The sequence below is a fragment of the Dipodomys spectabilis genome, unplaced genomic scaffold, assembly GCF_019054845.1.
Source record: "Dipodomys spectabilis isolate Male_0828 unplaced genomic scaffold, ASM1905484v1 ptg000054l, whole genome shotgun sequence".
Lineage (NCBI taxonomy): Eukaryota > Metazoa > Chordata > Mammalia > Rodentia > Heteromyidae > Dipodomys > Dipodomys spectabilis.
In genome coordinates this window covers 9,582,864-9,654,952 of record NW_024870731.1, presented here as the reverse complement: position 1 = coordinate 9,654,952, position 72,089 = coordinate 9,582,864, and the positions used below count along the sequence as shown (strand labels likewise).

At 40.5% G+C, this 72,089-nt stretch overlaps 1 long non-coding RNA gene and 1 pseudogene across 2 annotated transcripts; both read left to right on the top strand.

Moving 5' to 3' along the window:
* LOC122107919 overlaps positions 1-26 on the top strand; it is an 11,566-nt pseudogene extending 11,540 nt beyond the window's left edge.
* A 21,281-nt stretch (positions 27-21,307) lies between these two features.
* LOC122108153 lies at positions 21,308-60,371 on the top strand. Of its 2 annotated transcripts, none has more exons than XR_006147481.1 (4): positions 21,308-21,408; positions 50,038-50,090; positions 52,060-52,187; positions 60,298-60,371. It is a non-coding gene; the product is annotated as an uncharacterized LOC122108153 (long non-coding RNA). The 2 variants fall into 2 exon arrangements; XR_006147480.1 differs by lacking the exon at positions 60,298-60,371 and adding an exon at positions 55,794-55,886.
* The last annotated feature ends 11,718 nt before the right edge of the window (positions 60,372-72,089 follow it).

The window sequence follows — 72,089 nt, the reverse complement described above, 5'->3', positions numbered from 1 at the left end:
TTTATAGTTTAACGCATATCTGAAGAGCCAGGACTTTTGATAGTGAATTGAAAAGATTATTTTAAAAAGGGAGGGGCTACTCAAGGGTGGGAGGGAGGGAGTGGTATTTTCTCCAAATTAAAGCATTCCTCTTGAATCACTGATTGTTTTAGACATGATCTCCAGCATTGACTTGTAGTGGTATCGAGAACTTTCGAAGCCTTTGTGACTGTGCTTTTGGGCACTGATTTTCCCCTGCATTGTCTTTTCTGCTTTATGAAACAACTATAATTGTCTAAGGGCATTAACTGGTTCCAGTGTGTATATAGTAATGTACTCTGTAGATTAAAATAATAAGAAAAAGCTAAAAAACAAGAACAAATAAAAACACACAAACAAAAACAAAAGCAACACTGTGAATAGTAGTACCCGTGCTGGTCCTCTGGCTATGACAGCAATTACTGGGTATTTATCCCAACAAAAGTAGATACAGTAGATGTCTTGTAAAACAAATAGTGCTGTGTCTCACTCTATGCCATTAGGTTTTAAAGAATTGCAAAAGTTAGAATGATCTATTTCATACCAGTAATCAGTAATAAGAAAAATTAAATAGACACTGTACAGTGTCATGGAGATGTCTCTAATCAGCCTTCTCCCTTCACATCTAGCTTGTTAGAACGGGGCTATGTCAGGGGTGGGAGACATGAAGAAAGGTAATTAATTTCTTACCATATACTAGTTTCCCACCTCAAGCAAGTATTCCTGGAAACATAGAAGTGCTTATAATGAACTTGCATTTGGAAACCGACATAGCTTTGGTAGACAGAAATCAGTATGACTATGCTGTTTCAAAGACAAGGAAAAATCAATCTGAGATGAGAAGGAAAAGAAAAGATCTTTCATGTTAGTACATAGCTAATAAAAAACACGAACATTGCAATCCTTCAGTATTCACTTTATATCATACCAGTAGGATTGTCTCAAAGGATTCTGTTTGAAGTATGATTCTAGACTTAAACATTAGCAATAGTTGTGACATTATTGTTTTTGATTCTTTCTTTAATACTTCCTACTGACATGATATAAGCAACTAATATATATTTAACTATTAAGAACAAAATAAATGAATCTGAGTTACTTGCACACCAGTGATCACAGCGTTAAAAAAAAATTAGTGGTTAGATTCACTAGGACATCATTTCTCTAGTGGAGTGTTAAGGTAATACTGACTGCCTTTGAAATTCATTATAAAGCTAAAAGGAGTTGATGTTTTACCTTTAAAACAAGATTTATCAGGGGTATCTATAAATATATGTATATTGTATATATGTTAGAAAGACTAAGAGAATAACTTATAAAAAGAAAAATCTATATAAAACAATTATATAACCATTCAGTGTTCCATGTTATCATTAAGTTAGTAATGGATGGCGTAAAATAGTTTTGCCTTTAATTTGTGATAAAGGCTCTTTGCTTTTTTTCCCTCCATAAAAAACTAATAGGTACCTATCTATATGGTGGGGTTTGATGCAGCTAATCTGTTGCATTAATTAGAACAATGACGCTCAAACTTAAAGCAGGGACAAAATGTGCATAAACCAATCCTAACTGATTTAGGTTTAAAGAAAAAAATATTTTTGAAAAGGTTTTGTAAAGACTATTTAAACATATAGGGGAGGGTGGGGTATGGCCTTCCTGAAACTTCTCTTGTCTAAACTGTAATAACACTGAGAGAGATAGAAGGAATCAAGATGAAACCCTTTGAGAGATAGGTATTTAGCATTTTTCATTTTATATTTACAAAACACCCATAGCGTGCTTGGTGCTCAATAGGAAACATGGTCTCCGGAATACTTTACTATCTAGTGATAGAAATTCATCACAACAATGTATCCTTCAAGCAGTTGGCTTTATCTATCATTTGTTAACCAATCAACCTAAACAAAAGAAAAAGAGAGAAAGGAGAGGGGAAAAAGCAAAGGAATAAATGAAAAGAAGGATTAAGGAAGAATAGAGAAGATAAGAAAATACATTTTATCATTCTTCTGGTAAAAAAGAATTTTAAGCCATGACTGTGGTTAATATATTGGTTAGCATTACAATTTTATTTGGAAAATAACTAGTTTTTATTTAGCAATATCTTTATTCTTTTGGTTTAGAAAAATGTTCCTTTCCTCTAGCCCTTGCTAATTCAGCTAGGTAGGTAGATATCTAGTTTGCCTATCAGTTTGTTCCTTTGAGCTCTGTATGTATCCCATTTGACTAGCTTCTGATGATATTGGACTTTAATGTCCTTCTCCTACTCTGTCAAATATTTTGACCTTTTATTTCAGTCATCCTGAATCCTTATCCAACAATTTCCGCCCAGCTGATATTGGCCTCTCTGTTGGAGAACTTAGGTGTTAATTGATGTAATCTTATTGCAATGTACTTTTGCTGTTCTTCACCATTTTCATTAAAGTGATTGAGCCAGTCCACCAGAAGTCAGGGCCTGTGGGACACACAGAGCCCTGGTCACAATGTGTTACTAAATCATGATTTGCTGGGAACAAACAAAAATCAGCCATATTTTCTCCATCAGCCATATGAGAATACTCAGAAATACCTGGATCCCTTCTGCCTCACTTCGCTATGGAACTGTTTTTGTTTAAATGGTCTCTTAAATTGAAGTTCTAAGCATTGGTTGTCTTTTATTCACTACCTAATAAAGGATGAAGCCTAACCATAGAACATACAATGGATTTACTGTGAATTGTTTTACCCACACCACCCATTTATTATTTATTATTTAGACTACTAGAAGGCAATACACTTTCCCCTTGGGATCTTTGTTCATGAATAAAGATTACTAATTCAAAAGGGTCCGAAGTGGTTTAGGAAAATTCGCAAAGGTGGTCAGACTCCATGTTTCTTTATCCCTTCCCATGGGTCATAAAGGCAAACGATAGGTGAACATCTTTTATTTCAATTTGAGACAAATATAAATGCATTGCAAGAGGCGAACGCCTCTGCAGAGAGCATTTTTTCCCAGATTATCCAGACCCATGGGGAACCGTTGTGGGGAGGTTCTGTACTTCTCCTTTGAGAAAACAGGTGATTACTCATGACAGATTGTACCTCTAACTCATTCTGAGCTTTGAAGGGTTGCTGTTTTAGTCCTATAAGCAAACACAGTTGGCTTTTGGCAAGTTGAATTGCCATTGGCTCATTTGAAAGTATTGCTATTTTTACCTTCTCTTAGGGTTCTCTGAACAGTTGCAATATTTCAATTCTGTTATCATCAGGGATCTAAATCTGTTACCAAGGACCTATTTAAGAAGACAATATTAGCCGGGAGCCAGTGGCTCATGCCTGTAATCCTAGCTACTCAGGAGGCCGAGATCTGAGGATCACAGTTCAAAGCCAGCCTGGGCAGGAAAGTCTGTAAGACTCTTATTTCCAATTAACCACCAGAAACCTGGAAGTAGCACGGTGGCTCACGTGGCAGAGCGTGCGCCTTGAGCTGAAGAGCTCAGAGATAGCACCCAGGCCAAGAGTTCAAGCCCCACAACTGACAAATAACAAAACATAACACACACACACACACACACACACAAATCACTGGTCCTGTTAACCTGGAAAGAGAGGTGTGGTTCAAATGGTAGCACAACATCCTTAAGGGAAAAGCCACAGCAGAACATGAGATGTTGAGTTCAAGCCTAAGTATCACCTTCCTCCCTTATGGAATTTAAACTCAATTGGAAATCAAGAGGAGAAATCATAAAGGTAAGGATTAAGAATTACAAGACAATAATATTGTAAAGATAATATCAAAGCATATTATGGATGTGTCCAGATGAATTTATAAAGCACAAATCTAATACCTAGTTCACATGGATTAACTTTCACATGTTACTAAACTGTAAATATCTTTGTCGTTCTGCCCATGCCATGTTTCAACCTTTCTGAAGAAATTAGATTGAAAAGAAAGTAAAAAGCGAATGATGCCTAGAACTAACTACTGTTCTGTTCACAGAAGGGGTAAGATTGTGTGACTCATTGTTTGCAAGAAAGCCATGAGCCTGAAGGAAATCCATTTTAGGAAGAGAAATACTTGGTGTGAGGACAAAGAAAACTGTGTGAATATCTTGCTGCAATTACCATTATGTCCACCCTCTTAGAAAGCACTCACCCTACAAGCCCAGGAAAATAAGAACAAGTATTATTCAACAGACCTCTTTCTAGAGAGTCAAGAGCATTTATGTGGTATATGTAAATGTGTGTGTGTGTGTGTGTGTGTGTGTGTGTGTGTGTGAAACCAATATATTGAAAAGAAAATGGTTTACCAAAGCCTTGCAATAAATGACAGATATAAAAGTTAAGGGCACTTATATTTTTAAAAAAATTCTTAAAAATTATATATATTCATATTTTGTGGTTAATGCATATATAGAGACATATACCTTAGAATTGGTCACTACTATATAATTACTTATAGGAGAAATTATACTTGTTTGCTCACAAGTTACTTAAGTCTCACTCTAGAAAAATGCCTTCTGAGTTGATCTCTTACTCATGGAAAAATTAGGTGCCATTCTCTATGTTCTCATTTTTTTATTTTTTTATTTTTTGGTCCAGTTGTGGGGCCTGAACTCTGAGCCTGGGCGCTGTCCCTCAGCCCGTCAGCTCAAGGCTAGCACTCTACCACTTGAGCCACAGCGCCACTTCTGGCTTTTTTTTTCTGCTTATGTGGTGCTGAGGAATCGAACCCAGGGCCTCGTGCATGCAAGGCAAGCGCTCTACCACTGAGCCACCTTCCCAGCCCTCTGTGTTCTTATTAAACTTGATCAGACGTCATGGTGCTCAACTTGATCATTTATGTGTTCAGCCATTTGTAAATTCAACCCAGCCATACTGGAAAGATGAGTTTCCATCACTGAAAAGGGAAAAAGGACAGACTGAAAGGATTCCTCAGTTCTTTTGAATGTGAATGTTGATGACTCTTGCAGGGAAATATTTTTATGCTCATGACCTGTATGAACTGTATGAACTTGTAATCAGTAGCACAGAGATGGTTTCCCCTGTGTAGGACTTGCCTGCTGCCATCACCATTCATCATTCTGGTAAGCCAAAAATCCATTCCAGGAAGTAGCAACCTTGTACACCATAGGAGGATGATAGATCAACCTATCAATCTTTCACTGGGAGCTCTGATAATTCTCTGAACAATTAAGTGGGCAATAGAGACCTGCCATATTAACGATGCATTTCACCTCCTGAGAGAAACCTTGCTAGTTACTGAGGAGTTTCATACAGAAACCAGAAGAGACACTCCAGAAATAAATTTTCCTATTTAACCAAAGCCAACAGCAATTATTAGTTGAAATGTTCACTGTCTATACTTAGCTTAAATAATTAATTAAGCTGTGGTTTTTCTTTACATGTTGAAACTGCAAAAAAGATGAGAAAAATATCTGGGTGATTTTTCTCCTTTATGTTATCCTGACTCGGAAAATAATATCAGGACTCTGCTCAATATCAGCTGGTTGGCCAAAGGTGTTATAAAGTTCAAGTTTTACCTGATAACAATAATGCTTCACCTTTGAAAAGTCTATTAGAAAGAAGTACAGTAGGCAGACTTCTGTTGAGTTTTTCAAACAAAAGCTAGAGTCAAAGACGTTGAGCTGCCTCTGGCTAGTTACACAGATGGAGGATTCTGGTTTGTTTGTCCTAAGTTCAGCACCAGGAGCTAAAAGCCACAGGCTACACATTGATACCCCTTGAACAGCCAGGAATTCAATGTGTACAATATTGTGGTCTACATTTTGTCAAAGTATGCTCCATCAACTTCTATTAGAGGTTCTGGTGACTGCAAGGAGCTTGACCCTTGAAACAGGAATAGGGTTATTTTTTCACACAAAGATAATTGAATGATGAATATGTATGCCGTACTCAAAGTTAATTGAATTATAGATCCTAAGAACTATCCCCTCCTATGCTGGCAGAGTATTAAATTAAAGAAATAGTAATGATAGTCAAAAATTTGCATAAATTGTTTTATATCAAGCTTTCTTTGTATTTATTTATTTATTTCATGGGGGGGGAGTTTGAACTCAGGGTCTGGTGTGTTTTAAGAGCAGTGCTCCACCACTTGAGCCATAGATAGCTTCACTTCTGGCTGTATCTCTTATCTCCACTAATGGAAGATAGGAGTCTCACAGACTTTCCCGTCCTAGCTGACTTTGAACTGCAATCTTCAGATCTCAGCCTCTTGAGCAGGTGTGGGCCACTGGCATCAGGGGAGTCTTCTTTTTGAAATCCTGTAATAACATCCTATCATCTGTCCATTGTTTCGCCAGGATATCACGACAAAATTCCCTAGTGGTTAATAATTCTCCAGTATAAAACAAAATTGCTACCAATTTTATTGACTCAGGAATGAAAAAGACAGCAGATTATTGCCTTGTCAGTAGTCCTGTACAAAGTGAACCTTGTAGCTGTAAACAAAGTCTTTACCAAGAGTTTGATTAAGTTCTTTATCCAGATTTTTTAAAATTCAGTTTCAATAAATTAAAGCTAATTGTGACATTTTTGTGTGATTGAAGTCCCTCGTTGCTTCCATGGCTCTAACTCCTCAAATATTACCTCCCCTCTCTCTGAGTTTGGAAATTAATACTTTGCTCTTTATTCTTTACTAAACTCATGAAATGAAAATGCTTATATCCTCTCTTACATAGATGCATCGTAAGTAATATACTCAGTCTGGGGAATATCTTCCTTCTCCATTAAACTCTTCAGGCTCTTTGGAACAATATTGTAACATAGTTTGCATGAAAAAGGAAAAAAATAAAACTGTTTTAACTCAGATCTGAGCAATACCTGTCTCTTGGCCATTTTTCTCCCTGTGTGAAGACAAGATTTCTCATCTTTCAATGCACCCCACAATGAAACCTCCTGGGTGGCCAATACTGTAATAAAATTGCTGTGTCAGCAGGAGCTTAAAGATGGTACTTTATTATTCCATAGAACTTAATAAATTAGCTTCCAATTTTTTTGTCAGTTGTGGGGCTTGAATTCAGGGCCTAGGCACTGTCCCTAAGCCTCTTTATGCTCAAGGCTATGACTCTACCCACTACTTGAGCCACAGGACCACTTCTGGCTTTTGAGTGGTTAATCAGAGATAAGAGTCTCAGGGCTAGTTTTCTGGCTTCAAACCATGATCCTCAGATCTCAGCTTCCTGAGTAGTTAGCATTACAAGCAAGGGCCACCGGTCCCTGACTCCAAATAATCAAAAATTTTAGGTGAGAATTTCCAACATCTCCTGGGGAGAGATCTCTCACATTGTATTCTCCTCTAGGTATCTACTCTGCTATAGTCCAGCTGAAATTACATGCTCTGGGCAAAGCATATATTTACAGCTTTCAGCCTGGCCCCATAATCCTTTGGTTTGCAAATAACAGAGCGACAAATCACTTCTTGCTTATCACATAATTTTCTGCCTACTGACTTTCAGAATCCTCTCCATGTCTCTTTTACAGCGGAGGTCTATCCAGTAATACCTTGGATTCTCATAGTTAAGGGCATTTTCATAACTACAAATGTTTTCCAAACATTAACTCCAGTAGAGGTTTATTTCACCTAAATATGGCCTATAACAAATTCATGAGTGGACCATGTGTGGGAATTATGGTGCTGGTGATGTGTGTATGTGGGTGAGTATTTCATAGAGTGACATCCAGCAAACATTCTCTTGGGTAAGGGGGAATCTATTCTAGAAAGGAACCCTACTGTTTCGTGGTTGGGGCTTCCAGACAGGAGGTCTTAACTTCTGCTTGTATCAAAACTTAGATGTAGGGGAAAATATCAAGCATATTTCATAGTTACAAGTCCACCTTCTTTACTCTTTAAGTCAAATATGAAGACAATTTCAGAAATAATGGTTCTAAACGTAAACTTGTTCAATGTGTTTCCATTTTGAGGGGATTTATACTTCCCTCAAATATTTGGAACATGCCAGATTATCCGTTAGAAAAGGTACAAGTAAAAATAACTTACTGATTTTTTTATTTTTTATTTTATTGTAAAGATGCTGTATAGAGGGGTTACAGTTACATGAGTAAGACAATGAGTACATTAGTTGTGTATCATTGCTACCCCTCCCTTCCTTTCCCATCCCCACCTCCCACACTCCTCCAACCCTACCCCATTCCCCACCCCCCACCCAAAGTTGTAAAGTTTGTTTCCCATATACTGTCCTGTGGGTATCCTTATTGCAATGGGTCATCCTGTGTCCTTGTTTCAGCATTTTGTTATTTCCCTTCCCCTCCGCAGATTAGACATATGTATATACAAGATGCAGGTGAGCAAAATCAAGTACAGTGACAACAGGGGATATGCCATAGGGGAAAGAACATACAAAAGAATTAATGACAAAAAATAAAATCACATTGTACATTTAAAACAATTTCAATAAAGACAGATCTCTTGTGTCCATATCTTGGGGTTCATTTCACTTAGCAACAACTTATATGGTCATATGTACTTGGCTTTTGATCTTTTCAGCTCTGGAAATTTTGGTTAAATATTTACAGAAAACTAAAATTAGATTCTTTTTTTATATGAACTTAGCATACTGTTATTGTTATGATAAAGGTTATATACAGAGGGGTTACAGTAACATAAATCAGGTACAGAGAACATTGCTTTTTGGACAAGGTCACCATTTTGTTCTTTTTTTTTTTACTTTAATTTTATTTTATTTGAGAACATACTGTACAGAGGGGTTACAATTACATGGGCAGAATAATGCGTACATTTCTTACCAAGCATTGCAACCTCCTCCTTTGTTTACCCTTCACCTCCCTCCCCAGACTCCCCCCTCCCCCCCACCCAATCATACCCCCCCTCCTACCACACCGACATTGTAAAGCTGGTTTTGACATGACATTTTGTACTTCTCATTGTTGCAACAGTTCCACCTGAATCCTTAAACGACTTGTTTGTCCCCATCTCCTCCACTTGTTAAACTGACATCAAATATAGTGAAAGCGGGGGTTATACTGTGGGGGAGGGACATACAAAGCAACAAAGAAATAATCTTATAAATGCGTTAGAAACACATGCATGAAAGAAACAAAAACATTCAAATACATATTTAAGGGTTCGTTTTCCTAACATCACATTATCTGACCTTTTCCGCTTGACTCATACCTATACTAGATGTTGCAAATAAGGGAAACCATGGGACCTATGTTTCTTTGGGCCTGGCTTACTTCACTTAATATAATTTTTTCCAAGACTTTCCATTTCCTAACAAATGGGGAAATGTCATTCTTTCTGATGGAGGCATAGAATTCCATTGTGTATATATACCACATTTTCTTGATCCATTCATCTACTGAGGGGCATCTGGGTTGGTTCCATATCTTAGCTATGGTAAATAATGCTGCAATAAACATAGTTGTGCTGGTAGCTTTAGTGTGGTCTTTTTTGTAAACATTAGGGTAAATGCCCAAAAGTGGGATTGCTGGGTCTTCGGGGAGTTCTATGTGAAGTCTTTTGAGGAACCTCCATACTGCTTTCCAAAGTGGTTGAACAAGTTTACCTTCCCACCAAGAATGAAGTAAGGTTCCTTTCTGTCCACATCCCCTCCAGCATCTGTTGTTGTTAGAGTTCTTGATTTTTGCTGTTCTAACTGGAGTGAGGTGATATCTCAATGTTGTTTTGATTTGCATTTCTTTTATGGCTAGGGATGTTGTACATTTCTTCATGTGTCTATTGGCCATCCTTCTTTCTTCTTCAGAGAAGTTTCTCTTTAAGTCTTTCGCCCACTTATTTACTGGGCAGCTGTTTCTTTGAGGATTTGTTGTTGGGGGGTTTAATTTTTTCAGTTCCAAGTATATTTTAGATATGAGACCCTTGTCCATTGTATGGCTAGTAAAGATCTTCTCCCAATCCGTGGGCTTTCTATTGATCTTGCTAGATATGTCATTTGCCCTGCAGAAGCTCTGCAACTTTATGCAATCCCATTTGTCCAGCCTTTCTTTGATTTGTTGTGTTTCCGGGTCTCTATTCAGAAAATTTCGGCCTGAGCCAAGGAGACCTAGGGTTTTTCCTATTCCATCCTGTAATGTTTTCAGAGTGTCTGCTTTGAGTTCAAGGTCTTTGATCCATTTGGAGTTGATTCTGGTGCAGGGTGATATATAAGGATCTAGCTTTAGTTTTCTACATGTAGTTAACCAATTTTGCCAGCACCATTTACTGAAGAGGCTGTCTTTCTTCCATTCTATTGTTTTAGCTCCCTTATCGAAGATTAGATGGGTATAGGTCTGTAGGTTCATTTCTGGGTTTTCAATTCTATTCCATTGGTCCTGACGTCTGTTCTTATGCCAATACCAAGCTGTTTTGATTACTATAGCTTTATAGTAGAGTTTGAAATTTGGTATTGATATTCCTCCAGCAGTGTTCTTTCCATTGAGAAACGTTTTTGCTATTCGGGGTCTTTTATTGTTCCATATGAATTTTTGGATTGCCTCTTCTATTTCCTTGAAGAATGAGGGTAGAATTTTGATAGGTATTGCGTTGAATTTGTAGATAGCCTTGGGAAGTATTGCCATTTTCACGATGTTAATCTTTCCAATCCAGGAGCATGGGAGGTTTTGCCATTTTTTAAGTTCTGTGTTGATTTCCTTTTTCAAGGTTTTAAAGTATTCATCATAGAGGTCCTTCGCTTCTTTAGTTAAGTTAATTCCTAGGTATTTTATTTTTTGTGGGGCTATTACAAATGGAGTTGTTTTCCTAATTTCAGCCACACTTTTCTCATTGTTGGCATACAGAAAAGCCATTGATTTTGGGGGGTTAATTTTATAACCTGCTACTTTGCCAAAGTTTTGAATTAGCTTGAGTAATTTGGGAGTGGAGTCTATGGGATTCTTTAAATACAAGATCATGTCATCTGCAAAGAGGGAGAGTTTTATTTCTTCTTTCCCTATTTGGATCCCCTTTATGTCTGCATCTTGTCTTATTGCTGTAGCTAGGCATTCTAATACTAGATTGAAGAGAAGTGGAGAGAGTGGGCATCCTTGTCTTGTTCCTGAGTTAAGAGCAAATGGCTTTAGTTTTTCACCATTGAGTATAATGCTGGCTGTAGGCTTGTCATATACAGCCTTTATTGTATTGAGGAATGTTCCATGGATTCCTAATTTTTCCAAAACCTTCATCATAAAGGGGTGTTGGATCTTGTCGAATGCTTTTTCTGCGTCTATTGAGATAACCATGTGGTTCTTATTCTTGCTCCTGTTGATGTGATGAATAATATTAATTGATTTGCGTATATTGAACCAGCTTTGCATCCCTGAAATGAATCCTGTTTGATCGTGGTGTATGATTTTTTAGATGAATTGTTGAAGTCGATTGGCCAAAATTTTGTTGAGAAGTTTTGCATCAATGTTCATCAAAGAAATGGGTCGATAGTTCTCTTTCTTTGATGAGTCCCTGCCTGGTTTTGGGATGAGGGTTATGATGGCTTCATAGAATGTGTTCGGTAGTGAGCTTTCTCTTTGAATTTCATTGAAGAGTTGGAGGAGAATTGGTGTGATCTGTGCTTTGAAGGCCTTGTAAAATTCTGCTGTAAAGCCATCTGCTCCTGGACTTTTCTTAGCTGGGAGGTCTCTTATTGCTGTTTCTATTTCAATGCTTGATATGGGCCTGTTAAGATAGTTTAACTCATCTTGGTTTAGTTTTGGCATGTCAATATTTGCTAGGAAGAGGTCCATTTCTGTCAAGTTCTCAAACTTGTTAGCATAAAGTTTTGAGAAGTATTCCCTTATAATGTTCTGAATCTTGGTTGTTTCCGTGGTGATGTTTCCATTCTCATCTCTGAGTTTATTAATTTGAGTGTGTTCTCTTCTTTTTCTGATAAGATTTGCTAAGGGTCTGTCAATTTTGTTAAGTTTTTCGAAGAACCAACTCTTTGTTTTGTTGATTCTTTCTATAGTTTTTTTGGATTCTAATTCATTTAATTCTGATTTAATTTTGATTATTTCTTTCCGTCTACTGGATTGTGGTTTATCTTGCTGCTCTTTTTCAAGGAGGTTTAGATGTGTCATTAAATTGTTAGTTTCAGATCTCTCCAATTTGTTGATGTAGGAGCTCAGAGCTATAAACTTGCCTCTGAGTACTGCCTTTGCTGTGTCCCAGAGGAGCTGGTATTTTGTGTGTTCATTTTTGTTGAATAGCATGAACATTTGAATTTCCTTTCTAATCTCTTCCATGACCCACTCATGATTCAGCAGTGTGTTGTTCAGCCTCCATGTGATACCGGACTTTCTTTGGTGGCTTTTGGTGTTGAGTTCTAATTTTATTCCCTTGTGGTGAGAGAGAATGCAAGGTATAACTTCAATGTTTCTGAATTTAGACAAGTTTGCTTTGTGGCCTAAAATGTGGTCTATTTTAGAAAAGGTTCCATGTGCTGCTGAGAAAAACGTGTATTCTGATGCTGCTGGGTGAAATGTTCGGCAGATGTCTGTTAAGTCTAGTTGATCTATGCAGCTGTTTAGATCTGCGGTTTCTCTGTTGAGTTTTGGCCGAGTTGATCTATCTAGTGGGGAGAGTGGTGTGTTAAAATCCCCAACAATTAATGTCTTTGCATCTATATGGGATTTGAGGGAAAGTAGTGTTTCTTGGATAAATTTGGGTGCTCCATTGTTTGGCGAATAGATATTTAGAATTGTAATATCCTCCTGAAGGAGAGATCCTTTAATTAGTATGTAGCGACCTTCTTTATCTCTTCTCATGAATTTTAATTTGAAGTCTATTTTATCTGATATTAGGATTGCAACTCCCGCCTGTTTATGGGGGCCGTTTGCTTGGTAGATTTTGTTCCAGCCTTTAACATTGAAAATGTGTTTGTTTTTATGGGCAAGATGTGACTCCTGCAGGCAGCAGATAGAAGGGTCTTGTTTTTTAATCCAACTAGACAGTCTATGTCGCTTAATTGGAGAGTTCGGTCCATTAACGTTAAGAGATAGGACTGAGAGGTATTTGGGAGTTCCTGCCATGTTATCCATCTTCTTGGGGGCTGCGAGAACTGGGTTCTTCCTATGGTTCTTGGATTCTCAGTTTGGGTGCAGTTTCTTGGCCTTTATTGCGGTCTTGTTGGTTTTCTATGTGTAGGACATCTTTAAGAATCTTTTGTAGGGCTGGTTTGGTGGAGATGTATTGTTTCAATTTTTCTTTGCTATGGAAGGTTTTTATTTGGCCTTCAGTTATGAAGGAGAGTTTAGCTGGATACAGTATTCTTGGTTGATAGTTGTTTGTTTTTAGGGCATGGCATACATCATTCCAGGCTCTTCTTGCTTTGATTGTCTCTGCTGAGAAATCTGAGGTGATTCTAATTGGTTTCCCTTTATAGGTGATTACCCTTTTCTCCTTGACAGCATTAAGGATCTTTTCCTTGGTCTGAGTTGATCCTGTGTGGATTATAATGTGACGGTGGGATGTCCTATTCTGGTCTGGTCTATTTGGGGTTCTAAAGGCTTCTTGTATCTGAACAGGCCTATCTTTTTGCATGTTTGGGAAGTTCTCTGCTAGGATCCTGTTAAACAAATTTCCTAGACCATTAACTTCTGTTTCTAGGTGCTCCTCTACACCCATTATCCTTAGATTAGGCCTTCTGATGGTGTCTTCCAGGTGTTGGATAGATCTATCATATTTCCTGGACTTGTCTTAGATGGTTGTATGTTCTTTCTCTATAATATCTAGGCTGTCTTCAATCCCTGAGATTCGATCTTCTGCATGGTCTAACCTGCTGTCAAGACTCTCCACTTTGTTTTTTATCTCTTTTCCTTCTAATTGGTTAGCTTTGATGGCTTCAAGTTCTTTGTTGAAGCTCTGTTTTAGGTCTTGTACGACTTTCTTTACTTCCTTAATTTGGTGTTCAGTGTTTGTTCTCAAATCACTTGGTTGATTGGTTATGGTTTCTTTGGACTCCCATTCCTTCTGTTGGGTTCCATTCAGCATTCCCTTTGTGGTCTCCCTGACTTCCTTCAGCTCTTTGTTAATGGATTCCATGAATGCCTTTAGTGATCTTTGTGTGTTCTCTACCTGGTCTCTAAATTCCTGTATTACTCTTTGATTAGCTTCCTCCCGTTCATGGGATTCCTGCAGTTTTCTTTCCTCCCGTTTGTGGGATTCCTGCAGTTCTGCCTGCTCACGCCATTCCTCCCTTTCTCTTTGAGTAATCTCAAGTTGTTCATGCAAATCCTGTATCAGTTTTTGAGTAGCTTCCTCACGCTTATGATATTCCTGTATAAACTTCTGGGATGCCTCCTCTCTCTCCCATCACGCTCATACAGAGTCCTTTGTAAGTTGTCAAACTTCTCATTTATCATGTTTGCCAGTAGTGTTTGTAGAGCTATTTGGGAACTCTCCTCTGGATTATTCATTATCTGCTCTGACCCCTGATTATCAAGATTGGGAATTGAGATACCCGAATTTGCCATTTTTCTTGTGTTTTTCTGGCTTACTCTGCCCATTTGAGATGAAGATAGCACCCGTTTTGTGCTAGAACACCATCTTAAGGCAACCATCAACCTAAGTTTGCATTTGTACAGTCAATAGTCTACAGCTACAATCTAGTTCAACAGATACATCTATTCAACATCAAACAACTATATGTTAATGGACTTCGAACTGCAGAGAAGAATTTGGAAAACCAGAAATTATTAGGGTTAGGGAGAGATGTGGGTAAAAATTAGGGATAGATTGGTGTGGGGAGGCACAGGGAGAATTAACTATGTCCTAATCACAATGCAGGAAATAGGTTGGGTAGGATGCAAGTAGAGAGATAGAGGAAAAGAAGAAAGGGAAAGGGGAATGAAAAGGGACCAGAAAAAAAACAGAAACGTAAAAATTAATGTGATTATAGAGAATAAAAGACCATCTATTTAGAGAGGAATGTGAATATATTGAGAGAAGGGGAGGGACATAGAGGAGATGTGAAAAACTTAAAAAAATGCTTAAAATATTATATAGGTATAAAGAGGTAGTACTGCTATTAAGGAATTTAAGTCTCAGAGGTTTTGAATTGAGTAATAAATTTGTGGATTAAGTGTGTACACAATGGGGGATAGGGTCTACTAGTTAACTATGGGTTTATCTGAGGATGTGCAGGACAAGAGTTAAGTCACATAAAGAAGAACAAAGGAGAGGAAAAGGTGGAAAGGATAGGAACGTGAGAAGAAAAGATCAGAAGTTCAGTAGAGCTAGACAAAAAACAAAAAGATAATTAAGAAAGAAAGAAAAAGAGAAAGAAGACAAGAAAAGAAAGGAAAACGCACATTCACGTATTCCTAAAATAAAAATTATAAGAGGAAAAAAAAAAAAAGAAAAAAAAAGTTACTGGAAAACAATTATTTTTTCAAAAGAGGCAAAAATTAAAGATTAATAAAAGTTTTAGGAAAGGAAAAAAAATTTTTTATATAGATAAGGTACCAAAAAAAGAAAAAAGAAAAAAAAGAAGGAAAAAAAAAAGTTCTTTGATTTTTTTTTTGGGGGGGGGGGGGGAGGGATGGGAAGAATCCTGTATCTCCCTTTTGTCTGTAACCAGCCTCTTGTTGGAGTCTCTGGTCAGCTTGAGGTCCTGTGGCTTGATTGGTTTCTTAAGTCAGTTTGTTGGAACAGGCAGAAAAATGCTCTGCTTTACCCAAGATTTTGAGATCCCCCTCCCAGGTTAGTTTAATGGGAGGGTGATCTGTTTTGAGAATCACAAAAGAGGGGGATGCAGTGAGGAGGCTAGGTTCTGGGTAGAGTTGAGGCCTTTCAACAAACAGTAGCTTTTCCCTGGGGCAATTTTGTGAAAAAACTCACAGAGCCCAGCCTGGAGCCATTCTCAGGGTTTCTGTTTTTCAATTGATTGTGGTGGCTGCTAGAGGGAGGGGCAGCCTCTGGCTCTGGTTACCCCGTGAGGAGAGCCACTCCAATGGCTGGCGCCTGAGCTGGGTGACTTTTCCCTGGATGGAACTGAGTCTGTGAGGTCACTTCACCGTTAAGTTCTTGTGACCTGCTAAATGACTCGTTTTATTCCAAGGCCTGAGCTGGAGCTAGCAGCTCCTCCGAGCTTTGTCGGTATCCAAGATGGAGATCACCCGTGCTGGGGGGGGGGGAGGGGTGGCCTTCCCTCCTCTGCTCCCTGAGAAGGAGTGAGGAAGTCGGGCTTCTACTCACGCCGAGTCTTGGATCCTGGGTTGTCTCTGGTCTGCAAACTGCAGGATGAAGATGTCCGCTCCTTGTCGGTTCTTGCTAGTGTTGAGTAGAATCCGCTCATCTGCTGCGTCTGGCTCCTTCCTCCCGGACTCTCTGTGTCTCAGGTATGACCGCAGCGGCAGTCGCCACCGCGACCCTGCCGCCGCTGCGGCGGTTGCTGGCAAGCGCTCAGATGTGTCTCCTTGCCTTGGCTTCCCCTCTCTTGACTACCTCTCTGTCCTGTGATGGCACACTTGGTATGATTCTCTGGCTTAGGACTGTTCACTGGAACTCTAAAACTGCTTTCTATTTGAGAGCTTGTTCAGATTCCAGCTTCTCCTCTGCCATCTTCCCGGAACTCTCGAGTATGTTCTTCTAAATTCCTGTTTAGAAACTCTCAGCAAAGGGGCTCAAAATAAAGACCATCTGGCGAGCCCAGCAAACTAGGGTGAAATGTCCACCAATCACGAGCCTGTAACTATGTGGACTCCCCCCAGGGAAGCCTCCCCCTAGAGAGCCAACTAGTTTTCAACAAGTGTTACAAAACTTCCCGCGCAGAGCTGAGCCAATCCTGGGGAGCCTGGGGTCTTATGCTAATCCTGTGGTTTTTTGTCTTTAAAAAATGCCTGTAACCGCTGCTCCGGGCTTCCAGTCGGCCTTGGACAGGGAGCCCGTTTGCGCAAACGCCTAATAAAATCCTCTTGCTTGTTGCATCTGCTGGTTTGGAGTCTTGGTTCTTGGGGTGCCCTCCCGTTGAAGAAAGCATCCCAGTGAGTCTGGGGTCTTTCACAGTGCTGCTCTTCTTCAGCATTCCAAACATTCTGGGTGACCACAGGGTGCCAACAGCCTATCTGAAAACAGGCTTTATGAAAAAGATAATTGTCTGTCTTCCCCTTCTCTCAAGGTTCTACTGTATGGTAAACCTGAACTAACAGGATGTTTCTTGCAGGGAGTATAATTCAATTCTTTCATAATGCCTGTTTAAAAGGTGCCCAATGAGAACAGAAGCTGCATAAACAAATAGCAGGGCTCTATCAGCATGATATATTCTGTTGAAACCTAGCCCCTCCCCCCCAAATGTCTTTCTCAAACTGGAAAAAAAAACAGTTGTGATTCTACCTTCTCATATAGCTGGAAGTAACAAAGTTAGAAGAAACCTTCAAAAACCATTCTCATTTGACAATTCTAGGGAGAAAAACATGTAGCCTCTGAATTAAAAGCCAGAAATAAGAAATGTAGGAAAGGAGTATATTTATGATGACAGATTGATGGACGAGAACAGGAAATATAAGAAAGGTGAGCTATTTGTCTTGGAGACTAAGTTTGAGTCATAGGGAAAAGGAGCTGAAACCATCAAATAAAAATCTGTGTCTGTAGCATGGAATTATGGTAAGCTGTTTAGAAGTTCACAGGTCTGCACAGTCAATATTGAATATCAGCTCTGCTACTTAGCATCTGTGTGATAGTGGGCAAGCAATTCAGTCCCTCTGCACCTCAATGCTCTCATCTGTACAATGGGGATTGATTTAATAGAATACATCTACACAATGCTTATGATCTCGCAAAGTGCCCTAGAACTTAACCTCGCACAATTGAGAACAAATTAGCAGGACACTAGTGGCACACCCCTGTAACTTTAGCTACTCAGGAGGATGAGATCTGAGGATTGTGGTTCAAGGCCAGCCCTGGCAGGAAAGTCTGTAAGACTCTTATCTCCAATTAAGCACCAAAAAACTGGAAGTAGAGCTGTGGCTCATGTGGCAGGGCATTAGCCTTGAGCAAAAAAGCTCAGGGACAAAGCCCAAGCCCTGAGTTCAAGCCCCAGGACTCACTCTCTCTCAGTTTCTCCCCCCACTCTCAACACCTCCCACCCAGAACACATTAAGTAAGTACTAATCATTATTGAAGAAATTAGAATTATGGCCAGGTGCTGGTGGCTCATACCTGTAATTCTAGCTACTCAGGAAGCTGAGATTTGAGGACTGCACTTCAAAACCAGCCCAGACAACAAAGTCCACCGGAAAACCAGAAGTGGTGCTGTGGCTCAAAGTGGTATAGCATCTGCCTTGAACAAAAAGAATTCAAGGACAGCACCCAGGCCCTGAGCTCAAGCTCCCAACCACCACCACCACCAACAATAACAACAACAAAAAGAAATTAGAATTACACTTCATTTTGTCATCAACTAAAACAAGTTGATTTTATTCACTTATCTAGTATTTATTGTATATCTATCAGCCAACAAGATCCTTTTTCTCAAGGTGCTTACATGTTGTGTGTTGCGGGGATGGGGAGAATGGAGAAAGAAGGAAAAGGGAAATGATACTGAACTAAACACATAAAAGTTGTATTAGGTGATATTCATGAGGCAAATAAAGCAAAGGAGGGGAATAGGAAGTTCTGGGGGGAGTGGTATGAGGGAAGAACATTCAGAGACAAGAAATCAAAGTCTTGAGGCTGAGGAATGCTTAATGTGTTCCATTACAGTGAGGTCAATATGGCTGGAGGGAGAGAAGGATGAGGTAAAATTGTATATTGTGAAGCCAGAGGGGACCAGGTTGAGGTGTCTGGTTGGGTCCTGGAAATAAGTTTGGCTGTTGATCTAGGATGCAAAGCCACTAGACATTTTGAGATAGGGAAAGACACAACCTCTGTTTTAAAAATTCATTCAGACCACTGTATGTGTGTGGTGGTAGTAGGGGGAAGTAGAAAGATCAGGTAGGATGCTATTATTAAGACACCATGATCGCTTGTACTGGAATTTAAGCAGTGGGGAAGAAGGGGACTGGGAAGAACTAGACACTTTCAGGAGATAGTTTTTGACAGCACAGTGAACAGAAATGGTTGATGAATTGGATGGTGAGTGTACTGCTGAGAAGGATCAGGGAAAGGGAAGTTCTGTAAGAATGATTTTTTTCTCCTTTATTCAATAGAATATCCCAAAACTCAGTAAATAAATAAGTGTCTGGTAATGAACAGATTCCTTGAATAAATGTAAAGGGTATCTCTGATTTGTATTATTCTTTTTGTGAACTTAGTAAATAGTGGTTAAAATATTTACAGACAAATGAAGTACTGTTGCAACCACAGTTCGAGCAAAGCAGTAAAATTTCTCCTGATAGAAGCTGATATTACTGCATCCTTGTTCCCAACTGACTAAAAAATCAACCGGAGACTGCCTGTAACGGAGGAGTACTTTGTTATAAAACATTTATTGTGAACAAACACAAACCAACAGTATATGGGAGAATATATACAATAATACTTTGGAGAAAAGCCTAAGAAATGAGAGGCTGGAGTCGTAGTTTAGTGGAAGAATGAATATGTTTGCTTACTTAGCCCTGAATTCAATCTAGAAAGGTTGCAAAACACATGGAAGGTTCCAACATTTTTGTATTCTTGAAACACCATCAGTAAAATGAGAATAGTGATATGCAGAGAATGAGTGAGGAAAGACTAACTATGCACACATTTAAGGCAGTTTATGAAATGCTCTATTTGGTCATACCCTCAATATTTAGAAGTATGACACATTCTATGCCTTATTTTTCTACTACCGTATCTACTAATACACTACACCAGGTGATAGACATAGGTGGCAATATACCTGATCAACCTAGAATACAACTACTTCTAATGCTCCAATATATAGACTTTAAGGGTAAAGAGGACCTGTTGACACGAGTTATACCTAGAAGTGACCCACAATACTGTTCCATTTTCCCTCAGTGATGATTTATAGAGGCTAAACACCAATACTTGCTTTTGGCAATTTTCTAGTAGAAAATTAGAACAGATGTTCAGTTCTAAAAATCCGTATGGTTCTTGCTCCAGTCTTCTGGGTGGGAGTCTTGCTACACTGAATTTCTTGAGTTCCTGCAGGACATGGTGGGCTTGGGACCCCTGGCAGGCTGGTTTTCCTCACCTGATTATGTATCCAACTAGATTATGTCCAAGTGACTTAGATTATTCTAGGTCTGTCCCTCTCCTTGGGATGGGTGTTGGGGGTGGTGGTGGTGTCGATCTTCAGTCATGTCTGGTCAGGACAATCTTCTCACAGAGCTCTGCAGAGCAGAAGTTTAGGAACAGTGATCACACTCAAGGGGGCAAACAGGTGCAAGTGAGGGAAATTTCATGGAATTGAGAAAGCATACTTTTTTTTTTTTTTTTTTTTTTAAATACTGGCTATTTAGGGGAGGGTACAGGAGAACTTAAGGCTCCTTCAGACCATCCGCAGTCCAGCTAGGGTTCCCAACCCGTTCAACTGGGCCCGGTACCCCTGACTCCCCATCCCTTTGGACACCCCAAAATCGCAAGGCTCGGAGGCCTGGGCATTCTGGTTCAGAGCACATCCAAAAAGCAGGGCCACCTGGGTGGCTGCAGAGTCGGGGTGGGGTCAGGCTTAACCTGGGCCAACTCTTGCCCAGGCCCAGGTGAAGTTTCCCTTCCTCTGGGGCCCGTGGGCACCACGCGGCTGGGAGTCGGGTTTGAGGTGTGGGCCGGGACTTCTGAGGCGAGTTGAAGTCCGGGGGGGGGGGGGGGGGGGGGGGGGGTGCCGTGGATTGGGGGCACAAGGCCTCCCCCACCCCCCCCCAATCCCTTCACCATTCTTGGGCCATCTCCCACCCCCTAGCCTTCAGTGTGTCCCTTTAATGCGCGCGCCCTTCAAGGTCCCCGCGTCCCCTCCCCTCCAACTGCCCCTTCAGCCTAGACTCCCCCCCAACTCCCCCCACCTCTCGCCGTCCCTGTAGCTCCTTCCCGGCTTGATGCCCCTCACCCCCCATGCTCCGCGGCCCGGCCAGAGCACGGGACTCAGCTGTCACTTTACTTTTCTGTCCGTCCCCTCCCCCTCCCTCCCTCCCCACCGCTTCCCCTCCCCCTTCTTCCCCCCACCCCCCGCAGGCCCCGCGGGGCAGCCGCTCGTGCGCGCGCCCGCCCCCGCCCCCTCGCGGCCGCGCGCCGGGGGAGGAGGGGCGAAGAGGCGGGAGGGTGGAGCGCGCGGCGCCGCATGGCCGAGGTGGGGCTCGCGCTCTCGCGGTCTCTCCCGGGCGGGCGGGCACGCGGGCACGCGTACGGGCGGGCGCGCGCACGGGCGGCCGGGCGGCGTTGGCTCCCGGTGGCTTCACTTTCCAGGACTGAGGGGCGGCCAGAGCCGCAGCCGCGGGCAGCAGCCTCGAGAGCCGGAGCTGGAAAGGCCGGGGGCGGCGGTGAGTCCGGGGGCGGGCGCGAGCGCGGCGGGGGAACAGGCGTGGCCGGGCGGTCGGGTGCGTGGTGCGTGGGTCCGGCTCCCGGTGACTCGACGGTGTTGCGGGGGACACCCGGTCCCCGGGGGGGGGGGTCCCCTCCCCGCCCCCCTCCCCCGCGTCCTCGGGCTTTGGCGGGCGCCCGCGACCTGCGCCTACACCCCTCCCTCAGGTACGGGCGCGGGCCGCGCCGGTGTCCCCGCCGCTCCGCGGGCGGGCGGGCTCCCCTCCCCCCGCCCCGCCCGCCCCCTCCCCCCACGCCGCGGGGCTCTGCTCGCCCGGCTCGCGCCCTACTTCTCGCCCGCGCTGCCCCGCGCCCCCTCCGGAGAGCCGCCTGCCCGGATTCTCGCCCTTTCCACCCCTCCCCCTCCTCCCCATCCTCACCCCCCTCCCCAGCCGCGTCCCTCCCGGCCCTTCTTGCCCCCCCCCCCTCCCCCGCGGTTCTCGGCTCCCCATCCTCCGCCACCCTCCCGGCCCCTTCCCTCCTCCAGCCGCATCCTGGAACTAAGTCTTTGCAAAAAAAAAAAAAAAAAGAAAAAGGAAAAAGTACCGGCTGCGTGTCTGGGTGGAAAGTGCTGGCTCGAGCCCGGCCGTCCCCGGCGGCGGTCGCCGCGCCCCGGGTCCCTCCCGCCCGGCCCCGGCCCGTCCCGCCCCGCCGGCCCTTGGGAGCCCCGTCGGGAGGAGACCTGGGCGGGGGGCGTCTTTCTCGGAGCCCTCAAGGGGGACGTGTGTTGTCTTCTTGGTCTTTTGTGAGGATGCCCGGTGCTGGTCACAGTTGGGATCCCGAGCCCATTTTTTTTTTTCCTCTGGTTTTTTCTCTGCAGCCCCCACTGGCCTGATTTGAAACTAGATTCCCCCCCCCCCTCCATCACCCCTTCTCCTTTCTTCCCCGCCCCCCCCCCTCTTCTCCCACTCATCATGTTTGCATTCTCTTGCCCTTGATTACTTTTAATGAAGATAAAGCATGGTCTCTTGTGGGGCTCCCCACTACCACCACCCCCTCCCACTAACCAGAAGTGCCCCATCCATCTTCCCTAAAGGAAATTAAGGCCCCTTTAGGAAGACATCATCCTGTGCTTTCTAGCTGTTAGACACCTTTGCAATGTTTTTTTTAAAGATCCATCGCTTTTTTTTTTTTTAATTGTGTGTTCTTGAGCGTCTCCTCAGATATTTTTAAAAGTGCAGAAAGAAATCCAAGGGCTCACCCTCTCACCATCTCAGTGTTCCCCCAGATTTTAAGCGCTTCTGAGTTTTTAATCCCTGAGTATTTGAACAGTACAGGTCTGAAGAGGTGATCATGGGTCTGGATACTGGGAATCTTAAGTATTTGTCCTTATTCAGAACAATTTGGATGCTCCTTGTGCTTTGGGGTTTCATGTGTCCACAGATGAGGAAGATGGAGTGTTTTCATATATAACAACCTTGTTCTGTCTCCCCTAGGATGCAGTATATTTTCCCCAAAATCAGGTGTTGTGTTAAAGGTTTCCTGTATAAATATCCTTAAGTTAACTGCTGGGTATTACTAGGTGTTGTGCATATAATATAAATCATTTTATTTTACATTTTAGAAAAGTTTGGAAATGGGAATAGGAAGACTTGCAAGACATAGGTGACAGAATTAAATGTTTTCTTTCAGTAAAAGTGCATATAAACGGTTGTTTTGTGGTTTCTAAGCTGCAAGACATGATTATAAAGCTTACTTTTATATAGGGCTTATGGAGGGAATATCGTTTTTGTGTTGTTGACAGTATTTGTAGCCAGACCACTTCGTCTGTATGGAAGGTGTGCCTTTCATTCATATATGTAGCTAATTTCTAAGGACTGTAGTTTCAACAGAGAAGTAATCAAGCTTAGGCAATTTATGAGTTGAAGATGTAAGTTTACAATATGTAAACTCTTTAAAATATAACATACATTATGAAAATCTACTGCTTAATGTTTCAGTGAGTATGAGTTAAAAATTTTATCGATCTATTTACCTTATCTTTGAAACTGCCATAGGAGAGTAATTATAATCCTGGAGTTTGTCTTCCTTCTAGATTTCATAATTGGATCAGACAAGCTTTTTGGGAATCAATTTTAAAATACTAATTCAGAAAATGATAAAAAATTTTAATGTAGGAGGTTTTACTTTAAAGAATTTGTAATTTAAAGAAACAAGCTACCACATTTAAAAGTGGAATGTTTTTCATTAAAAAATTGAAATATATTTGGACTTTTAAAGCCAGACATGAAGCATACTGATATAAATGTCAGTATTCTATTAAGTGACTTTAGTGCTCATAAAAGATGTCATAGCTGTGGAGACTGATGGTCTCCATTTACAGAATAAGTAGAGACAGTAGTCAAATTTTCTATCAGTGTGTTTCAGAGCAGTTTGTGCAGACTTATTTTTCTTTGGCATGATGGAAGAAAGCTCTCGGTTGAGAGTGGTAATCTGTGGTGTCTAAAGGCATTTAGTATTTTCTTCTGGTGATTCTATGACATACTAATACATCAAAGATTATTGTACCATATTTACAAAGCAGCATTTTGAATTTATCATTTTTGAAAAAGACAAGTACCAATCACTCAATGGCCAAGTTTTATTTTAAAAAGAATGCAGCCAGAAGCCAGTGGCTCATGCCTGTAATCCTACTCAGGAGACTATGATTTTAGGATTGCAACCTGAAGCTAGTCAGAACAAGAAACTCTATAAGACTCTTATCTTCAATTAACCAGCAAAAAGCTAGAAGTGGAGCTGTCTCAAGTGGTAGAGTACTAATCTCAAGCAAAAAAAAGCAGAGAAATAGTACCCAGGCCCTGAGTTCAAGTGCTAAAAAATATATACATATGTGTGTGTATAAGTATAAAATAAGTGCATTAAAAAATGCTCTTAAAAGAGCATTACAAATGTAGGAGAGAATGTAGAAATGACCAATACTGGTCATACAAATACTGATTATTCTAGAAATGAAATTTACAATAAAAAGGACATGGTCTTTAGATGGATGATTGTCAAAAATAAGTGTAACAACACATCTGGTAAGGATAAGCCCTCGAGAAACATGTAGAAAAGTTGGGTAATACCTACCAATATTGCAAGTGAATCTCCCATGTGATCTAAGCATTGAACTTGTAGAGGTACTCAAGGTAGTATACACCAAGAAAGCATCTTGTTATCTGTGTTTTTGTTGGCCCACACATTCCCACGTGCAATAGGAGAAATAGTAAGTGATTAGGAAGCTATAGCTTTCAATATGTGGAAGTTGTAAGGAACTCATTAACTATGTTGAGATACAAAGAGATCAAAACAAAATGCAGAATAACTATGGTTGGACAGTAGACTGTGAAACTGTCACACCAGCATAGTGAGAAGTACAGTAGGTGCTGAGGATAGTGCTCCTCCACCACTCAGACACCAGCAGGTAGCAGACAGAAAAGCAGGACAGCAGGCATCTCCTGAAGACAGTTTGACACAATACAAAATCATCTTGCCAAGAACATGAAACCTGGATGTGGTTATGTGTTTGAACGAAACCGAGGGACATCAAATCCCAGACTATGGGAAAGTACAGAAGGGATGGCATGATTCCCAGAGAAAGAGCTAGAAAATAACTGAGAGAAGGCACGTAATTTCAAAGATGCTTAAATGATATACCAACCAATTTCAAATATTGGGCCTTAAATAGATCCTGAATTTAGCAAACTGTACAGTACTTGTTAATAAACAGAGGAAAGTAAAATTGGATTGTTATAACAGGAAATCATATTTTAATTCTGATTGCAGTAAATACAGCATTGTTATATAGGGGTCTTTGTTGTGTTTTGTGTGTGTGTGTGTGTGTGTGTGTGTGTGTGTGTGTGTGTGTGTGTTGTGTCAGTTGTGGGGCCTGAACTCTGGGCCTGGGCGCTGTCCCTCAGCTCTTCAGCTCAAGGCTAGTGCTCTACCACTTGGGCCACAGCACCACTTCCACCCTTTTTTGCTTTTCTGGTGCAGAGGAATTGAACCCAGGGCCTCATGCATGCAAGGCAAGCACTCTACTACTGAGCCACCTTCCCAGCTCTCTGTAGGTTTTTTATTTGCTTTCTTTTTGCAGTGCTGGAGCTTCATATGTGCTATATAAGTGCTCTACCACTAAGTTCAGTTCTAAAGTGTTTTTAAAAGTCTTTGTCATTTCTTGGAATACATTTCAAAGGAACTTTTTCATTTCAAGTGAACTCCAAGATATGGAAACAAGAGTTTTTATTTTGTTGTTTTCTGTTTGTTTTTTAATGTATTGTGTGAAGTTCTTTATTCACTTTTTTTTCCTTTGATTTATCCTCTGTCTCTGAGCCTCTTTGTGCTCTACTCCTTACGCCACAGTGCCACTTTCAGTTTTTGAGTGGTTAATTGGAGATAACAGTCTCACAGGGAGATTTCTGCCTGACCTGACTTTGAACCATGATCCTCAGATCTCAGCCTCCTGAGTAGCTTCACTGAGGTTTTTGATGTTGTTGTTTGTTTCTTGTTTTTTTTGTGCTAGTACTAGGGCTTCTAGACACTGTCCTTTACCTTTTATACTCAAAGCTGGAGCTCTAGCACTTAAGTCACAGTTCCACTTCCAACTTTTTGGTAGTTAATTGGAAATAAGAGTCTCACAGACTTTCCTTCCAAAGTTAGCATCAAACTGCAATCCTCAGATTTCAGCCTCCTTAGTAACTAGGATTACAGGGATGAGCCACTGATGCTTGCCTCTCAACGTTCTTGTATCCAGCCATTAGCAAAGTGGATCGCACCAATCCAAGGCTTCAAGTACTTGTCTCTTGAGTTGCTAAATAAACTGAAAGATACTTACAGCTGATATCAAAACAGCATGTATCGGCACAGCATGGTATTTACAATAGCAGCAGGAAACCTGGATTCATAAGTAGAGAGTGTTTATGATTATTAGAGTTCCAGGACAAAACATGGAATTCAACACCAACTTTATACTACCAAGCAGAGTCAACATGTAATAGATTGCCTTCTAGCAATAGAGTAATGGCTATATTGAACTTAGTGTCTCTTCCTGCCAGGCAAGTGTTCTACCAATTGACCGATGGACTAGTAGACCTTTTTATCATCGTCTGTTTTTCAAATGAAGTCAAACATTTTTCCCAGGTAGTCTCAAACTGTGATGATCTTGTCTCTGCCTCTAAAGTAGTTGGGATTGCTGGTATAAGCACCATATCCATGTCCCTAAAAGATGTCTTGAATGCAGATTAATACCCTAAGGGTTCCCTAACTAAGAAGTAACTGATTTTGCTCAGAAAGCCAATGCTGGAACTTGAGTGAGTGAGGGCATCTGTCCAAGTACTCAAGACATGCCCACATGTAAGGGATATCTTTCTGCCATGGCTTTGTTTTCTAGTATTCTGTGATAGATTAGTGACATAGAGCACAGCAGGTTCAAAGCAAAGAAAGAATGAGTACAAGGGCATCTTAGATGATACTCTTAGAATTATTTATGTGATCCTGTTAATTGCTTTTAACCAGAACCCTGTGACCCTGTCAGGGAATGCCTACAGACGCCCATTCTCCAAGACTTTTCACTGGAAATGTGGAATTGTCACCAACTTACTTTGGCTTTTCAACCTTAAATGCCACTTTAGAAATCATCTGTCTGAGGCACCCCAGTGGGTGAGACAATGAATCACCGTGCACACAGTCCCAGTTCTCATCCCTTTCCTGGAATCCAGGGGGCACTCTGTATACTCAACTTTACTCATCATCCCCCTTCCTTAAACATGGAAAAGTTCACATTCTGTTAAAGAAATAAATCTGAGAGGAAAAATGAAAGAATTTTTCATGACTTCCTCGAGCTCCTTTATTTTGTTAATGATATTTTCTACCCAAGAAGGTGTTGTTCTCTTGGGTCTTAAGGAATGCATGCTGTCTAATACCACGAAGGAGGAAGAAGACACCAGTGTTAAATTGGCCCACTTGAGAAACTTCGTCATCAACATAGACAAGTCTCGTTAGGCTAACTCAGTGGTTTTTCATCACAATCCTGTTCTTTTGGACCCACAGTCAAACCTCTTTTCTCAGACCTTGAAATCCTCCAGGGCCTCTCTGCAGGAGAGAAGTCAGAGGTTCTCTGAGAAAGATGCAAGAGAAACAAACGCCGTGACTCTAAAGTGAAGACTCTGTTTCCATGGCCTGCCCCAGTGTAGACCGGAGGCATGACAGACTGAGTGACAAAACAGATTGCAGGAATGCATTCCATTATCTTCGGAATCACAGACCCATAAAACATCTGGCTTCCGGGTGCATCACCAACATGTGGGCCAGTAACTCAAATCTGCTTCGTTCTGACAGAAAAGACAGTATGCTTTTATGTGTAAGTTAGAGGGAGGGGAATTTCAGGGAGTTTCTCTTATTTTCTAACGTGTCCTTTCTACGTTCTTATCATTCAGTTTCTTTCATTTACCAAATGAGATGCTTTCTTGTACAAAATGAGATTCGTTATTTATTTATTTATCTAATGATTTGTTTAGGTGCTGGCATGAAAAAAATAACTTTTAAATGTCTTTTGTTAATTGGTATTTAATATTATTGTTATGGATTGATTGATTTGCCATTGAGCTAGCTCATGTCTGTGATTCTGTAATTCTAGTCAACTTGTGAGGAGAAGATAGGAAGACGACAGTTCAAAACCAGTCTCAACAAACATGCTGGGCATGCTAATTGAGCCACATAGTCCTACATAATTTAAGTGGTGGAACTAGAAAGATTGAAATTCAAGGCTGGTCTAAGATAAAAGCATGAGACCTGATCTAACATACAAACTAAAGTATAAAAGACTTGAGGTGTGGCTCAAAGGATAAGAGTGCTTGCCTAGACAGCAGGTGGTCCTGAGTTCAAATCCTGGTACTGCCAAGAGAAAAAGAAGCGAATGAAAGTCCAAAAAGTAGATATTAAATACCTCATAATACTCAAGTCTTGAAAGTTAAAGATCAATGTATGTTCCCTTTGAAACCTGTAGTGGAGAATCCTGGCAAGGGTTAGTCAGGGAGTTTTGAAACCTGATTGCTGAGAGGGATGGCATGTTAATAGAATAACTGAGACACAACAGGGTCTCCCTAACCCATATGCTCCACAGCTGTGCAAAGAGCCCAGGTGTGACCTTCCAAGGTCAGCATTCCCTTGTCCCATGTGTATAGAGACTTGGCAAGGCATAACCCAAGTTAATAGGCATGAACCCAGTTTTCCTGGACTGACCACTATGGCCACAGATAAGAGTTTGAGGATCTCAGGACCTCCAGTACAACACTTCTTCTTGAGCCTACTCTCCTAGAAGGTGCTATAATAAACCTGCTCCTGATTCAGTAGCTTTGTGCCACCTTTGAAGTCTTTCATGAAGAAGAGCTGTGTGGCCCTCCAGAACTGGTGGCCTGAATTTGGTGACACTTCCTTGCCTGTTTCAGCGTTCTGACATATTGTCAGCCATCTTTGCCTGCCCTTGGTCTCTGGTTGGTATCATTCCACTCTATCATCTTTTTTGTTGTTGTTGTAAGTTGTGGGACTTATACTCAGGGCCTGGTCACTGTCCCTGGGCTTTTTCACTCATGGCTACCTCACTACCACTTTGGGCCACAGCCCCATTTCTGGTTTTCTGGTAGTTAATTATAAGAGTCTCACAGACTTTCCTGCCAGGGCTGGCTTTGAATCATTAACTTCAGATCTCAGCCTCCTGAGTAGCTAGGATCACTCCACCATCTTCACTGCCTGTTCTAGGGGCTTGAACTCTGGTTCTGGGTTCGGTCCATGAGACCAATTTGTGCTCAAGACTAGCACTTGAGCCACAACACTACTTCTGGCTTTTTCTGAGTAGTTTGTTAGAGACAAGAGTCACATGGACTTTCCTGCCTGGGCTGGCTTTGAATTGTGGACCTCAGATCTCAGCCTCCTAAGTAACTGGATTACAGGCATGAGCCACCACACAGGACTTGTCTCTGTCCTAATTTCTCCTTTTTATAAGCATACCAGTCTTATTGGGTTAGAACTCAAACTAATGACCTCATTGCTACTAGATCAATTCTGTAAGACTAATACTTAGTATTGAGAGTTCACTATGATGTTCTAGGGGTTAGGAATTTCAAGTTTCCTTTTGAGAGGCACAATTGAACTCAAAAAAAAAAAAAGGAATGGGTTGCAAAATCTGGGAACCATTGTGAAATTTTATTCACACACCAATTTTCAGGTGACTTGTTCAAAGAAGAAAAATACAAAATTCCTTGTCTAAATGGCAAAAAAAAAAAAAAAGAAAGATCCATGAACCATTTTGACCATTTCTTCCTTGCCTCTCTTGCCAATATGGTCAATTTTAGTCTCAAAGAATTTTGTGATCTCTACAGGTTTGGGGAGAAGGAAGAGGCTCAAATAATTGATATTGTTTGAGATAAGGAGAATACATGAAAACGAATCATGTACCACTTAAGGACAGACTTTTATTAACTAGTCTGAAGAGAAGCATAGATCTTTTGAAATGTCACAAGATGGACATTGTAAAGTTTATAGAAAAATTAAACAATGGCATACAGTTGTGAGGTATATAAACACTTAATCTGGATTTTGTTGTTTGCTTAAACCACAAAAGAAATCAATTTTAAGCTAAATGTTTTGATCTGTGTAAATTTCCAGCTTCTTTGTATATTTGTTTCTTTATTTAGATCACTACTTAATGTTCTAAGAAAGTATAATGATGTGTAAAATGGCACTTTTATTCAAATTAATCCTGTGTGGATAATCTGTGGGATCTCTTCTAACATAGAAATTCCAAATAACATACATTTAAGACATTCACAATCAAACCCTTGTTCAGTTTTATGATTTTAACCAATATGTAAATTCATCTGCATGGATATATATATTCATTTGCACACACATGTGTATATAGACATATGCACATTATTTATGTATTGATATATAGACAAGTATTTTTCCTGCACCGCCTTACAGAACGTATTTCAGATCTTATTATCTGGCATCATTTAATTCCTGTTACTTACAATATTGGGTTTCTCCTTTTATGAAGTCTTCAATTCACAAATTTCTATCTCTCCTTCTCCCAGAGGAAATCCATCTACTCTTCATCGTAAGCAGTGACATGGGCTCAGACCACAAAGGAATGTTATTAGGAGCCAGGTGTCAGTGGCTCACACCTGTAATCTTAGCTACGAGATCTGAGGATCATGGTTCAAAGCCAGTCCATGCAAGAAAAGTCTGTGAGACTCTTATCTTTAATGAACCAATAGAAAACAGGAAGTGGTGCTGTGGCTCAAGTGGCTAGAGCACTCGCCTTGAGCTGAAGCGTACAGGGACAGTGCCCAAGCTGAGTTCAAGCCCACAACCAACAACAACAAAAAAGGAATGTTATTAGGACAAACACTGCTTTCCTGAGTGAAATCAGCCCTCCATCTCTGGATTACATTTTTTCCACTACTATCTTCCCTAGGCACTTGATTCCAGTAACACAGACTTGATATGGAATGCCTGGTATAACCCAGAGTGGTTACTCTTCTCTACATTTTATTAAAGCTCCTTTCTTTCTCTCATCTTTACTTGCATATTACGTATAAAGTGCTTACCCATCCCTTCTAATGGAATTTTTTTTCCAAAGGGACCTCTCTAGTCTGAGTTAGGGTAAACACTTTTCTTTCAAGCCCTTCCAGTGCCCTGTGGATTCTAGCACCATAGCATCCACCACTGAAATAATAATTTGATTTTCAAACAGTCTGATAATATTTCTCCCTTCCTCAAATTGAAAAAGGGTAGTGAGTTGTACTTTCTTTTTTTTTTTTTTTTGAATAAGCACCTGCCCACCAAAAATGCTCCATAAGGTTTACCATTGAAGAGAGAACTTAGAGGCATAAAAGTAACCACTCTAGCTGTTTGTCAATCATTATAAGGAGAAGAAGCTGGTCTAGAAAATGGTTCTTGGTTGAAGCCATGTTGTATAACTTTGTAAAGAATCAACGCATTAAAAGCCAGGTGCTGGTGGCTCATGCCTGTAATCCTAGCTACTCAGGAGGCTGAGATCTGAGGATCATGGTTCAAAGCCAGCCAGGGCAGGAAAGTCCATGAGACTCTTATCTCCAATAAAGCACTAGAAAACCAGAAGTAGTGCTATGGCTCAAGTGGTAGAGAACTTGCCTTGAGCTGAAGAGCGCAAGCACAGCACCTAAGCCCAGAGTTCAAGCCCCATGACCAACAACAACAACAAAAAAAAGAAGAATCAACGCATTTGTTGGGAGCCTTAATGGCCATATGCCATAAATACACTGTTCCAGAAGTAAAATTAGGGGCTAAAAGGATGGTTCATGAGGTAGAGCACTTGCCTAGCAAGTCTAAGGCCCAGTTTTGAAACTCTATTACTACACAAACTGGAAAAAAAAGAATTATGCTACTAATGGAACCTTAAAAGCACTTAATATGCATTAACTCAATTATTTTCAACCCTGACTGTACACAAGAGTGACCTGGGAGTGTTCTGAAAGTACAGGGCCAGGTCCCCAAACAAGGCAAAATCACTGCAGTGCTTACGTGGCTTCTGGGGGAGAGAAAGAGCCCTAGGAAACCCCCTGTAAGAGAATCCATTCATCTGGTTGACATGTTTTCACTGATGTTCCACAGAAGCTAAAATGTTTTCCATGTATGCACAATACAGCCAATAATCCACCAAAAGAGGCAGGGCTTTGCTCATTGTTCAGAAAGACATTGAGGCCCAAGCAGGATAATGGATTTTCTCCTGACATCTATGACACCAGGAAACTCCCAGATTTAAATTCAGGTTGATTAAAATCAGTGTTTCTTCCAGCACCTCCCACTGCCCCTGAGACCCACGTCATAGGTAACTGAACTTCTGACCTCACTCCACAACTGGGTCTGAATTTGGTTGCCTCTCGGGTTAACAAACCACAGGAGGTGTGTGTGTGTGTGTGTGTGTGTGTGTGTGTGTCCAATAGAACAGAAGGCAAATAACAATACGGGAAATACAAGCAGACAAAACTCAGCTACACAGAGTAGAAGAAAAGCCTCTCCAGCAACTAACTGGCTTTCATTATACCATCTGCTACTTCTTGCACCCAAAGAATAGCCAGCCTCTTTCACTTCTATTTTCTTCCTGTTCTACCTGTTTCTCTTAACCAGCCTGACAAGCATGGTAATAGATATTGTGAGTCTACTCCTAAGATTAAACTATACTACCACAAGAATAAAAGAAAGAAAAAAGAGAACGAAGGCAGGCAGGAAGTCAGATAGGTAGGCAAGCAGGAAAGAAAGAGGAATGAAAAAAAAAAGGGCATTGGTAGCCTAAACCTGTAACCTTAGCTACTAAGGAGACTGAGATTTGTAACATCTCAGTTCAAAGCCAGCCCAAACAAAAAAGTCCATGAGGATAATTAACCAGGCAAAAACGAGGCTGGAGGCATGGCTCAAGTACTAGAACAATAACCACCCAAGCAAGCCCAACCAAAATGAGAAGCCCTGAGTCCAAATCCCAGTTCTAGTTTAAAAAATAAAAAAGGAAAAAGAAGAATTTAACAGGTAAATATCATCTGTTGTCACACTGTCTTCTACATAAACATTCAAAATTTCATTAATTTGCATAAAATACTCATACACATGTTTCAGTTTTAGTCTGGATTTTATTCACTTAAGCCAACATCTCAAATTCCCTACTTAAGATGTACATTTTTTACTTTATTTTATCCTTCAATTACTTACAAATAAGCTAAACTACACTCACACTTTGAAATGTTCACAATTTTCTAAATAAAATAGCCTCTAACTGCACTCATCTTTCTAGATATTGTTTGTGAGTGACTGGAGAATTTGACAGATTTCTATGTTCTTAATACCATAAAGAAAATGTCTTCTTTTCTTGCACCAAATGGCCTCAAGCTTTTTCAGTTTCTTGCTTAGGTAGCACTCCACCAACTTCAATCATACCTTTGGCTTCTAAATACAACCCTCTAGATCTCAGCCTCCTAAGTAGCTAAGATTATAAGCATATGCCAATGGCCCTGGCCAAAAGATTTTGTTTTATTCAGTTCTGAGTAAACTGCTTATATTTTCTTGTTATCCAGTGATACTAAATTGTCTTATTTTTTGACTCATGATTATGCAAGCCACTGTTTTTCTATTGCTTCCTTTTCCACTAATTTGCCTATAATGTATCTTCATCTTAATATAAAACATTTTTTTTTTCTTTTAAATCAGTCTCCATACTTTCTGCCCTACGTGTCTCAGGTTCTTTGCTCTCACCTCTCATGCCCCATGTAGTTCCTGACTGCAGACTTCTTCCTCCAGCTGGCCCCATGCTTTTCTCTGTATTTCCTTTTTGAATCCTCACATCCTCCTTCTGCCTTCCAGAATATTGAAAACTTTCATCTGTTATCAACGCAAACACCTCTAGCCTTTTCCAGCTATGGTCATTCCTTAAATTTATTTCAGTGAAAATCTTGGGAGCAAAGTCTTTATACACAGATAATCTTTATGTTATTCTGAAGTGAAGCATGATTTATTCTTGTGTGTTTGAAATAATAAATCTAACAAAAAAGTAACATTGGCTCCAAAGGATGTACACTAGTCCAAAATACCTTTGAATGTGATCTCCATAAATTAAGGTTTGTAGGTAATTATTGTTGTCTACATTGGACCAGACTAACTATTCCATTGAAATAATGGGCCTTCTAAATTGTATTTCAACATGAAGAGCATGATTTATTGAGGAGCATGGTGCTTCCGCTGGAATCTTCTGGGAATTGTTGATGAGAATTCTTTTCCTTTGCCTGGAATATGTGATTCCTCCCACCATAAAACCAGACAGTTAAAATTATGTTTTCCTCCTCCTTCTGTTGCAGAACTGACCTTGCACTTTAAGTCAACTTTCCAAACTAGCTCTCTAGATCTTGCTAGATAATGGTATTATTTTGTAAAGGATTCTTAGCTTTAAAAGCTGCACACATAAAAAAGACAAACACCCTAAAGAAAATGTGCTGGTGCTGAAGACTTCTAATTACCTGCCAAAGAGATCTGGCTGCCTGCCATTCGTGGGGTGAGGCTGGTAACTTGAGACAGAAATATAATGGATCAAGTGTCAGTTAAGCAGATCTCAGACATTCAATTGGAATAGACCATATTCTGTAGACCACAGCTTGCAATAGTTTAAGTCAGAAAGAATAAAGTTAATGCAAAGTTAAGACAGATATGACGTGGGTCGGCTAAATATGGAAAAGGGAGGACAAATTACACTGGAGGTATGGGATTAGCCTAGGCACACAACAACTTGATGGATGGACAAAAATCATGAGGTAGGAAGTCATGCGTGGCTCAAAGGATAGAACACTCGCTTTGAGCTAAAGAGCTCAGGGACAGCGCCCCGGCCCAGAGTTCAAGCCCCACGAGTGACAAAAAAAAATTCATGAGGTACTGTAGTGATTAATTATAATAATGTCAAAATAATAACAATAAGGTCAATGGACTATTACTCAGTCATAAAGAAAACTGCAATGATGTCTTGAAGAAAATTACTGGAATTAGAGAACATCACATGAAGTAAAATAATTCACAGTGAAAGATAAATATTTGCATCTTCTTTCTCATAGGCAGCACCTAGATCTCAATAAAATGAATTACATGAGTAGACAATGGAGATAATTTGAGAGTGAAAAACTGTGGGAAGAGGGGATGGAAGAACACGACACAGTGGAAAGCACGTGATGAGAACACTTTATATGAATAGTGAAAATAGAATAGTGACATCTGTTAAAATTGCATAATTCAGTCAAGAGTAGGGAGGGTTAAGAAAGAGCAATAGATGGGGTGAATTTAATGAAACACCATTATGTCCATGTATGGAAATAACACAATGAAACCATTAATATACATTAATTGGAAAAAGAAATCACTCTGCACAGTACTAGAAGGATGAAATCCGTTCAGAGTAATATGCTTGGAACAAAGCCAGGCATGTACAGGATGCATTGCACTTTCAGAGACCACCATTGAGATCTATACAAGTGCAAAAACAAGCACCCTCCCCCCAATTACAGTATTTTCATGATGTATCTCCAGTGCTGATATCAGGATGATATATAGAACCATTAAAAACATCCTGTGTTCATCATGGACATATTGCCTAATAAGATAAAGAACTGAAAACAATGAATTGAAGATCACCTGGGAAGGTCAAGCATTTTAGAAAGGTTTTAAGTAAGAGGCTGAATGTGTCTCCTTTTTAAGAGAATGGCTTCAGCCAGCATTGACATGGTGGTACACATCTGTGAGATCAACTACTTGGGCAGGCAAAGAGGCAGGAGGATTTAGAGCTCAAGATTTGCCTGGGGGAAAAAAAGGTAACTGACATCATCGAAAAAACAAAAACAAGCTGGGCGCCAATGGCTCACGCCTGTAATCCTAGCTACTTAGGAGGCTGAAATCTGAGGATCATGGTTCAAAACCAGCCCAGGCAGGAAAGTCTGTGAGACTCTTATCTTCAATAAAGCACTAGAAAATTGGAAATGGCACTGTGGATCAAGCGGTAGAGAGCTCACCTTGAGCTAAAGAGCATAGGGACAGTGCCCAAGCCCAGAGTTCAAGCCCCATGACCGACCCAAAAAAAAAAAAAAATGACGCCAAACACAGCTATAATCCTATTTGGAAGACAGAGATCATGAGACAAAAGGTCATAAGACTCCATTGCAACCAGTTGCTGGGTGGATAGGTACACACCTGTCATCCCAGCTGTGTGGGGAAACAAATAATAGTATCATGTGCAGGCTGTCCAGGGTATAACGTTAGACCCTATATCAAGAATAATCCATGAAAATGGACTGAAGGCATGGATCAGGTAACAGAGAGCTAGCCATAGCCTTTAGAGATTTTCCCATTGGATTTGGGGTAGGAAGGGTGGATTAGGGTGGTACTAAGGTTTGAATTCATGACCTTGTGCTTGCTAGGAGACAGCACTCTAGCACTTGAGCCACAGCCCCACAATCCAACCAGTAGAAGTTGATAAATGACAAGAGACATGTAGAGGTTTCAGGAGACAGGTTTTGAGTCATTCTTATCTGAAGTGCAACAGGTGAAGAGTGTCTTCTCAGCTAGGTGGCTGTATGTGGAACAATAATGTTGATCAGTTCATGAATAAAGAGAAGAGAGAAATGTCTTATAGCCATGGGACAAGAAAAGAATAAGTTCATATCAGGTATAGGGATGGTATACTAACTTGTATGTGGTATCAGCTGGTTTCGTGAGGTAAGAAAGAGGTAAGGACTCAGAAATAAGGCTCAGGTAATGAGTTTAAAATATAGAACATCACCCCATTTGTTAGGAAATGGAAAGACTTGGAAATAATTATATTAAGTGAAGTAAGCCAAGCCCAAAGAAACATAGGTCCCATGATTTCCCTTATTTGCAATATCTAGTATATGTATGAGTCAAGCAGAAAAGGCCAGATAAGGTGATGTTAGGAAAATGAACCACCCTAAGATATGTATTTTAAATGTTTTTTTCTTTCGTGCATTTGTTTCTAACGCAATTATAAGATTATTTCATTGTTGCTTTGTTTGTCCCTCCCCCACAGTATAACCCATGCTTTCACTGTATTTGATGTCGGTATAATTTGTGTAGGGGAAGGGGAAAAACAAGTCATTTAAATAAGGATACAGGTGGACCTGTTGCAACAATGAGAAGTACAAGTTATCATGTCAAAAACGAACTTTACAACTTGCGGGGGGGGGGGGGGGATTGGGTGGGCGGGAGGGAGGATGGGAAGGGATGGGAAGGGTAAACAAAGGAGGAGGCTACAATGCTTGATAAGAAACTTACTATCTTCCCCGTGTAATTGTAACCCCTCTGTACAGTATTTTCACAATAAAAAAGAGAAAAAAATAAAAATAAATAAATAAAATATAGAACATCATATACTTAAATTTTCAAGATGTCATTGAAGACAGCATAGTATACTTATTTTTTTAGTGAAAATAGAGAAGAAGGAAACAAATGTTCCTGCGTTAGCACTGTTGTCTCTGAAAGGGCAGGTGGGAAAGAAGTAACAAGGGCATACACGAAGTTAGAGTTGGGGGAAAAGTAGGAGAGAATGGGATTTTAGCCCCTAACAGGCCAAGGCTTTAGAAGAGAGGGATTGCCACACAAGATAATGTCTGTGCATCATTTGAAGCTGTGGCTGAAAGTAAATTCTCTTCTCTGTATGCTCAGTCTTAACATCTGTTTGATTGTAGAGCCTACATCCTACGATGGCAGGCACTGGGAAGAGATGCAAAAATCAAGTCCCTGGCCTCTGAGTGTGCATTGTATTGAGGAAGGCGGAGACATGTAATTACTACACAACATGACATTAGAACAAGGGCTGTAAAGCAGGTGCATCATTAGAATCACAAGGGGAGGACTAATAAGTGTTGTGGGGGATGGGCAGGTTAGGGAAGGCTTATTAGTGGGAGAAGAGTTGTAAGTGAAGGGTACAGGGTTTTACTTCTTAAGTCTTCTCAATCGTTCCAATGAGATTCTTCTCGTGAGATTTTTATCTCACAGCTGAATGGACCTTTCTGATGCAATGCAATGGCTGACTTCTTTTGAAAATCTTACCTGTATTCAAAAAGATCATGATAGTTTAACATTTAGTTTTTAGAATGTATAGTGCCTTTGGTCGAAGATCAGAGCTTTCTCATTTGTATTGGAGTGGCGACCGCCTCGACCCGCAAGGATGACGCGACAACAGGTTCTTCTTTCAGGCGGTTTATTCAGGACCTTTTACAACATCTTCTCTCTCGCTTCTTCTGCCCGCTTCTTCCCGCTTCTCCTTCCCTCTGCCCCCGAGCTCCAGTTATAAGCCTCCTGGATGGCCAATCCCGAAGCGCCACGTGGCATATACCGATAGGGCTGCAAACACGGAAGCAAACTAGGAGCCAAGTCATAGCCATATAAGCAGTTGTTTTTTACAGAGAGCACTAGTCACCGGGAAGACGGAAGGCGGGAGCCAGCGCCATCTTTGGTCGCGGCCGCGCCATGTGCCCACGCCATTTTTGCGGCCGCGCCATTATTGCGGCCGCGCCATTTTTGCGACCACGCCATTTTTGCGACCGCGCCATTTTTGCGGCCGCGCCATTTTTACGGCTGCGCTGTCTTTGGTCGTGGCTCCCGCAGCTCTCCACACTTTTAGAATTAAAATCATGATGAAGCCAAGCTCCTATGACTCATCTCTCTAATCCCAGGTATCAGGAGGCTGAGAGCTGAGGATCTTGATTCAAAGCCTGCCTTGGAAAGAAAGACCTTGAGACTCTTATGTCTAATTAATCACCCAAAAGAGTCTGGACTAGCTAGCCTTGAGCAAAAATAAGGCACAGAGACCAGACTCTTAAGTCCAAACCCCATAACCAGTCTACATTTATGACATACACATAAACACACACACAGAGAGAAGGAGAAGGAGCAGGAGGAGGAGGAGGAGGAGAGCGAGGAGCAGGAGGAGGAGGAAAAGAAAAGGAGAAATAACATGATGAATGGAGTGACCATGATCAAGATGGGATTGTATTCATAAACTGCTTTGTAAACCTAAAGTTAATTTTGAAAATTAAAAATAAATACTTAAAAATTAAAAGATATATCCATAGTATCACTGTATTAACTAATTTTCACTAGCATTTGTAACAAACTACTATACGTTTAGTGGCTTAGCAACACAAACACTAACGTAATTACCTTTGACACAATAATGATTTTATTTATTGCATTAGTTAATGAGCGTGGGATTGGGTACTGAGCATGTGGCCAGGCTAAAGATTGGGTAGTCTCCTGTTATACCTATGGGGAGTTTGCAGATCATACACAGAACCTGTGCTACATAGTGTCTTCCTTAAAACAGATATGGGTTAAAGAAATATAAAATTAGATGGCCTTCATCTTCTCCTGAAGGTAAAAAAAATACAGTCTGTGGACTGTAGAACTGATTGAAAAATGAGAGATCCAAGTATGTGGAGATTTTTGAATGTGGAACCCTTATGTGGAAATTATGGTCCATTTGCTAAACAAAATACAAACAAAAGGCCTGAAGGTTTGTTTAGATGCAAGAGTCTTAACCAGCATGCATAAGATAGTAAATCCTCAGGTTCAGTCCCTTCCTGTAACACACACAAACATAATAAGCACACACAGGAAAGAGAAAGAAAGAGACACAGAGAAAGAGAGAGAGGGACAGTATATCAGTAGAATGAATGTTAATGGTATGACAGTGCAAATGCAATGAGCTATAGCGTGTGGATCTTACTCTCTAAGGAGACTGTTTTTCTTTGGTAAGTTTCCAGTTTTGTTTTGTTTTTTAATTTAATTTTATTTTATATGAGAACATACTGTACAGAGGGGTTACAATTACATGGGCAGGATAATGCATACATTTCTTACCAAGCATTGCAGCCTCCTCCTTTGTTTACCCTTCACCTCCCTTCCCAGCCTCCCCCCTCCAAGTTTCCAGTTTTTAAAGAGCCAAATTTAAAATTTTCCACATCATTTCAAATACATTATGTACATATTGATATACATATCACATCCTTCATAAGGCACTAGAAGAAAATCTGTTTTTGTATCTTTGATAGTTAATGGAGGCTATATAAATTTCTTGGTGTTTAACAATTTCCTCTTGTCAGTGTATCCTCTCTTAGTTCTATACTCAAACTCCTCTGTCTCTTTTGTAGTGGCTCACGCTTGTAATCTTAGCCTGTAATCCTCAGGAGGCTGAGATCTGAGGATCATGGCTCAAAGCTAGGAAGGACAGGAAAGCCTGTGAGATTCTTATCTCCAATAAACCACTCAGAAAACCACAAGAGGCTCTGTGGCTCAAGTGGTAGATTGAAGTTACCTTGAGCTGAAGAGCTGAGGGACAGAGCCCAGGCCCAGAGTTCAAGCCCCAAAATCAACCCCCCCAAAACTAAATAAAAATCTTCCTCTCCTATGTTACAAGATTACCTGTGATTAGAATTTGGTTCCAACCAGAAGTCTTAACATTTTCCAATTCTGGGGATTAGGGAATTAAAGCTCACTCTTCAGTCTATTTAGATCACTCTCTACACTACTTATCATATTTTGTGCCTGTGTCTATAGCATGTTATAGGAATGTAAATCACTTGTTCAAAAATATAAACACTGAATGGACAAAACCATGGAGACATCAAAGACAATGAGTAAAGGAAGATATAGAAGAAGAAAAGCTAAAAACCATACCTGAAATAAAGAAAATTTTAGAGCACACAAAGAATAAATATTAAAGAAATTGACATAAGAACCCTCATAACCAAGTGAAATGAAGAATGAAACAAAATCAGGTGCAGGCATCCCACGCCTGTAATCCCAGCTACTCAGGAAGCTGAGATCTGGAGGATTATGGCTTGAATCAAGCCCAGGAAAGCAGCCCTTGAGACACTGTCTCAAAAATAATCAACAGCAAGAGAGATAAAACCACTTGTGTCCATATCTTGGGGTTAATTTCGCTTAGCATCATCTTATATGATCATATGTACATAGCTTTTGACCATTTCTACTTGTTTTTAATGTACTTATAGTGTATTAAGTGATTTTTTTTTGTTTATTTTGTATGTTGTTGGTATAACCTCTGTTTTCATTGTATGTGATTCCAGTGCCTTACGTTCTTCTAATTTGGGGAGGGGAAGGGAAATAACAAAATGCTGAAATAAGGAGACAGGTTGACCCACTGTAATAAAGAGATGTACAAGATACAATGTTGAAAACAACTTTACAACTTGGTGAGGGAGGGAGGAGTTGGGGAGGTGGAGAGGGAAAGGATGGTAGGGGAAAAACAAAGGAGGGGGTAACAATGCTCGATAGGAAATGTACACATTACCTTACTCATGTAACTGTAACCCCTCTGTACAGTATTTTTACAATAAAATATATATTAACATAATAATAGAAAGCAGAGCTGGAAGTAAGACTCAAGTGGTAGAGGTCCATGGTGGTCACACCTATAATCCTAGCTACTCAGGAAACAGAGATCAGATTATTGCAGTTCAAAGCCAGCCCAGGCAGAAAAATACTTGAAACTCTTATATTCACTAAACTACTCAAAAAAACTGGAAGAGGAGTTGTGACTCAAGTGGTAGAGTGCTAGTCTTGAGTAGAAGAAATTCAGGGACAGTGTCCAGTCCCTGAGTTCAAGTCTCAAGAATGACACACACACTCAAAAAAATGTGAGGCCCTGAGTTCTTGGTACTAACACAAACACACACACACACACACACACACACACACACACACACACACAAAGCTACTGAAAACAAGACAATTTTGAAGGAGTAGGCAGGCACTCAAAGAACACCATCCACATTTATCTTCCTGGAGCAATCTACTAGAGGGTAAGCTTTAACCAAGAGATAGCGAGGGAAGCTTTGACAAACAGATTGCATTAGTCAGCCCTTGTTGCTGTAAGGAAATACCTGAGATAAGGCAGAGTAATAAGAGGAAATGTTCTATGTGATTTTTTTTGTTTCCTTTGTATGTTCTTCCCCCTATGGTATATCCCTTGTCATTGTACTTGATTTTTGGTACTCTATATCTTGTATATACATTTGTCTAATTTGGGGAGTAGAAGAGGAATAACAAAATACTGAAACAAGGTCTCAGGATGACCCATTGCAACAAGGATACCCACAAGACAGTATATTGGAAATGAACTTTACAACTTCATGCAGTGGGGGGGGAGGGGTAGTGAGGGAGGTGAGGGAAGGGATAGTGGAAAACAATAAGGGAAGGGGTAACAATGCTGGACAAGAAATGCACTCATTGCCTTACTCACGTAACTGTAACCCCTCTGTACAGCATCTTTACAATAAAATAAAGTTTAAAAAGGAAATGTTTATTTGGGCTTGTGTTTTCAATCAGGTTAATTAACCCTTTTGCTTTGGAGCCTGTGGCTAGTCAAGACATAGCATATTGAGAGTGCATTGTGGAAGAAGCTACTGACCTTATGGTGGCTAGGATACAAAGTGAAGAAGCAATGATCCCAAATCTGTATCTCCAGGAACCTAAGAACTTTCCACTAGGCTGAAGCTCTTAAAGGTTTCCTGGCCTCCAAACAATGCCACAGGCTGGAGACCACACCTTGAACAAATCAGTCTTTGGGGAACACTTATTAAAGTTACCATTCAGATATGGTTTCAATATAAAATTAAATCAAAAGATAGAAGAACAATGTGTATACATTATACATTGTTCTGAAATAAAAAGAATGCAACTATAAATGAGCTAAGGAAAGCAAAATAAACCATAAACGATTGAAACAGTTAAAAATGGCCAATCACATATGAGTCAGTAAGGAAGAAGAGAATAGGTTATTAAAATCACACGAGCAGATATAAACATAAAATCAATCTATAGCAAACATCAAATTTTCATCAATAACCGAAGTATTCCAAGCAAAGAAGACATAACAATACAGAAACACTAAGTATGATGTAATACAAATAGACGTTATGAAATAATACACAGCTCAGACCAAACATGTATCAGTCATACGTGTTGATAGAATATATTATTTGCAGTTGAAAGACAGACATTTTTAAATTGGCTTATAAAGAAACATCTGCTTCTATGTATTCATAAGAGGGTCACTTCTGTCATCCCAGCTACTTGGAAAGCAGAAATAAGAGAATCAAGAGAATCATGGTTTCAGTCCAGCCCAGGCCAAAAATAAATAAATAAATAGCAAAGCTTGTTTCTTAAAGTACACTTGGACATGATAGATTAAACAGGACTAGCCAGGCACTGGTGGCTCATGCCTGTAATCCTAAACATTCAAGGGCCTGAGATCTGGGGATTGCATTTCAAAGCCAGCCCAAACAGGAAAGTCCAGGAGACTCTTATCTCCAATAAACAACCAGAAAACCAACCGAAAGTGGTGCTGTGGCTCAAGTGAATGCTGGCCTTGAGCTGAAGAGCTTAGGAATAGTGGCCAGGCCCAGAATTCAAGCCCTACAACTGACAAGAAACAAAAAAACAGGTCTCAAAAACATTCACATAGAGAGGTTAAAGGAGGAAACATTTAAAAGAGAATCAGAAAGACTCAATAGCTATGAGCATATGATCGTATAAAATGATGTGTATAGGAACTAACTTCAAGAAATGAAAATGAGATTGTTTATTTTACTTTTGTGTTTTGTTTTTCTTTTTCTGTTTTTCCCCTTTTGTCACTTCTTTTGACTTCTGTGCTTTCTGTCTTGTATGTAATTTTATTTGATTTGAGGAATATAACAGGAAACACAGAAATGGTGGCCCAAAGGATGAATTAATTTTACAGTGACACTCCCTAGACACTACCTTGAAAATGAACTATACAACTTGTGGGTAGCAAATTGGGAGGGAAAAAAAAACTGAGGAAAATGAAAGACAAGATGACACTGTTCAAAAAGATAGGTACTCAGCACCTGACTTATATAACTATAACCCCTTTTCCATCATCTTTATGATAATTTTTTAAAAATAGAACAGGCTGGGCATTCTAATAGCACATACCTGTAATATCAGCTATGTGAGAGCTATAGGTAGGAGGATGTAGTTTGAAGTTGGTCCAGGCAAGAAGCATGGCATACCATCTGACAAGTAGGGAAATCCAAACCCATCTATGGAAATGAAAACTTTTTTCGGGGCAGGGAGGCTTGCCACAAGCCATGGTGTTCACCTCCTGATAACTGGTCTAAGCATGTACCTGCAACCCCTCCCGACTTTCTTTAGTTTAAATTTGTCTTGGTTGGCTTATCAGCATTGTGATAATTGCTTTTTTCCCTCTTCTATGCCTTTGTCCCTTGTTTTTACCTCTTTTGAATGACTATACTTTATGTATTTCTCCCCATCTCTCTTTCCTTTTGATCATATAGGATTTGAACTCAGAGCCTGGCAAGCACACTACTGCTTATTCTATATACCCTTAACCCTTTCTACTCTAGATTTTCAAATGCCACCTACTTTGTCTTTTGAGTATTGTTAGTGTATACTTGTCTTAGACTTCAGCTCTTGCATTATGTATTTATGCAAAATCCATTTAGCCACGGGGAGCTTTTGAAATTCTCATTACTATTCCATGGGGGGAAATTATAAACTTGTTCCTGTTCAAACAAACTCTGAGAGAGTTGTCTGAGATCCTGTACATTTTAATTATTGAATCTGAACCTAACCATAATGTCTTTCTTCTCCTTTCTAACATCTGGTTGATTCAGACTAAATTGTCCCACAAATTGCTGTATTTCATTAATACTGTTATATCCTATGGCCTGTTTTGTTTTGCTTCTAGTGGTCTTTCTTTCTTTCTTTCTTTCTTTTTTTATATATAAAATAATATTTATTGAAGTGAACTCCAGGAAATGTAAACAAGAGGTTTTTGTCTTTGTTTTAAAAAAAAAGAATAACATACCTGTTGAAAATCTAGTTGTAGGGGCTGGGAAGATGGCTCAGTGGTAGAGCGCTTGTCTTGCATGCCTGAGACCCTGGGTTCAATTCCTCAGCACCACATAAGCAAAAAGAAAAAAGCCGGAAGTGGCGCTGTGGCTCAAGTGGTAGAGCTCTAGCCTTGAGCTGAAGAGCTGAGGGACAGCACCCAGGCCCAGAGTTCAGGCCCTACAACCGGACCCAAAAACAAAACAAAAAAAAAGAAAATCTAGTTGTATGTACACACATTGGGCCAAGCCTCCATCAGGTGGCTCTCTAAAGCATATTCCCTCCAGCTTTAAACACATATATTATAAGGATGATTCCAATGTTCTTTCTTTCTAGTAACCAATGTGTGAGTCTAGATTACTTTGTTTAATTGGATCTTATCATGCTGCTTCATATTTACTTGATTTTTCCCAACTGGTTATTGTTAATCAATGCTATACATTCTTTTTTTATTGTGAAAATACTGTACAGAGGGGTTACAATTACATGGGCAAGATAATGAGTACATTTCTTATCAAGCATTGTAGCCTCCTCCTTTGTTTCCCCTTCCCATCCCTTCCCATCCTCCCCCTGCCCCACCACCCAATCCTCCCCGTTCCCCCTCCCCTTCTTTCTTTCTTTCTTTCTTTCTTCTTTCTTTCTTTCTTTTTTTGTTGGTCGTGAGGCCTGAACTCTGGGCCTGGGTGCTGTCCTTAAGCTCTTCAGCTCAAGGCACGTGTTCTACCATAATATTATGTCTGGTTTTCTGGTGGTTAATTGGAGATAAGAGTCTCACAGACTTTCCTGTCCTGGCTGGCTTTGAACAGAGATCCCTAGATGTCAGCCTCTTGAGTAGATAGGATTATAGGTGTGAGCCACATGTGTCCAGCTGCTTCTATTGATTTTAAATGAATGTGTGATCAGTTTAGTTACAGCTACATTATCTGATGGTTTAATACCTATAGAATTTCCAACTAGCAAACTATGGATGGTAGAATCTAAAGAAAAATATGGGGTCTCAATGCTGACTAAAAATTGAAAACACTCATAGAAATGATAGAAGTTGAAAGAATCACATTAAAAGGTAAGGTACAAGCTGTTTGGATTTTACAAGAAGATTTGGAAACAATTTTGCCCAAAGAGTTTATAGGAATTATGAACTCACCTAACTGAATAATTTATTCATGGAAGCATAAAGCAGCAGCAATAGAATGCAGATCTTGGAGTCTTTTTGACTTTGAGGTCTAAACAATGATAACATGCAATAAGGAAACAAGTGTTTTGTAAATATGAGTTTAATCAACCTGTCTTTATTTCACCTATGGACTAATTTCTGTATGTTGCATTAATGTAGTGCAAATTTAATATGTAATTTGGTAAATATTATGTCATATTTCTAAATCACTTAGATATTTTTAATGAAATTGATTAGAAAACTACTGCTAGCATGACCAAGACATTTTCAAAAGTGATATTAAATAAATATGATATGAGCATGGCAAAAGTATACATACAACTAGACCAGAGAGGTAAATGACAAAACTGATCATAGTATACATAATACAGGAATGTTCTTGACAATGAACAGGGATTAAAAACACACATGCAAACTGAATCCATTGAGTGAGACATGTTGTCCTCATGATTGACATGTCGAATTGAAACTCCTTAAAGATAGTAAGTAAATAAATAGTAAGTAAATACAAAGAATGAATCTTAAAATCTTCTGGTAACTTTTAAGAGCAATTTTGAATCAGTTGAGATTTTCATTTGTGCTAACCTGGGGCTTGAACTAAGGGCTTGGACACTGTCTCTGAGCAGTTTTTCTCAAGGCTAGTACTCTACCATGTAAGCCAAAGATTGACTTCTGGCTATTTTCCTCAAAACTCAACCTCCTAAGTTGCTAGGATGACAAGCCTTTGTCAAAGGCACCTGGCCGAAGAATTTTTTTTTTATCAAATAGTGAACTTTGATATAAAAAAATATGGTAACTTCTGCACCTTGGGCATTCCTCATAATTGAGCACACATTATTGTATTATTCTCCTAATTCCTGCATACAATGAAGTCAAGATACATTTCTGGAACTAGATGTTATGGATAATATGTCTTGATGGTGAAAACTAAAGAAGAATTTTAGAAATATATTGGTTGGTTTCCATATAGTGTTTATTGATAGATATATAGATTCTGAGAGATTTTACCAAAGACTATGCTCACTCAATTTATAAAACAATGAAGTTAAACAATGGTTAAAACACTAAACCTAAACAAAACAGATATCCTTAGCTCTTAAATACTTTGATTTGAAAAATAGTCTTTGAAATCATTTTCTTGATTTTTATGAAGATTATCAGTGAAACTCATTAAATGCAAAACACATTTCGTTCATATATTTTCCAAATGCTATCTAGACTGCTTATCAATTTTATATTCCATCAAGAGGCTAACTGTAAATTTTAGCATGCTCAAGTCTATGAATTGCTACTGACCAAAGGAAATGAAAGGATCTTACCTGTCACATGCTCTGTAAACTTATGTATAATCTTGCTTAAAAAGAAATGTTACTTGCTTCCTTCAATATTGAAAATTTTGCAATGAATATGTATCACTTACTGATTTCCTCAAAGCATTTCAAGTCACGTAATGATACTTTCAAATATATTAAAATGTAAGAGAGAATTTCATGTTCCTATATTATGACTCTCATTGATGTCTGTCCTAGGAAAGATGTTAAAATATTTACCTATTATTAAATATTTCAGAACTTAAGGCAAGAAAAATGTTCTGTTCACACACCTTTACTAAAACTAATTTATTTCTTTGATTTCACAAAAAGTTTAAATTATATCTGTATATTAAACTTACTTTCTCAAACAGATGAAATTCAATTTGGGTCTAAAAGATTTAAAATGTTGGATATTTTAGATCTCAATACTCTACACTATGAATTTATATAAAAGGCCTGATAAGCAAATAACTCATACACTGAAATGAACACATACATTTCAGATTGTAGCCTTCTAGTAGCTTCATAGTCTTATTATTGTTTTAGTTTGGATTCTAAAGTCAACTTGTGATTCAGGGCAAATTTCTTACTAAGGAAGGTTCTAAAGATGTCTACCACTACCAGAGGAAGTTCTCTGTGATACACTCTATAATTAAAGACAAAGACATCATGCATGTCTACAAATATATTCCAAAATTAAAATCACTCATTTGTATAATACAATTTTAAAATAAACAATAAATAATTTTCACTTTAGGAAACTGGTGGATAGCTCAGTGGCAAAAGACACGCTTAAAATTCACAAGGATTTGAACGTCATCTTTGACACCAAACAGACAAAACGATTACCCTTTTTCACTTCTTCAGGGAATAGAAAGAAGGGACTATACTCATGTTTGGAAAATTCTTATGAAGGAGAATTTGTATATTTCACATGCCAGTAATGTGTCAGGATGCAAATCAGAAATCATTTGCTACTTCTGAGCCTCCAAGATGTAATTCTATGAATCTATCAGAAAGAGGGACATTAAAAAATCATATTAAGTGAAGTAAGACAGACCCCAAAGAAACATAGGTTCCATAATGTCCCCCATTTGTAATAATTAGTATATGTCTAGGATAGTTCCAGCAGAGGTTCACCATGGCTCAATAGCTGTATGCATATGAACAGATAAAATGAACTACAAAATATAGAAACAAGAGGTTTGTTTTAAATTGTACTCTGTGAAGTTACTTCTTTTTTTCTTTCATTTTTTCCTTTGGTTTATTCCCTGTTGTCACTGTTTTTTATTTTGTCCCTGTGTCTTATATATATGTTTATCTGATTTGGGGAAAGAAGGGGGAATAACAAAATGGTGAGACCAAGGACAAAGGTGAACCAATGCAACAGCCATACTCATAAGACACTAGGTTGGAAATGAACTTTACTATTGGAGGGTAGGGGAGCCAGGGAGGGAAAATGGGAGAAAATGAGGCAGGGGTTAACACTGACAAGAAATGTACTCATTTTCTTACTTACATAACTAAACCCTCTGTACCTCATCTTTACAATAAAATAGAATATATATTTTTTAAAGAGAATACGATCAAATTATCAAAGACATGCTGGTGTAGACCAGAAGCCTCATCAGGGGTGAGGTTCAGAGTTTACGGTATCACCCAACCTGATGATAAAAGAAGTCCTCTCTATAAATAGGCAGAAGCATTACAGTAGCTTTAAAATGACCCATCAGAACACATGAGACCATTCCATAGAAGGGATAGTAGAGGAAAAACAAAGGAGGAGGTAACAATGCTCAACAGGAAATGTACTTATTGCCTTCCTCATGTAACTGTAACCCCTCTGTACACTATTTTTACAATAAAAATATAAGTAAAGGAAAACTACAAGGAAGAAAACTTAAGTTACTTAGGTTACAGCCAGCACAGGGTAGAAGATAGATTGTTGTGAAGATGGGAACCACAAATATCGTATTTATAATCATATGATCCTATGGGACTAAGAAGAGGCTTAAACTTGGGCACATTTAAGTGTCTAAAACTATGCAATTAATCAAAATTTTTATACTATTCCGATCCTATATGTAGACATGCTTGTTCTTTTAACCAAATTTCCTTTTACTCATTGGAAAGTTGTATCTTAGCTCTCCTGTTGAAGTCTCCTTGGTATGTGGTTTGATAAGAATGACCCTAGCCAGAGACCAATTGCTCATGTCTATAGTCTTAGCTACTCAGGAATCTCAGATCAAAGCCAGCCTAGACAGGCAAATCTGTAAGACAGTTACCTTCAATTATTAACAGGCAAGAGGCTAGAACTGGAGGTATGGCTCAAGTGGTACTGTGTCAGCCATGAGGGGAAAAAACAAAGAGAGTGTAAGACACTGAATTCAAGCCCCATTACTAGAAAAAAGTATCCTTTTCTAGCCCTAGAGTTGATGTGCCAATCAGAACATTCTATGTCCAGTCCCAACTATTAGATACAGTTTACTTGGCTCTTATAAGGCAGATACAGGCTTATGGAATGTATTTACTAGAATTGTTAGGCAATGTCAGGCCTCTGTGACCTTCTTGTGAACTACCTGGGTGATTCTGATCGACACCAACATGTCTTTGATAATTTGATATTCTCTTTTTTTTTTTTACAGTTGAATTGTATTGTCAAGGTGATGTGCAGAGGGGTTACAGTTACAAACATAAGGTAATGAGTACATTTCTTGTTAAACAGTGTTACTCCCTCCCTCGTTTTCTCCCACTTTCCCTCCTCCTAACTCCCCTCCCCGTACAAGCTGTAAGGTTCATTTCTAACATAGTGTCTTGCAAGTATCACTGTTGTGTGGGTTCACCCTTTGTACTTTGTCTCACCATTTTGTCAATCCCCTTCCTTTCCCCAAATCAGAGGCAGTAGGGCAAGCAGTAAGGGAAGGAAGTGATGGAATGGAGCAAGAGATGGTGTGGATGAGGTGGTCTCACTCATAGTCAAACCATTGAAAAAAGATGGTGAATACAATTGCTAGACATTTGCCAACACATCTGTTTTGATTTCAACAGTTTAGATTTTACTCCAATGATATATGAAGTAGCCTTCATCTATATCCATGAGTCTTGTAGGACAGTCCTCTTCATCTTCTGATTAATAAAGGTTGTGGCCTGTAGGTTCTTATTTCTTTCAATTTTTTGCTATATTTCTAAGACTTGTGTTTATTTGGTAAGCGCTCTACCACTGAGCCACCTTCCCAGCCCACTTGTGTTTATTTGGTTGTAAGATGATTAAATGTTTCTGGCCATAACGTCTTCAATATGAACTCCTTGGTATGTGTCTTTATCTACTTTGACCTCAAGCTCTATCTAATATTCTAATTCCTTTCCTTTTGTTTGCATTTTCCTATAATAACTTGGAACATCCTTTTTTTATATTAAATTTGTTGAATCAAATTTTCATGAGACTCTCATAGACAGTGCACAAGACTGAGTTTCAAACTCACCATGGGATAAATGCTTGGAATCTCAGCACTTGGAAAACGTAGGAAATTTATGAGTTTGAGAACAGCCTGGGTTACAGAGCAAGATGGAAGCCACCTTTCACAATATAGAGACAGTACTTTAAAAACAAAAAAAATCCTTGGGGCTGGGAAGGTGGCGCAGTGGTAGAGCGCTTGCCTTGCATGCATGAGGTCCTGGGTTCGATTCCTCAGCACCACATAAGCAAAAAGAAAAAAACCGAAAGTGGCGCTGTGGCTCAACTGGTAGAGTGCTAGCCTTGAGCTGAAGAGCTGAGGGACAGCACCCAGGCCCAGAGTTCAGACCCCACAACTGGACCCCCCAAAAAAATCCACCAGAAAATAGTTAAGTTGTGTCATGTGATATAAGCTTGGAATGCATGTGGCTGTGTTTATATATTACATTTTTCTATTTCCAATAACTTCATTATCTTCTTATTGTCTTATTGTTGTTATTTTCTTCTTCTTTCTGATTTTTATTTGATCATGATTTAAGGTCTTTTTGAAATATTGTTGGATTCTGCTTGTTAACATTCCATTGAATATTTTTGCATGAATAATCAGACTCTGTGTCTATATATACATATATATAAATATATACATATATTATATATTATATTACTACCCCAAAATAATTAGAAAGCATTCCTTTCCTTCAACTTACCAGATGAGACTGTGAGACCTTTTTTTTTTTTTACCATCAGGTAGAAATCTCCAATGAAACTATTTAAATTTGGAGGTTCCTGAAACTTATAACAAATTTAATTTCCTGAAGCGCTCTAGGGTGTTGTACATTATCTAGTTGATATTGTATGAGTTTTAATAGAGTTTGTTTATTGATAAATCTGTTCATTTTTTTCAAATTTATGAGTGTCAGGTTCATAATATTTTTATATTCTTTTTATATAGTCTACCATGATACTGCTTCATTTAATGCTATTAATTTATGTTCCTCTTACATTTTATCAATATTGTTAAAGGTTTCTCTACATTTGTTATTAAAAGTTAGGGAGTTGACTAGACATACTAACAATTAAATGTGTCTTACTCTATCTCTATTTCTTTTTCAGTTATATTGGTCAATTGTTACAAAGGGGCTATAAGAAAGGCTTGGAACTTGCTTTGAACCTACCAGTGTATCAAATAGTCATACTTTTTTTTTTATTTTAGTACCCAAATAAGAATAGGAGAGTGAGTAGTGACCCCTTGAGACTGTTGAAGTTATTCATTGTCCTCAGAATCATGGATACATCAAGCAGTGCAAGAAGGTGAACCAACATTCCACATCTCTTCACCAAGTAAGTATGTGCAGTTAGGTAGACAAGGAAATAATGTACTTGTTAAATTACTGGATCTTTTATGGATTTTGTTCATTATAAATAAGTTTAGTATTCATTTTGAGTACAACATAAAATATATTTTATAGGTTAGTAATCCTAGCTCTTCAGGAGGCTGAGATCTGAGGATCTTGGTTCAAAGCCAGCCCAGACAGGAGAATCCATCAGACTCTGATCTTCAATTAACCACCAAAAGCCAGAGGTAGAACTATAGCTAAGAGGGTGGATGCTAACTTTGACCAATAAAGCTCAAAGAGAGTGCCCAGACCCTGAATTCATACTCTAGGAACAACACAAATGTGTATACACACATATATACACATACATATGCACATATGTATGTGATTATATAGGTATATGTGTGTATTCTATTACATGAATGTTTTTCCAATGAAAATATAGGGTTTTTTGTTGTTGTTGTTGGTGGTCGTGGGGCCTGAACTCTGGGCCTAGGCGCTGTCCCACAGCTCTTCAGCTCAAAGCTATCAGCTCTTCAGCTCAAGGCTAGCACCCTACCACTTGAGCCACAGCACCACTTGCATCCTTTTCTGCTTATGTGTTGCTGAGGAATCGAACTCAGTGCCTCATGCACATGAGACAAGCATTCTACCACTAAGCCAACTTCCCAGCCCCCAAATACAGTTTTTATTGTGTAAACTCTATATATTCTCTAAGTAATTTAAATGTGTGGCAATTTCAAGGTAGCTGGCCTAATTAAAGACTTGTAGTTCTGCTAATTGCCCATGATATCATCTACTTAAAAGACATTAAAGTCTCTACTAGACAATAGCAGCATAAGAAATATTAATACAAAAAATCAGCAACTTCCTGTATACTAATAACAAACTTGCCATAAAGGAATTGCATTTATAAAAGACTCAAAATTAAAATGAAATACCCAGGGACAAACCTGAATGGGGAAAGGGAAATGAAACATTTCTACAATGAAAATTATAAGAAGTTACTAGAAGATGAAACTGCCTACCATATTTGTGGGTTGTCAAAATTAATATTTTGAAAAATGGATATATTACAGAAAGCAATCTACAGGTTCAAGGTAATCCTCCTCAAAATTTTAGTGATGTTTTCGCAGAACTAGATAAAATAATCTTAGAATTCAAAGAGGTACAAGCCGATGTAAGCTAAAAGAAAAACACTAGTGATATTGCAACACCTGACTTTATACTACATAGTCTCCCAGCAAAACAGCATGGTACAAGAACAAAACCAGACACATATACCAGTGAAAAATCATAGAAAATACAGAAACAAACCATTGCAAACCAGGCAGACACACATGATTCCTGACAAAAGTTGCAAAAACATATGCTGGAGAAAAGACAGGCTACTAAATAAATGTGCTAGGACAATTGGATATCTACCAGACTGAAACTTGATCCTACTAGAGTAAAATATAAGAAAGATCTGTGAACCCTCTAGCCTCTTAGTATTGACACTTTATTCATATAGAGCAATTTGTTCACATTTTAAGAGTTTTGCCCAATACAGGTGGCCGATACATGTAATTGTCACTACACAGTAGACAAAGAGTTGGATGATAACAGTGTACAAGTTAAAGGCTAAGGGCCTGAGTTCAAGGCCCAAGTACTAGGGAAAAATAAGTTAAAGGGCTTTTTATTTTCATATAAAGTCATTAAGTAATGTCTATTTTTTCTATTCGTTTTAGAGATTGTAGCTGTAAAATCTGTCTACAATTCTGCATGATGTGAAAAATGAAAGTAATTATGATTACTAATGATGATTTAATTGTATAGTTAAATGTTTATTTCTAAATTTTTCATGCAAATAAGTGCATAATTAGGAAAACAAGTTACTTGGCCAGTTAATCAGGTTTCGTTTTAGTCTTGTTGTTTGGGCTAAAATGTACTCCAGGATGTCATCTGTGATTTGGAATATTAAAAAAAATGCTTAAGGGTGAGCCTTTGGAAAGCAATGTCCCTACATTGCCAAGCATGGAGTGGGATGTGTTTGATGGAAAGAAAAGCTTGGAAAACCTGAAACATGAGAAGAAATCAGAAGGAGAGACGATTTGAGGCGTAGAAGCTGTGTGTTCAGAGTGGCTAGCCAATTGAATACAAGTACTCTCCAGACCTGGGCTTGAAGAGTCTCTATATGATCGTCCATTCTGTTTGTCTGTCATATTGCTGGTTGAGCCATTTTCAGAGAAAAGCATCATAATCAGATGGCAATCCTGTGTACTGTCAGAGAGGAGGCAAGCCACCTCTCCATACACATGCTGAAATCATGAAAAAAAAAAAAGGTTAACCACTGAGATATGGGCATTTATCAGTGACAATATAAGCTCTACTCAAAAACCTATAGAGCAAGATCACTCTCACTCTAAAAAACTATGATAAAACTATGTTGTTACATATACCAGAATTCCCTGGTGTTTTCAGTTTCCGTGGATGTACTTTTGTGAAGCCAGATTGGTATCTGGCTGCAATAAAACAAATAGAATAAATTAAATTTGTAAGAAAAGATAGCTAGATAGGTAGGCAGGTAAGGCACTAGGCACTGTTTTATGAGTAATATTCACATTACAAAATGCTTAGCATAATGCAAGAAGTAAAATCAAGTTTTAGGAGGCTGAGGATATAATCATAATGCAAATACATGATGAAGTAAGTCATACATTAAAAATAAATTTCAATCGAGAAGCTATGAAGTTCACATTACATATGACTATAACACAATGCACTAAACAAACATACTGAAAATCTAGAGGTCTCTGAAAGAAAAGGGTATTTTATAAAATAGTAGTTAATTTAAAATTCAGACCTGAGAGTTTGAAGAATGCAAGTGAAGTTAAAAGATAATGAATTGTACCACATATAATTTTATTAGCTAAGGTCAGTAAAACTAGTAAACATACATAACTTATATAAGAGGGTTGCTGGGAAAGAGTAAAGGAAGGTCTGACATTGCTCAGGAAGAAATGTCCTCATTACCTGGCTTATGAAATGGTAATTCCGCTGTACATCACCTTAGTGATAATTAAAATTAAAAATAAAACAGAAAGTAGAAATATTCATAAACAAAAACACTATTACATGCATTATGGGCCAACATTTTTTTAAAATGAAAATAGCCCATGCATTGCTTAAGGGAATCTGGAATGAAATCTGAGGTCGGTGTGTTCTTTTCGTGTTATAAGGCATTGTTTACATGACTAGCAAACATCCCACTTACTTAGAATGAGGAGGAGGAAGCAGACAGGAGTGTTTATGCATTAGGCTCCCACCCCAGCCATACAAGGAGCCTCTTTCTACTTCACCTTGAAGTTCAGCTGGTGGAGGTACTGTTAGCTCTTCCACTCACCCTGGCCCCCTCAAGATGGTGAGCCTTCTCTTGGTGCCCACCCACCCTAAGATGTGAACAGATGCCCAAATTCATGGCCTCCTTACAGCCCAAATCTCAGGAAGTAAAGAGAAGCCAGGCAGACTTAATGCCTCTTATTTTCAATGACAAAAGTTACTAAATAGAATTTAATATAGAGGTAGTGTCAATTGTTTTTTGGACAGCTTCTTTTTTTTTCCTTCCCAGATTGTCCCCACCCAGCACTATCTTCTCAGAATATCCTCTGTGCCTCTATTTCTTTACAACGGAATAAAAGTGGATGCCTTATATTTTCATAGATATTAGAGGATGCTATATACATGCAAATCAAACAAAGCAGTTAATCCAAGTAAGTTCAGCTGAGGTAAACGCTACACACTATTTGGCTTAACGAAATGCAACTAAGATTAAAGTAAGCCTTCAACTCGTTTAAATCTCTCCCCTAAGCAAATACTTTGCTGATTGCAGTATTCTCAGGGTATTTGATAAAACATTGCTCCATCCATAGAAAAGCAGACATTTGTGAAAGTAATTGCCAGAGATTTTATAGTAATTCATAATCACTATCTGGAACCTTAATGTAAACTTACATGCACATTTTTGGTGAGCTGTGTAATCTTATATTCCAAAATGGGGGGAAAAAGCCGCCTTTTCAATATCTGAGAATGGGTCCACTAACTGGAAACAAATAAATCTTACTGCAAATACATGGACTTTTTATATTATAAACAAACTATAAATATTACTACTAAGGCATGGACTTTTTATATTAAAAATCAAACAAAGGAATTTTCCTATCTTATCTGCTTCTCTTTCTGACTGACTTTCACATACACATAGGTACAGGGATATTTACTCTCTCTCTCTCTCTCTCTATCTCACACACACACACACACACACACACACACACACACAGTACCTCAAACTCCCAATTAAGTGTGTTTTATCCTCTGGAACATTAATATTACCTTCAGAAATATAGTCAACCCTTCTCCAAACAGAGTAGGTCTACATTTGTACTTTTTAAACTAGCTGCTAGAAGCTGCATCCCAAGCTTAATAAATTTATATTTCATTTTCAAATCATAGTCTCTAAAATCCCTTTGTATAAGACTCACATAGTTATTTACAGCTTCTGGTAAATGGAACACACACACACACACACACACACACACACAACAATTTCTCTTTAATAGAAAGACAACCCCAACAGATGTGTATAGCATATTAAAATTTGTCATAGAAATGCAGTGCATGAGAAAATGAACCAGTGCCCATGCTTACCACACATTACACGGCCTACTCTCTGGCTTCACAGTGGGATGAGACAGAGAAATACAAGTAAGTTCATGAAGCAGTCATGTGACCTTCTTACCCGCCAAGCACTCTGGTCCAAAATAAGAAGCTATAAATTTCTTCCTCATTAAATACTTAGACATCTTCACAGAGAGATTTAATAGACAAGTCCTCTAAACCTTGTGTTTAAAAGTTAACCAGAGCTATCTCTCTAGAGTCCTCAGAACACATTTTCTGTCCAATATTTAACCACCTGTAAAACCTAAATTTTAATTTACAGAGAGGCAATTACAACTCATCTCCCAGTGTTTGGTTTGTATGTTCTTGCTTTTTGGTTACATTCTTATGCATTCTGCTAAACGTCCAAGGCCACACATGCCAGTTTTTAGAGATAGTTCTAGTTTCTAATAAGGCATATAAAATATAGTCAATTTGAAGTACATTTCTTCCCCAACTTGGTGAATAATGTGTTGGAATGTTTTCTTCAGAGCTTAGATTGAAGGGAACTTTCTTTCTCATATTTTTACAAGTTCTCCACCTCTATTCCTGCCTCTCTATCTCCAAGAAGACCACCGCCTCTCGTCACCTAGCCAGAGTAGATATCACAAGGCAAACATTTATAGTCCAGGAAATGCCCAGGAAAAAATGTGTTAATCAGAAGTCTAACCTCCAATTATCACTAGGACAAAAGCCCAAATTTTCAAACAATTCTTCCAAGAAGGGATTTGTTCTTCATTTTTGTAGGTACTCCTAACTCATAGCTATATGCTTTTCAGTGCAAACTATTTCTTTCCTGTGAGAAATACACCTGTATGAGTATTGCAGCATTGTTGTCATTAATTGCTTTACCACCCATTTTCTTCTCAGAGATGTCAGTGAGATGTGGGTCTGGGAACAGCCACAAATCCCTCAATATTTTTAAGCCTTGCCTGCAGGCTGATGGCAGTCTCTTAAGCTGCCCCTGATTCATTCTCCATCACTCACCAGAATACAGAGGGCTGCTGTGACCACTACAAAAGGATGGTCTTCTCCTGCAGAGATTGATCTCAGCTAGCCAAGATTTTACTTTCATTTCTAATAGCAGAGTTTAGAGTCTTATTTTTCCCCTCAATCGCAACAACCCTGTAAGTCGTATCTTTACACCCTTCTGTAGATCACTCTGATCCATCCTAATATAAAAATGCATTATTAATATCTACCTTTAATGTATTCGTTTGCTCAACAGTTTGGGAAACAAACAAAAAGACCTTCATCTGGCTTATATATACCCTCTACTATTGCTTGTTTCTTCCATCTTGCCTACTCCTCCATATACCCACTTTGCTGTAGCTATATTGTATTTGTGCTAATACTAGGACTTGAACGAAGGTTCTAATACTCTCTCTTGGCTTTTTTCCCCTTAAAGCTATTGCTCTACCACTTGTGTCACACTTTTAAGCATGTTTTGTGTTTGTTGGTTGGCTTACTTTGTTTTTTTGTTTTTTTTTGCTGGCTAACTGAAGAGTCTCACAGACTTTTCTGCTGGGCTAGCTTTGAATCTTGATACTCAGATCTCAGCTTTTGGAATAGCTAGGGCTGTGGATGTGAGCCTCCAGCACCTGGCTTCTTATTCCCTTATGTAGTTCCACTAAATAAAATGAGGAAGATCTTTGTCCCATTAATGTAGAAAGTTGCTTCAGGGAAGCACTGTGGTTTCACTCAGGTAAATGTCACTCTGAGCTCTTCCATAATCTGCCCTAAGTTTAAATCCACGCTGGCTGTCCCTAGCTGCACTGCACATACCTTGTACACAATGATTTCGCTTTTCTGAGGTGGAGGCTATAAGGACATTGCATCTACCCCTTTTTCAAATCTTTTAATTCAAAGGAAATTTGAGAGGAGGCAGGGTTCTAAGAGTGAAGTACCTTTTTCAGCTATAATGATAGATGATGTGTGAAAATATGTCACAAAAAGAATAAAAGAATAGAATTTGGTTCATGTTTGCTTCTTCTACAGATGCTCATATCTCCTCTCTGTGTCTGTGTCTGTCTATCTGTCTCTCTCTCTCTCTCTATGTCTCTGTCTCTCTGTCTCTCTCTCTCTCCCTCTGTCCTGGGGTTGGAACTAGCTTTGTGTTTGCTAGGCAGGTGCTCAACCACTTGAGCTATGCTCTCAGACCTGTTCAATTATTTTTTAGATATAGGCTCATACTTTCTTCCTGAGCCAGCCCTGAAACACCATACTTCCACCTTCACCTCCCAGATAGCTAGGATTAGAGACAAGAATAATCCTGACAGACTGGTTCATTAAGATAGTATTCTGCTGTTTTTGCACAGATTAACTTCAAACAAAAATTCTCTCATTTCTGCCTCTAGGCACTTCTGATTACAAGCATGCTCCATAGCACACTTATTTCCTCTTTTAAGACATTGTAGTCAGAGAAGTTTGATTAATTTACAACAGTTTGAAGTATTAATTTCTTTATAGTAGTGTAGTATGGCTACTTAAATACACAAAGAATTAGTCATTTGGAATTGAAGATATCTAAACAGGATGGGTAAGAAGACTTGAAGAGAAAGATGTAAGTTAAGAATTGTTTTGTGCTCTAGAGGTTTAATGCTGGTTCTAAAACAATCATCCATTCCCTTCAAAGTACTGCACCAAACAGGTGCATTAAGAAAGTGAGAAGATGAAGAATACTAGCTATGAATGCCTCATGTTGAACTTAACATTGGTAAAATTCAAGTCTTGTTAGATCAATGAAAACACTGTACCTCCACTTTCCTCGCTGCATGATATTAAGGCACTTAGGCAAATATCTCTTTCAGAGTATAACTTCAGTGCATAATTTGGAAAGGAAATCCATCACCTAGTTCTTTTCTACTTTCTCTGGATTTTTTTTGGCATTTTCAAGCATAATGCTTTACCTAAAAACCCTTCAACACACATATTATAAGATTTCAGGAATTAAGGCCATATTCTGAGACTTCTACCTATTAAAAACAATCAAGCTTAAGTAACCAATTTAGGTAGCCTCAGAATAGGTAGCTACTGGGTTCGAGAATTCTCACTAGTATTGTTCTAGAGGATTCTGAAGAGTGACAGTGGGTGTTTTCTGCCACCATCATCCCCACCATTCTGTGAAAATGTCAGGCAGAAAATCGACTAAAGAGACCCAATATAAAGTTAGAAACTTGCCCAAAACTCTAAAGTATTTTTTCTGATGCATTATTCTTAAGCTACAAATACATTTGTCTAAGACTCTGAAGTATTAGTATCAAAAGGTATGACATAAATTGGTGACACATAAGTGTATCTTAAAATGGAGGTCAAATTAAGGATGACATGTACTCAAAATGGTTTATATGTTTCATCTTTTTGGGAAAGAGGGGGAAAATGTGGTTCTGCTAGCACTTAGAGGAATTACTTGTTCTCAGGTCACAGATCAGCCAACAACCAGAATCAAAGCCTGAAAACTCTTCCATCAGACACAAGCGCTCTGCAGGGTTGACTATGAAGGGAAGGAAAGTGTGGGACAAGCCAGGTGGCAGTGGATCTTGCCTTTCATCCTAGCTGCTCAGGAAAATTACAGTTCCAAGCTAGCCTACACAGACAAGTCTACAAGTGTCTACTTCCAATTCACCATCTAAAAGCCAGACTTGGGGAATGGTTCAAGTAGTAGAGAGCCAGCCAGGAGCTGAGAGAGTGTTAGTTGAAACCGTGGCATCACAAGATGGATGCAAAATCTGCTTGTGGTACCAGTTTCTCCATGGCTATTTCTATCCCTCAGACATCATGGAACCATACATAGAGCAGAGTTTGAGAAAGTTCACCATCACATTTCAAATCAATGGGGTGACTAGAAACTGACAAAAGACGAGAGACACCAGTGCCGTATGCTATTTGATTCTTTCTAATAAAAAGTGAGAACCGTCTATCACCTCTGTAAAATTTAAAGACAATGTGGGATGCATGTTGTTGCTTTCTAATTTGAAAAAGATGAAGGTACATTTTAACTTGCCTGACATATGCATATAACGCACAGAATACCCTTGCCCCAATTCTCCTAGGTTCAGACTTTTCCTTTCTGGATTTTCTTAACCACTAGTTGGTTTGACAAGTTCAAACCCATGGAGTACTGGTACTATAAAACTTCTATCCATCAAAATCTCCTAACGCAGCTCTGATATTCTCACTAAAAAATCATGAGAGCAAATAAACAGCTCGTTTCTCTTCAAGCAAAGTGGCAACTGTGTGTACTTAAGGTGGAAATAGTTCTCTGTTAATTAACCTGTTAGGTGAAATATTCCGATTCTCAAAAACTCCCAGAGGATGAAGTACAGAGAAGCACTTCTTAGCCCTTAAGCTAAACCATCAGAACAGATTATATGAGAAACCTTTTGTATTATTCAACACAGTCTGTAGTACACAGGATAATGTACTACTTACAATGCTTCAACTGTGACACAGTGGAAAAATGACTTCTTTCCGAGAACATTTTCAGCCTTTGGAATGTCTTTGGTCTCTCAGAAAGTCAAAGGAAATCTACTATTGTTTGCTTGCCTGAGTTTATGCCCATTGTGTTTAAACAGAATAAGCTCATTTTCAAATTTCTTTCCATAGAATGCAAAACACTAGCTGAGCTAAAACATTGTGCTAATCTTAAAGAGAACTTTGGTGATTGCAGCAGAACTGGCTAGTGTTGTTATTATATCAAACCATGTTCACCATAACAGGTCTAAGTGTTTTAAACTTGTCTCATGGTGTTCTCTTCAATGAAGTCTGAAGCTACATAATCACTTACAGCTTTTTTCCCCCCTGTATTTGTTGAGTGTGGCTCTGTCCTTGAGCTTTTCTCCTCAAGGCTAGTGCTCTACCACTTGAGTGACAGCTCCACTTCCAGGTTTGTGTGGCTAACTGGAGTTAAAAGTCTTAGGGAATTTCCTGCCTGGGTTCGTTTTGAACAGTGATCCTGCTAGTATTCAAAGCATGACCCACTGGCTCCTTGCATCTTATAGCTCTTAAAAAGAACCATTGTCTCCTTCCTTCCTTCCTTCCTTCCTTCCTTCCTTCCTTCCTTCCTTCCTTCCTTCCTTCTTTCCTTCCTTCCTTCCTTCCTTCCTTTCTTCCTTCCTTCCTTCCTCCATTCCTCCATTTTCTCCTCCTCCTTTCCCTTAGGCTGAACATTCTTGTCCTGTTCCCCCTTTTTCTCCTCTTGCTCCCTTCTCCTACTCCCAGAATGCTATCATATCATGCAGAGGAACAGCACAGAGTCACCTTTTCTGTGCTAATTAATTTTGAATATTCACAATTACTAGACAAAACCAGTAGGAAAGAAAAGCAAAATAGTCACTTGCCTTGATATCCCTCCCTCTGCCTATCTGCCTTCTGTGTAGTCTCCCTGATCCTTCTCCTGGAGCTCCTGGAACAAATACTCTGGGTTTGTGTTGACTGAGTAACTGACATAGGCAGGTGCATTAAGTTAGATTTTGTGGTTTTACCTCCAGCCCAACAGGTAATACAGAGAACAGGGTGTGTAATCGTGACATTGAACTAGGCCTCATTTACATTGTCCAAAAGTATTCTTTGAAATCATTTTAAAGATTCACTGTTGTCATTACCTGTGTGTCAATACAAGAAAAAATGAAGAACAGAAGGGACACATTGAGGATCTGGGAGAAAATTATTATGGAACAGGGCATTTTTTAATGATTCCCTTCCAAAGATCCTTAAGTATAATCTATCTTAAGCCCATTCTTTATTTCTTTCTTTTATTCCTTTTTGCTGCTGCTTCTTGTTCTTCTCATTTTTCTTTTTTTCTTGTTGTTTCTATAATTAACGAATTCTCTCTCTCTCTCTCTCTCACCATTCTAGTATTGCGATTCAGCTCAAGTCTCACATTTCCTAGGCAAGTACCATTTGAACAATGCCTCTAGCACATTCTTGGCTTGGGTGTGTGTGTGTGAGTGTACGCACGCATGTGCGTGTAAATTTTCACTTTCTCCCTTTATTCCTTAATTACCTCTCACCCTAACACCACTGAACCTCCTGGTAGTTATTTTGATAAACAGTTTGCTGGTTTGGATTAATTTTGGGAGTGTCTGATTTTATGACCAGCCTGGATTGTTATTCTCCTGTATTTCCTTTTGTCACTAGGCTGAAAAGCAAGTGCCATTGTGCCCAGCCAGAGTGCTTTCTCCGTAGTTTGGGATAACAGGCTTACACCACCTCACCCATTCATTGTTGAGATGGGAGTATTATGTATTTCTATGCTCAGGCTGGCTTTGAATTACAGTCTCTTAATATCTGTTTCCCAAGTGGCTAGTATTATAGTTTATGGATCCCTGACTGAATTTTAAAGCCTACTTGCACCTTTAATTTTGTATAGTTACTAATTTTAAAGTACAGAACTCAGGGTCTTCAATGGATTTAGCATTCAGTACCCGTTACTAGACACTGGAGAGTCCTGGATTCTGTGTAGCTCTTTACATTGTCACTTAATGATGTCTTATACAGGGAACTGAGCATGATGCCTCAAGACACAGGGACTGAGAGCCTGAGGTATTTCAGATGCTCACAAATCCCTGCCAGCAGGGAGGCTTACTGGATTCCACCCATAAAGTAGTACTTTATGGAACTTGGAGGAAAGGAACTAGACCTACTCAGGATCCCATGATTTTTTCAACTCCCTGACTCCACAAAAGCAAGCAGAAAACTCAGAGCCAGTAACAGCTTTCTCCTTAGGGGTCCAAAATCGCAAAATGTTTGGTAAACACCTCTATCTTTATGTTGACTCATTTTTTTTTGTTTGAATGACAAGAAATGTTTGTTTACTTACAAACGAAGATATCTACATACTTATACTCCCAGCCCAAAGCTGATGTTCAAACCTCAATAGCTCTCTCCTATTGCATCCATGTTTCCTTATTCACTAACTTCCCTTGTAAAACCTGCATTATTTTGTTGGAATTATTTAAAATTGTATCATTTTTGTTTTATATTATTATACCTGGTAAAAATCATACTACACAGCAATTGAGAGGATGGAATACTTTATCATTCACAAATATTTCCTTTCTAAATATTAGTCTATCCTCTGGTTTGATTCAAGAAATGCAGATTTGAGATGGTATAACTTGCATTCAATTTTTTTATGCATGTACTGGTATTGGGAAATGCAAATGTTTTTAACTTCTGAAACTAATGTCATTTAAAATTGTGAAAACAGGGCTGGGAAGGTGGCTCAGTGGTAGAGTGCTTGCCTTGCACAGCTGAGGCCCTGGGTTTTATTCCTCAGCACCACATAAGCTGAAAAAGCCAGAAGTGGAGCTCTGGCTCAAGTAGCAGAGAGCTAGCCTTGAGCTAAAGAGCTAAGGGACAGTGCCAGGCCCAGAGTTCAGGCCCCACAACAACCAAAACTAAATAAAACTAAATAAAGAATGTGAAGACAGAATGGGGAGCACTATGATGAATTCCTACAAATGCTGTACAGGAGGCTCCTGGTGGTAATCTTACCTGTTCCAGAAAGGAAGATGCAGAAGATCATACTTCAAGGCCCACCCAGACAGATAAGCTAAGACATTCTAACTGCAATTAAACATCAAAAAGCTGGACTGGAGACATGGCTCAAGTGGTAGACCACCGGCTAATCAATCAAGCAAGGATGAAGACCCCTGAATTCAAACCTTTGTACTTACTTCAAGTTACTTCGTCTCCCATTGTGGGTGATACTGCAAGCATAACGTGGTTCAGTGAGGAATTAGGATCACCAGAGCCTGCTAGGCTGGAGTTTTTGTGCCAGTTTTCACAAGTGTGGCAGTGTGAAAACACTATGTGAGTCACTACAGCAGGCCTGCTGGGGAGTAATGGCAGGGTTCACTGCAGGCACAGGTGATGTTGTGGCCACATGTCCTGACTGCATGATGTTGTCACGAGGACATCATAGTGCCACCAAATGAGGCCAGACAGACAACCAAACAGGTTTGGGGCATATCCAGTGATATTCATGGATATCATAGCTCTGGGGAACCAATTCCCTTGCACCTCCTAAAAAATTGGATTTAAGGGGAGTCAGGAATCCTCATACTTCGGTTGAATGTTGACTTTTACATTTAATCTAAAGCTCTTTCTATGGCTATTTGCATTCTCTGCAAACTGTTTATTTAAATAGACCCTTTATTATACTTCTGATTCACACCCAAACCTATGGAACCCATCAACAAAAGAAAAGATGGACAAATCATTTAATTTTGATGAATTCATTTTAAATTGTATTTATTAATAAAGATGGGGGCTTTATTTGAAATAAGGAAAGATAGTGGTAGTGCAATGAATAATGCAATAAGTACCACTTGTGAGGAAACAGCTTTTCATCTTTCAGGATCTAGGACTTCTGAAACATGGTCCAGCTCTTTGCTGAGTCAAGCTAGTTTTCAAACAAGAGAAGGTGACTAAAGAGTCATTAATGAGTCTCCACTGGAACATCCTACTAAAGCAATCAAGCTGTAGGTAGAGAAGACTTGTGTTAAGAGAAAGTAAAATAAACTTTCAGTCTTATTAGAAAGCTGGACCTGTCTCTTGAGTCCTGTTACAGAGTTTGATCTTCTACATTTAAAATTTCTGCCTTTGGCAGCCTGTAGGTGCTTCAGAGTTGGAAAGTGAGCGTTTGGTGGATTTTTTAAATCTCAAGTGTCCTGTATTTGATGAGTCACCGTTTGCCATTGTGGCAGAGGTTGCAGGAATGGCTTGGTTCAGGGATGAATTAGGGTCACGAGAGCCGGTTTGTCTGGAGATTTTCTTGCCAGTTTTCTTCCGTCTGGTAGTATTAAGAACACTGTGTGAGTCGTTACCAGAGGTGTGCTGGGGAGTAATGGCAGGGTTCACTGCAGGCACAGGCATGGACATGGCCATATGTCCTGTTTGCATGTTGGTGTCATTAGGTGGTTGCATTGTAGGCACAGTTAGGTCAATAATTGGTGTTTGCAGAGGTACTGGTTGGCTCAGAGACAAACTGTCAGGTTGTCCATTGAAGACCCCGACTGTCGGGTTTGGAAGGGCACCAGCACTAGATGGATAGCCAGTGTGTGGGCCTGGCCCCGGCATGTGCTGGGATTGTATAAATTGACTGTGGGAGTCTTGGATGCTGGAAATAATGCCACCGTGTGGCACATGGGCAGGAGCAGAATGGTACTGGTTCACTACAGAGAGGTTTGTCAAGACGGTTGGAGATGGAAAGATCGAAGCCTCTGACGGATGCGTTATATCCATCATGTTATCGTCATCGTCCATGGACGGTTTTAGTGGTGGGGAAGAGCCACTTCTGTGAACAATGACAACTGCTTGGTCCATGTTGGGAAGGACCGGAGGAGCAGAAGTTATCGGAATAGAGGGATTGTACATTTGATGTACACCAGGGATCACATTGACGGGGTCATTAGGTGGTTGCATTGTAGGCACAGTTAGGTCAACAACTGGTGCTTGTAAGGGGACTGGTTGGCTCAGAGAGAAATTATTGTGAGGTTGCCCACTGAAAACCCCAAGTGTGGGGTGTGGAAGGGCACCAGCACTAGATGCATGGCCAGTATTTGGACTTGGCCCCTGCATGTGCTGGGATTGCATAAACTGATTGTAGGAGTCCTGATTGCTAATAATAGTGTCACTCTGTAGCACATGGGCAGGAGCAGGATGGGCCTGGTTCACTACAGAGAGGTTGTTTGTCAAGATGGGAGGAGATGGAAAGATCGAAGCCTCTGATGGATGCGTTATATCCATCATGTTATCGTCATCGTCCATGGATGGTTTTAGTGGTGGGGAAGCGCCACTTCTGTGAACAATGACAACTGCTTGATCCATGTTGGGAAGGACCGGAGGAGCAGAAGATATCGGAATAGAGGGATTGTACATTTGATGTACAACAGGGATCACATTGACAGAGTCATTAGGTGGTTGCATTGTAGGCACAGTTAGGTCAACAACTGGTGCTTGTAAGGGGACTGGCTGGCTCAGAGAGAAATTGTCGGATTGCCCACTGAAAACCCCTAGTGTGGGGTCTGGAAGGGCACTAGCACTAGGTGGATAGCCAGTATTTGTTGCAGGAGTGGCCTGGTTCAGGGATGAATTAGTGTCATGAGAGCCTGTGCGTCTGGAGATTTTCTTGCCAGGAGTTTTCTGTCTGGCAGTGTTGCAAACACCAGAAGAGTCACTACAAGAGGTGTGCTGGGGAGTGATATCAACGTTCACTGCGGGCACAGGCATTGGCATGGCCATATGTCCTGCTTGCAGGTTGGTGTCACTAGTCACAGTTAGGTCAATAATTGGTGCTTGCAAAGGTACTGGTTGGCTAAGAGACAAACTGTCAGGTTGTCCATTGAAGACCCCGACGGTGGGGTGTGGAAGGGCCCCAGCACTAGATGCATGGCCAGTGTGTGGGCTTGGCCCCGGCATGTGCTGAGACGGTATAAACTGATAGTGGTAGTTCTGCATGCTAGAAATAACGTCACTGTGTGGCACATAGGCAGAAGCGGGATGGGCCTGGTTCACAGCAGAGAGGTGGTGTGTCAAGATGGGAGGAGATGGAAAGATCGAAGCCTCTGAAGGATGTGTTATATCCTTCATATGATGATTGTCCATGGATAATTTCATTGGTGGGGAAGAGACATTTCCATGCATAAGGACAGCTGATTGGTCCATGTTGGGATGGACCAGAGGAGCAGAAGATATTGGAAGAGAAGGATTGTGCACTTGATGCACAAGAGGGATCACATTGACAGAGTCATTAGGTGGTTGCATTGTAGGCACGGTTAGGTCAATAACTGGTGTTTGTATGGACACTGGTTGGCTCCGAGAGAAATTGTCGGATTGCCCACTGAAAACTCCAAGTGTGGGGTCTGGAAGGGCACTAGCACTAGGTGGATAGCCAGTATTTGTTGCAGGAGTGGCCTGGTTCAGGGATGAATTAGTGTCATGAGAGCCTGTGCGTCTGGAGATTTTCTTGCCAGGAGTTTTCTGTCTGGCAGTGTTGCAAACACCGTAAGAATCACTACAAGAGGTGTGCTGGGGTGTATTATCAGCATTCACTGCAGGCACAGGCATGGACATGGCCATATGTCCTGTTTGTATGTTGGTGTCATTAGGTGGTTGCATTGTAGGCACAGATAAGTCAATAATTGGTGTTTGCAATGGTACTGGTTGGCTCTGAGACAAACTGTCAGATTGTCCATTGAAGACCCCAGTGGTGGGGTATGGAAGGGCACCAGCACTAGATGCATGGCCAGTGTGTGGCCTTGGCCCCGGCATGTGCTGGGATTGTATAAACTGATTGTAGGAGTCTTGTTGGTTAGAAATAATGTCACTGTGTCGCACATGGGCAGGAGCAGGATGGGCCTGGTTCACTACAGAGAGGTTGTTTGTCAAGATCGGAGGAGATGGAAACATAAATGCCTCTGAAGGAGGTGTTGTATCCATCATGTTATCGTCATCCATGGATAATTTCATTGGTGGGGAAGAGCCACTTCCGTGAGTAAGGACAACTGCTTGGTCCATGTTGGGAAGGACCGGAGGAGCAGAAGATAGCGGAAGAGAGGGATTGTGCATCTGCTGCACAAGGGGGATCACATTGACGGAGTCATTAGGTGGTGGCATTGTAGGCGTGGTTAGGTCAATAACTGGTGTTTGTAAGGGGACTGGTTGGCTGAGAGAGTAATTATTATCAGGTAGTCCACTGAAAACCCCAAGTGTGGGGTGTGGAAGGGCACTAGCACTAGATGCATGGCCAGTATTTGGGCTGGGTCCCTGCATGTGCTGAGACTGTATAAACCGATTGTGGGGGTCTTGCTTGCTGGAAATAGAGTCACTGTGTGACATTGTGTGCTGTGGTTGCACAACAGAGATGGCATTGGTGGAATAGTGATCATTTTGAGGGACCAAGGTTTGGGAAGAACAGGACCCCCTGGTAGGAGGTAGGTTGGTGGGGGCTGGCCCCATCCCAAGTTGCCCCTGGTACAGACTGCAGGGGATTTGGGGAACTGGATAGGTATAGGGTGTTGCAGGGGCAGTGGGGTCTGGGCCCACGGTGACATGGCCCTGAGGCGGACTGCAGAGCGCCTGGGGTACTGGTGGGCTGGTGGGCACTGGCCCATTCGGCAAGTGTCCTGGTTGCAGGCCACAGGGGGCCTGAGGTATTGGTTGTGGGGGAGGTATAGGTGGGCCGCTGGGTACGGGCCCATTCATAAAGTTTCCCTGGTGCAGGCTATTGGGAGCCTGCGGCAATGCACAGGAGTCAGTGGTGGAGACTTGGGGAGATGAGTAAATGACGGCTGCAGATGGTGGTGTGGTATCCATCTGAACAATATCGTCATCTGTGGCCGGCTGCAGGCTCACATGACAGGATAGGCTGGGGGCGGCTGCAGCCATATCAGTGGTAGTAGTGTTCATGGGAAGTGGGACTACAGGGAGGGTGGGGAAGGGAAGAGGACGGGAATCAGGAGAAGTAGCAGTGTTAGATTCCTTTGTGCAGGGGAGAATGGAATGATCAGGAAGAGGAAGTTTGGAGGAGAGAGAAGTGGTAGGGGTTGCAGCTCTCATTAAAGGGGCATGGTTTCCATTTTTATCATTTAGAACCCCAAGTTGAGAGGCTGGGGTACCAAAAGGAAGAGAGTCTGCAGGAGGAGCCAAAGAGGAAATGAGGATTTTAGGTGCCAGACCCTCGTTAGATTTTGATGAGGATGCTGGCACAATGTTGGCCCCAGCAGCCTGCTCTTCCACATTAGCGGTGCTGAGAAGAGCTGGGATGTTTAAAGTGCAGGCAGGCAGGGTCACGAAGACATAAGTCTCTACAACAGGTGGAGGAACAGAAGAGGCAGTGTTGATGTCACTGCCATCTGTCACTTCTGTTCCCCCTGAGCATTTTGTCTTACAGATTTTACTATGAGTAGACTGAGTGGTGTTACATTTGTCCACGTCTTTCTGCATGTCCATGCATGGAAGTTTAGGAGGAGGGGGAAGCTCACTGCGACCCCACTGTACGGGCACTGGCACAATCTCTGGCAAAGGCAGAGCTGATGGCAATGCTGCTTTCCTTTTGGATGCTCTGTGAGCTGCCAGATTTGGGGTAGCAGGGCTAGCTGGTGGTCTAGCTGTGGGTGTTTCAACTGCCACCTCCTTCACTGACTCCAGGGAGTCCTGTGGTGGACGAGCTTTGGGCTTTACACCCACTGCCCCCTTCGCTGCCTCCTGAGAGTCTGCTACATGAGCTCTAGGCTTTTCACTGTCCACCATCTTCGCAGACGCTTGGGAGTCTTGTGTTGGATAAGCTTTGAGCTTTTTACCCACTACCCCCTTCGCTGACTCCTGGGAGTCTGGTGGTGGACGAGCTTTGGGCTTTTCACTGTCTACCCCCTTCGCTGACTGCTGGGAGTCTGGTGGTGGACTTGCGGTGGGCTTTTTGCCCTCCACCACCTTACCTGACTCCTGGGAACGTGAGCCGTTCGGGGGTTGGTTTTCACCCAGATTGTCCGCGGTGGTGTTTTGCGAGCTGGGAATGTCACGGCCATGAGATTGGGTACCTAGAGGAGACACAAGCACCTTTTCGTTCCTTTCCACACTTGGAAGAGTTCCCTGCTAGGGAGTAAGGCAGCATCCATTGAGAGTAAGTCTCTCCTGACGGTCACAGGACGGCATGGTGCCATTGCTCCGTTGCTAGGTCGTCCCCTCCCACTGGCCTGTCCCTGATGGTCTCCCTGAAGTTTGAACTCACCCTCTTGGCCTTCGAACTCGTCGCTGTTGGAGTCGGGAAGAGGGACGTCCCACGGCATCCTGGGCACCACAAGATGATTGCGCGGTCTGGGTGTTGCAATTCGGGCTGTGGACTCGAGCTGACCCGAAGGGGTGCTTGGGCTGCTGGGGGTTTCCAACCCCGAGTCTCCAGCTGGCAGCGGAGGCGCAGGTCTTTTTGGCGATCGCTCTGGAGACGCCGGAGGGCCCTGCCCCGGGGTGGTGTCCGAGGCCTCCGGCTCAGGGCACCTCCTCTTGGGGGCCCTGGGTGGACCGGCTGGTGGCGGCGCCGGCCTGGGACCCGTCCTGACCTTCCTACAGATGGGACAGCGTGCAGGCTCGGGTCCTGCGCTGCGACCCCACCTCGGGAAGGTGAGGCCGCGCAGCTCATCATACAATTTACTGAGAACGTTTGCCATGACGGGCAAATATGTGCGAATTATCAGCTATGAGAGGGAGAAGGGGCGGCAGCGATCCTTCTCCTTGGGTGGCTGAGGACGCACTGCCTAGCCTGGCCTCTGTGACATCACCTGCGCATTCCACAGACCAAGTGCGCCGCACTCGGAGGGCGCGCGGCAGGCTCCAAGTCCTGTTTGAACCCCACATTCTTCTGATGGTCACGCAGATGCTAGTGGCCCAGGCAGCCCCTGGACCCAGCATGAATGGGAGAAGCTCTCCATTCATCCACCTTCTTGCAATCCTAGTATCTGAGTTACTGTCTATTTCCATAGTCCATCCAGGACCCTCTTCCACATTTCTTATCTACGGTGAGCACAAGCACTGGTCCACAGGCATCATCTCCTCACATCAGGCTCCAGGGCACCAACTGTCAGCACAGCTTCATGCCCCTCTCTCTTGGACTTGAGTCTTGCACACTAAATGCATTTCGTGTAGGTGGAGGAATTCAACGGTGTCGTGGACTTCCTGTGGGCTTTTTGCCCCCCACCACCTTACATGATCCCTGGGAGTTTGATCAGTCTGGGAGTTGGTTTTCACCCAACCTGTCCTTGGCACAGCTTTTGGAGCTGGGGATCTCACAGGGTAACTGCAGGAGACACCAGTATCTTTCAACATTGGGAAGATTTCCCTGCTGGGAAGTAGGGGAGCATCCACTGCAAGTGAAGGCTCTCCTCATGGATAGATTGTATACGATCTCTTTGGATGTGTGCTAAAGAAATTCAGCAGCCTGTTATTCCATATAAATACCAAGCTAGTTTTCTGGTCTTTATGGAAGGTGTCGACAAATCACACAACTCATTGGTTTGCTAGCAAAGAATGGAACCTAATTTGCACTTCATGAGACACCAGTTGGGTGTACTGTTCAAGAACATTAGGGTCAAGTTAATATAAGTTTAGATTTCCTTATGCCCAAGACCAGAGTTCTCCTACTGGAGGTATGGACAAGGGATATATACATAGGATGATTGAAAGAGTTATAATACAATATCACTTGTAATAT